The sequence below is a fragment of the Toxotes jaculatrix genome, chromosome 3 (assembly GCF_017976425.1).
Source record: "Toxotes jaculatrix isolate fToxJac2 chromosome 3, fToxJac2.pri, whole genome shotgun sequence".
NCBI classification, from domain to species: domain Eukaryota; kingdom Metazoa; phylum Chordata; class Actinopteri; family Toxotidae; genus Toxotes; species Toxotes jaculatrix.
This window is the reverse complement of record NC_054396.1, coordinates 12966077-13027021: the sequence shown is the minus strand read 5'-3', so window position 1 is coordinate 13027021 and position 60945 is coordinate 12966077. Positions and strand designations below refer to the sequence as shown.

At 39.1% G+C, this 60945-nt stretch overlaps 5 protein-coding genes across 8 annotated transcripts; 2 read left to right on the top strand and 3 right to left on the bottom strand.

Moving 5' to 3' along the window:
• Positions 1 to 874: 874 nt before the first annotated feature.
• Positions 875 to 9285, bottom strand: LOC121179643 (translocon-associated protein subunit alpha-like). The gene is made up of 10 exons (XM_041034578.1): positions 9205 to 9285; positions 5861 to 6128; positions 4673 to 4791; positions 4493 to 4586; positions 4141 to 4268; positions 3616 to 3750; positions 3096 to 3172; positions 2103 to 2181; positions 1723 to 1816; positions 875 to 1624 (listed from the first exon to the last, which is right to left on the bottom strand). The coding sequence occupies exons 2-10, from the start codon at positions 5928 to 5930 to the stop codon at positions 1560 to 1562; spliced, it is 861 nt and encodes a 286-aa protein (XP_040890512.1). The 5' UTR covers positions 5931 to 6128; positions 9205 to 9285; the 3' UTR covers positions 875 to 1559.
• Positions 9286 to 16343: 7058 nt separating this feature from the next.
• On the bottom strand, positions 16344 to 17789 carry LOC121179484 (ammonium transporter Rh type B-like). Its single transcript, XM_041034372.1, has one exon. It carries the CDS (start codon positions 17787 to 17789, stop codon positions 16344 to 16346), a length of 1446 nt encoding a protein of 481 aa, XP_040890306.1.
• Positions 17790 to 18964: 1175 nt separating this feature from the next.
• Positions 18965 to 31924, top strand: arfgap1 (ADP-ribosylation factor GTPase activating protein 1). Of its 4 annotated transcripts, XM_041033904.1 has the most exons (14): positions 18965 to 19154; positions 21140 to 21448; positions 22498 to 22568; positions 23065 to 23174; positions 23321 to 23492; positions 23965 to 24065; positions 24162 to 24248; positions 24362 to 24476; positions 24590 to 24646; positions 24787 to 24819; positions 25927 to 25983; positions 27162 to 27221; positions 27750 to 27805; positions 27940 to 31924. In XM_041033904.1, coding segments are annotated over exons 2-14 (1260 nt in total). In that variant the 5' UTR covers positions 18965 to 19154; positions 21140 to 21447; the 3' UTR covers positions 28280 to 31924. The 4 variants fall into 4 exon arrangements, with proteins under 4 accessions (XP_040889838.1, XP_040889840.1, XP_040889839.1 ...); XM_041033906.1 differs by lacking the exon at positions 21140 to 21448; XM_041033905.1 differs by lacking the exon at positions 21140 to 21448 and having other exon boundaries at positions 22487 to 22568.
• A 1025-nt stretch (positions 31925 to 32949) lies between these two features.
• elmo2 (engulfment and cell motility 2) lies at positions 32950 to 51364 on the top strand. Its single transcript, XM_041033880.1, has 23 exons — positions 32950 to 32994; positions 37067 to 37136; positions 37465 to 37561; positions 37895 to 37935; positions 39108 to 39180; positions 39274 to 39324; positions 40650 to 40819; positions 41081 to 41180; positions 41670 to 41821; positions 42256 to 42334; positions 44656 to 44691; positions 45088 to 45138; positions 46004 to 46126; positions 46370 to 46489; positions 46594 to 46698; positions 46786 to 46894; positions 47126 to 47262; positions 49233 to 49396; positions 49671 to 49783; positions 49878 to 49985; positions 50108 to 50190; positions 50308 to 50385; positions 51099 to 51364. The coding sequence occupies exons 3-23, from the start codon at positions 37484 to 37486 to the stop codon at positions 51297 to 51299; spliced, it is 2172 nt and encodes a 723-aa protein (XP_040889814.1). The 5' UTR covers positions 32950 to 32994; positions 37067 to 37136; positions 37465 to 37483; the 3' UTR covers positions 51300 to 51364.
• A 5543-nt stretch (positions 51365 to 56907) lies between these two features.
• Positions 56908 to 59295, bottom strand: lrrn2 (leucine rich repeat neuronal 2). The gene has a single exon (XM_041034269.1). The coding sequence runs from the start codon at positions 59293 to 59295 to the stop codon at positions 56908 to 56910; it is 2388 nt and encodes a 795-aa protein (XP_040890203.1).
• Positions 59296 to 60945: the final 1650 nt, after the last annotated feature.

Genomic DNA, 60945 nt, shown 5'->3' with positions numbered 1-60945 from the left:
AATTAAAAGAAATAAAAACAAATCTGCGTTTATGCAAATATTGTTCATTTCAAAAGTTTAACAGCTGGACACAAGATGTCTTCCACTTCTAAATGTCTGTTACCAACAAACTTGACTGAAGTTGATTATTGGACCATGATTGGTTTCAAAACAATGGCCTATAGTCTTCACAGTGAAGATCAAACATTCAAGTGATGGAGCTGTCTGAAAGACTACATTATAGGCTACATTATAGTTTACCATTTATTTGGAATCAATTAACTGAAGTGAATTGAACAACTGCTCTTTTAGTGCGTTTTTAGTTAATTCATTAGTTAATGCCAAATTCTACAGTTCTTTCGAGAATAATTCTTAAGAATTACGAACCCATAATAGTACAGCCTTTTATCAAAAGATTTGCAAAATGACTGTCTCAAGCCATTTTCATCCTAATTTCCTCAAGTGGCGGCATCCGCAATTATTTTACTTAAACTGTGTATAGAGGATTGCAGTACTATTATGCATGAAGCACAAACTGTGTTAGAATGCATATGAGGGCAGTATAATAACTAAGAAAGAGTTTCTGAGAAAACAACACAGGAACAAAAAAAACCTTTTCTTCACCCTTTTATTGTTCTTCAAAATGTGTTCCATTACAAATAATGTGTAATAATAAGGTGAAAAAAAAACACAGATAAATTAACCAGCTGAAACCTCCAGAGAACACTGTTTTAACTCTTTGTTGTACTTGCAGCTGCCATTGCCCCACTGTAAAACAAATACCACATCAAACTCAAGGTTTTACAAACCTCAGGACGTACTGTATGTGACTGGATTTTAAATGCAGAGGGGTTTCGGGGGAAACGATTTAATCAATTGCATCTATTTTTCATTAAAGATAAATCTTTGCAGGGCTTCACAATCACAGTACAGGTAAGGCACAATGGTGTTTACATGATGGAGAGAAGGAGGACAAAATGTGAATGTTTTGAAATCATAAAATCAATTTTACCCTAAAGATGACAAATCTCCAATTCAAAGGTCATTAATCCCCAATGCAATTATTATGGCTTCACGACATTCACATGGATGTATTAAGTTTTGTTTTGGGGAGGGTGGGGCAGCCTATACCACATCCCTTTGTTTTTTTCCACAATTTTTAATGACTAATTGGTTTATCCTTTCTCAGCTTTCACAGACACACACACACACACACACACACACACACACACACACACACACACACACACACACACACACACACACACACACACACACACACACTCCCACACACAAAAAGATAAAAAAGTCACTTTAAGAATGAACTGTAGTTCATTCCTGTTAGTGTCTAAAAGATGATGCTCTGAGCACAGCAGCAGAGTCCAGGATGCTCTCTGGTCATAATACCAGCAGGAACATCAGACTGAGAGAATGAAATCCATACAAACATCTTTAACACACTGGTCGGGCTGGAAATTGCTTTCCAGAAATGTTGATCCATTGTGAATGGGATTCGGGTTACTGTGGCAAGGAAATGAACTTTGAAAGCCTGATGGACACTGGATGGAAAACAGATGGTTTTACTGATCTGCTCCAGCTGCCCTCTTGGTTCGTTTCCATGGAGATGTTTTAGGGGAAGCCTTGTCTGTAAGACAGGATGTAACAATGAGCTATTTGTGTTGAAGAGTAACAGTAATATGAGTCTGTTATTACTTGTGACAGTCAGGAATAAAATGAACATACTCATGACATTGAGAGTCTCCTGAGGAATCCAGCTGATGTCCACATCATTTATCCCACCAGTGCCCTTCTCTATTTTCATTGGAATTCTCTTTTTCTGCAAAACACAGGTCCAAAGACATCAAAACAACACATATTATTTTTTTTTAATCTTATTGAACCATTATCCTGCTTCAATCTGAATCACCCCTGAAAAACCCCTGTTTAAGGACAATATTTACAAAGAGGGTGGGTGACATCCCCTGTTGATGAACACTATTCATTGAAAATATTTTATTATTTTTGTATTGATAAAACAGCAAATTTCTAAGTTCATGTGTAGACCAAACATACATATCTCAACATAAAAGATCAACAACAGTTGACTGAAGACAAACACATACCGTCCTCGACTCCAGGACCTGGTACATTCCAAAGAGCATCAGGACCACCAGTCCAACCAGGAACACGTACATGAACATCCTGCAGATAAAATGAAATTATTTCTGTAATAAGTAAAAAGTATTCACTAAAACAGTTCCACAGTTTTCTTAGTGTTTTTGGAATAACATTTTCCATGATTTATTCAGAGTTATGTTCTGAGTTCTGAGTGCCCATTTTAGACCTTACGCATTTCACTTACAAAACCATTACAGGGCATGGCCATAATTTGCATCCATTAATGTCCAAAATTTATTTTTGCTTATGAAATTTATTTGGGTATATAAAGCAGCCAAGCACAAGTTTTTATCACTTGGCTAGTTGAGGAGGATGGCATGAAAACAGTTCTGCCACTTCTCCTAAACACTCTGCGGTTTACTTACTAAATTATGCATGCAATTTTAATCTATTACTAGTACTATATAAGCAAATGGCTTTCTTACGAGTGCAAGTCTTAGTATAAACTCAACTAAAGACTAATCTAAAACAGTTGGCCCCATGGTTTGATATTTTAGGATGGAAAACACTTTCTCTTGCTTGGCTAATTTGCTGGTGACAGTTCCTGCATCTTGCACCAGCAGCACAATTCTGACAACTAATCCCTTTGTGCCAATTTCACACCTCCTTTTACAGGTCCTTACATGTGCTGCAGTATTCTGGGAGAGCTGGTATTATGAAGCCTTAAAGAGCTGGATGCAGCCATAAGAGACAAGGAAAATAAGTAAAAGGTAAGTAAAATTAATTTAATTTACTCCTCATTATTTAGAATTGAGATGCATTGAAATGGGTTTAAGGTACATCAACTGCCTACTCTCGTTTAGTCATTTTGGTGCCACAATTTGTGCTCTTCCTTCTATTTTGGCAGTGAAATAAAATGAAAGAGTAACAGCTTCATCTGCATTTTCATTTACAAGTGTGTACATGTTAAACATAAACCCAATATGAGGACGCCTTACGTTTCTCCATCCAGTCCCTCTTCTCTCTCAGTGATGGTAACAGTCTGGTTGTAAATAGCAGTCTGGAACATGGTGCCCTGATGAAAAAAAAGCAACTAACTAATGAGCAAATACTCCAAGTAAACAAATACATTCAATTTTCAGGAACCTTGGTGAAGCTTCTACTTAAAAATCAGAATGGCAAAATGACTCAGCATTTATCACGTCATTCGTTAACAGTGCGGAAACAACAGTCAAAGCTCAGCAGGGGGAAAATAATGACAGTAAAGAGTCACCAAGTAGTCCCAGTTCTATAAAACATGAATAAAGAGAAACTGCTCTGCTGACAATGGCATCTTTAAGTTTTAATTTTCATGAATCATCAAAATTTATGGTGGGCTGTGAAAAATCTTCCTGTGGAGCATCATGACAGTCGTTGCTTCACGCTACATCTTTTCTTTAAAAAGTCAGCCTGAACATATCCCCACCACCAAACCACCACCACATTTTCTTTATTAATGAAAAACTTTTTTCTTTTTACCTCAGTGTCAAGATAGTTGAGGAGGATAACAAGACCAAATGGACGACCAGCCATGGGTTGAGCAGGGATGAAAGAGTACTCAAAGGAAGCCTGAGCCTGGGGCTGCACTACGGTGTTCAGGGGCAAAGCTGTGAACTACAAACACACACATACATCGTTAAAAAAAACCTGAGCTATTAAACTATGAAATTTATTATTTTCAGTAGCATTTATTGTGTTCAGCAGAAGGACAGACAGCAGATATTGGTCCTGTCTTGTTTTCTTTTTAGTACAAACATACTCTTACACCTTGTGTACATGTACATACATTATTTGTCTTGAAGCAATGGCCTTAACGGCTTGCATATACCAGAAATGTGCCAGAAAAATATTTTATGAATAATGTTATGAATTGCATCCTAAACACTCAGAGTGTGAGTTATGCTATGTTATTATTGCATTTTTAAACTGCTTAGCTGTGCATCCAACTCCAGATCAAAAGGTGCAGAAATGTTTGCCGGTGGTTTTATTTCAGGTCAAACTTACATTCTGAATGTAGAACTGGAAGTCCTGTGGATAACGGAAGGAGGCCTCCAACGACTGAACTGTAAAATCCTGACTCCCCTTGTTGGTGAAACCCACCAGGAACCTCACAATTTCGTTGGCAGGAAACTCTACATTTATGATGGACATAAATAAATGTTAAATACAGTTAAAACAGCAGTTATAAGGTTGTAACAACAAAGCCATAGAGTTGCCCGATATGTCCCACCCTACAACAAAAGCAGGTCAGAGTGCTGTATTCACTTTGTGCTTCTGTTTTCTACACTTTAATTTCTCCTTTCAAAAAGTGTTGGTGTGAGTGTAACATTGACAAAGCTCAATGAACGAGACCAACCTTCTCCTGTCATGAAGATGATGGTTGTGTCAGCATCAGGGTGAGAGGTTATCAGTTTATCAGTGGCTTCATCGGACTCATCTTCGTCTCCCTCCTAAGGATGAACACGACATTGTAACATAACCACCTGCATGTAAAATCTATGTTTTGCCACACTGCTGTACGATCAAAGGTACATACCGAGGTTTGTATCTGGTCCTCCTCAACAAGGACTTCTTCGTCATCTTCCTCCTCATCTACAGCAGCATCGGCGTCTTCAGCAATGTCCTCAGCAGAGTCTGGCTCTGCAGAGACGTGGCCTGCAGGGGTCAGAAGACACAATAGCATATATGAGTGAGGGTGGATGTAGGTTGTAGAGCTGGTTGAAATAATGTTGATATTGTGATAGAAGTGTAAATATCATCATGATATAAATGATCTAACTTTTTGTTGAAATGTCTTTTTTCAGTATATTTCTGTAACCTTTTATTTTTTTTGCTTAAAAAAAATCTTTTGCAAACTTCAACAGCGAGCCCTAAAATATCACATCATTTCAATATAAGTCAATATAAAAAAAACAATATTCTTCATTCTCTTTAAAAATGTATACTTGCGACATCAGACATAAATATATATAATATAATATAATATAATATAATATAATATAATATAATATAATATAATATAATATAATATAATAGCTTAAGGCAAAAACACAGCAGAGAGTGCAATGGATGATTGTTAAAAAAATGGTGTTTAAATGTACTAATCTGCTTACAAGAATGGAAAATGTAATGTAAAATGAATGGATAACTCTAATTTTCACCCACTGGAGCTGTTGATACATTTCCTTTGTTGCCAGGTTATTTCCATGTCCATAATAGTGTCTGTCAGCGGGAAAACACAGGCGAAGAGAAACCTACAACCCCAAAGTTACCGTCTTATCTATGGTGACGTGTCCCAGCAAGAGGGAGCCAGTCGCTGCTGGTGCATCCCCCAAAAAACTTTATATCTTTTATTTATTTATTTTTAATTGATCTCTGCAGCTCCCAAGGTGAAATTTAACTTCTTATTTAATGACTTTAGTTATTCTTTTATACTTTGGCGGCAGCAGCTGGGAAGCGACGATCGTTTTAATTCATTTCAGAGGAACAAGCGTCCAGCTGCAGCTGTGTCATTACACTGGATAAAACCAGGGATAAAAGGTTCGCACATACATGTTAGTGAAGCGGTGGTGAAGACTGCAGCCTGCCAGAGTGTGTGTGTGTGGCTGTGCCACGTCAATACGTTACACTAATATATTTTAACTGTTACCGAAGACGAGACGAGATGAACCATCTGCTCCAAACGCATAAAAAACAAACAAACAAAAAACCAAATGTGACTTACCGATGGAAATGATTCCACAGGGGAAGGCCAGGAGAAACAGCAGCAGGAATTTTGATCCGAAGTTGAACATTTTCTCAGACTTGCAGGCTGAAGTTAGTAACACATCAGCGTTCAGGAGAGGAGAGGACAGCGGCGGAGCAGTGGGCGGGATATGGGAGGAGGTAGGTTGGACCCGCCTGTTAGGTCTGTCTGGAGCAGATGTGGGAGGAGGCCCGACTTATTTAAAACTCCAGTGGTTTGATTGCGTTTCACACATGGAGGAAGTGAGCTGCTGGTAGAGATAAAATAAGAACTCTCATTCACACACTTAAAAAGAAATCTCACACAACACATTGTTTGTCCATCTTGACGCCTAGTTCATAAACCTAGTTCTTCTTAAATGGTAATTACAGTTGCGATACTTTTGCACATTCTGCTTTTGTTGCACACTGGAGGGTTAATAATAATAATACATCAAATTTGTATAGCGCTTTTCCGGGTACTCAAAGACGCTGAACAGTGGAAACAACAGTAAACCACAACGATAACAGTAGTAATTACAGTAACAAAAAAATGACGAAATGAAGTGGTTCAAGGGAATGCCAGTTTAAACAGGTGGGTTTTGAGCTGGGGGCGGCAGCGCCGAAGGCTCGGTCCCCCAAGGTTTACCACTGGTCAGCACAATTAATTTTAAAGTAATTTAACACCAGTCACATAACAAACAGTGTGTGTACAGGAAACACATTACTTCCTCTTTATACTGAGAAATCTGTTCTTATTGTCTGTATGTTTCTCATTTTATTGTGGTGTCTTTTGCACAGTCTTGCATGCTGTGGTGAATGTCTGATAAAAAGAAAAATGCTGGAACCTTAAAGTATTTTATACATTTTATACTACTTAAACTTTTAAAAAATCTGTATTTATAGATTCATAAATTTTGCATGCCATTTTCAACAATTATGCATGTTTGTAGAATAAACTACCCAACACTATGTCAGAGTAGTCAACATTAGCATGTTAGTGCTTCAGTAATAATGAAATCTTATTGTTTACACCAGGGTCACGGTGCTGCATAATGAGTACTTCTACATTTAATACAGAACTTTACTTTTACTTCAGTAAAATTTTGAACATACAACATATACATGCAATGGATTATTTACACTATGCTAAAGGATCTGAGTAATTTTTTCCTCCACTTTGATATTCCTGTAGAAATATAACTAATATCTGCAGCTTAAGCTGATATTTTCCTACAGACAATGCCCAGTATCAGCCTGCTAACATTAAACATCACATCACTATGATGTTCCTGAAAATACAGGGATAGGCTATGGTAAACAATTTTATAAGGTCACCTTAATGTGCTTGCACTCCATAAATAAAAGGCGTTTCCCTTCTCTGTCTCTGATTTACCCTATAGTTTGCGTGCGGGTTCAGAGAGTCACTGAAACCATGAGGAAGGAAATGCAAACAGTGAAGGACATGGGTAGACTGCAAGACCTGAAGATGTCACTCTAGTTCAGGTGCACTTATAAAATATCAATCCAAAACCTAATCTACGATCTAAAATATCAAGAGGAAATTATATCTGTTTCAAAAAGTTATTTTTTCTTTGATCTGTCACAGTGTCATAAAATCATCTGGTGCACCGACATTACTGATCATGGCCTCTAATTGCAGATCACATCAGCGCTGACACATTCTCGCTTCTTACTTGTGCAGATTTATCACTTTATTTGAGTATCATTATATAGAGGTGGACATGGCTCGGCCTATTAGTTGCCTACACTCCTCACAGGAAACCACTCATCTGATCGCAGTTGGGGTGTGTAAAACACAGTCTAGCTTGCTCACCAGCAGAGTGGTGATGGAAGCCCAGAATCTAGAAATAAAATTGGAGTTATCCTCAAACGTTGAGAGGACTGAGGCAGAACAAAATACAACACATGGCTGCACAAACTGACGATTATAATCCTGAGTGACATTAGAAGCAGCTGCACATTCGTGTAATACTAAATACTGGATACTAACTTGCATTTAAAATCTCAACTGTGTCACAGACACAGGTCCATCTATAGAAACAGGTTTACGTCTATGTTCTTCCTTTCTTTGCTCATGAGGTCATGGTGTTAACACTGAAAATAGAATTCTCTCAGTTGTTAGTCTCTGTTTCAGTCATTGTCACTGGAATGTTTCCGTCCTGGAAGCTTGCAGCTGATTTAAAAAAAGAAATTTGTGCCCACTGGGATAATAACAAACATGTCATTGCATTTGACTAATCAGTTAATGCATCATTTTCGTTTCATTTCATATCTGAATGTCCTGTTTCTTTATGTGTTGAGAGTTGAAGGGAAGGAACCTTTGTTTTTCTTGGAAAGATAGAAATGTTCACATCTTAATATTGAACTATGACAGAAATAAATGTTGATTCAATCAAGGCAAAACTGGTTTCTGTTCTCATATTCCTTACTACTGTTAGTATGAGGTTAGTAAAGGTTCAAGGACTCATTGCTTGGCTGCGTTGGATGTTTTTGTCGATCTAAAAAAAAGTTTGTGGTTTTCTGCAAAAGCACACATCCTGTATTGTGTCAATAGTCTTTTGAAAAAAAAAAGTTTCTTCTCTTGAATATACTCACACAGTGCATGTGTTAACATGAAACTAATGCTCTGATGATCTAGGTTTTCACAGATACAGTGTAGAAAGAGACGTACAACAGGAGACAGAGGCATTTGTCCTTGGTTAAAGCTTCATTGCCATGGCATGCAATACGACACAACTATGTGGTAAGTTCTGCTGTAAAATGATAACTTTTGATAGAGTGAACATGATATGTTTAGGGTAATTACAACATTTGCTTTTAAATGTCAATGTCAAATATGCTCAGTATTCATGGTTACACCATCATTTGGCAGTTGCTAGATGTTTGATATTAAGTGCAAGAGCTGCAACAACAGAACTTGTTCTCTGCACCGTATTGACAGGCGGATCACTTGCATCCTTTTGACTGCAGAAAAGCGTTAAGTACTAGTAAGCCAACATACAGTGACATCAAGTACGGCTTATCACGGTTGGCAAAAGAAAGCACAGAACCGGTGGTTATTACAAGGACTGGTTAGATAAAATGGTATATGTGGACAATGTGAGGACTCTGCAGATCTCAGGCCGGAGAAGATCCATGCCAGGAGATCATCCAACACTGAGGTGTCAGATAAATAAAGTAAATGAATAAGCAAATTCTAAATAATATAGTAGAATATACAACAGCTTTAGAGGGAAAATAAATACACAAATTCTCAAATCAAGGCATTGTGTTAAAAAGAATGTAAATGGGAATTCTTTTGTCAGTTTGTGTTTTGATTACCTTGCCCATTTTACGTTCCTCATCTGCCACAGCAGAGCACTCAGGGCCTCTGTCGACAAATTAAAAACCGGTGGCAACCCGGGGAGCGATGGTGTGATTCTCCACTTAAGTGTAGATGGTTCATGATCAACTCTCCAGTCAGCCAACTTTAAGACCAAACAGCAGAGGAGGAAAGTTAGTGAGCAGGAAATGAACACAGCGGGGCACTGAAATTCATAGCATTGTCAGACATTTGGAATCATGTTTGCTTCCACCTGATAAATAATGATATATTCAGTGTTCATTCTGTTTTAGCTCTGCCAACTCCTGAGGGAAATATCTGGCTCTTTATTTGCTATCTGCTCCATCATGTTCACCAGCTAGTCGCTAAAAGCGTCTCTCTGCTCTTTGGTGCTGACCAGATAACATCAAATTTTTTCTTTTTTTGTTTTTTCAGCTTTCACCTTTTTACCTTCTGTGGCCAAAAATGATGGTATGAGAGCATTGAGAGTAAGCCAAAACCGTTAGGCTTAACGGCTAAACAATAAACTGAATTTATAAAGCTATTAAGCTCCAGAGGGGAGGCTGCAGATTTAGGTGGTACTTTTATAGAGTCATTAAGCAACTCCTTTCACAGTCACATTGTTTTCACATTTATATTTGATACGTGTATATTGGTTTTAGCCACTTTAAATAAATAATGTCTGTACTGAGACAAAGACAAAAACCAAATTGTGGAATGGATTTGTCAGACTAGCCCCTGTCTGCTCCCTGAACACATAAAAAAGGCAGATTTCACGTGTGAACTCTCATATTTATTCAATAGTTTTCATGGTTCAGTTAAATATAAATTAGTATTTTTGTAGAGGCCGGGGTGACTTGACTAAGAGGCCAGTTTGTTTTATATGCATTTCTCTCTCTCCCTCTCAGACACACACACACACACACACAAGAAATCCGTGGAACCCAGCACTATGATGCAAGTAATACCAAATACATCCCGTCAAGCTGAATTCAGTGGAATTTTCAATGAAATGTTGCACAATACTTTTAGTGTAGTGGTGATGCAAAACAAATTGTGTATTGAGTATTTTACTTTATATGCGCGATACAGGTTCATTTAAATATTAGTCTATAACAGTATGTTTGACTGACACAAGGTTTTGCGAATGTGTTCTGAGGTCGGAAGTGTATCCAGTGTGTTTTGCTGAGCATGAATTCTTGCAACAAAAACCTGCACAGATCACATCACTGATGCAGTAAAACCACATCTTTTGCTGCTTAAGATTGAGCAAATCCACTGAAGAAACTGCTGGTGCACATCTTTTTCTCAAGGGCACTGCTGCTGTGCTTCTTTCCACCATTTACTTTATTGCCTTGTTTTTCCCAAAAGGGATTGAAACAGTCCACTGACAAGACACTTACACCTCTAACTGCTGGGCATCATCTGTCTTTTTCATAAACCTTGTTTGGACCTTATGCAATGACCGTCTTAGCTACATAGGTCAAAACAGAATAACAGAAGTACAGAGCTTGGATTACAAAACACTCAAGAGTACTTCTATTTGACCCCTTGAGTTTTATGATGCATCCAGAAAACTACATCCCTTGATCAGGTAACATTGCAGCTCACATGACAAGCCTGACCAAAGGACTCAGTGAGAGATTTTGTAAACAGGAAGCCGCATTCAGTCAGCTGAACACTGTGGCCCAGGTTTTAAGGTCACAAACTAGAGCCCACTGCTCTGTCCCAGTTTTATCACCTAGTTGTTTTGTTCTTTTTTAAAAATCCTTAAAATTGAATGCTACAGCAATATCGTTTCTGTATTCTCATGTGCTAAATTAAAGAACTTTCAGTTCCTAAAAGAAACTTAGTAAACACCTTTACTTGATGCAGCAGTCAAGGTCTTTCTTTGTGTACTTGTCTCGATGGTTGAAGGTCTGCAGATGGGGTTAATTTTTAAATGAACATAGTTGTGTTGGTGTGTTTGTTCTGTGGGTGTGTTACCTCTTGCTCAGTGGGAGCACAGGAGTTGGCATAGGTAATGAATGGGTGATTCTGTTTTTTTGAACTTGATAAATTTCCTATTTGATTTTAGTTGTAGTTTTTGCCTCTCATAGATGAAGTTGAGGGTGGATTCAACGAGGCTTAAAGTCCACTGCAACTCGAGTGCTTTGCCTGTCTTGGAAGCCAATTATGGTCCAATATGCTCCTTGTGCAAGTGTCATGACTGACGAGTATCATTAATAATCTTAAATGATCCATAATAAAACATAATTCTTTCTCTCTTTCTCTAGAGCAGACAGGCTTTTTTTGTATGCCACCTGATAAACTGGTGGTGTTTGGAATTCTCACTGCAATGCTGGTCATCTCACTATCTTGGAACATTTTTTGCTGTGTTTCAAAATGTTGTTCAGGTAATTATGCTATTTTCTTTTTTAAAAAATCCAGTGAAAGCAAATTAATTTTCTGTATCTGATGGTGAATGTATTTTTCTCCAGGAAAAGGGACATGTCGAGCAAAGAGAAGACAAAGGTATATGGCCTATATTTTTACTGTTCAAAGGAAAATGCAAATTATGTTCCCTTTTTAAAGTGGTAAAACTCATTGCCAAACTGAAAAGTGAAAAAAGTATCTCCTCTCTGTATGTCACTTTTAAGAGAGAGCCCAAGGCACATGGAAGATAATCCTATTTATGGAAATCTTAACTTTCCACAAACAAGTAAGTAAATTGTGTGTGAATAGTATAAAAGCATGTCTATGCCTTAATACTTTTGTGTCTGTTTAGAATGTGATCTTGTTTTCTACAGGCACGGCTTTGTACACAGAAGATGACCGTCCACAATCACTACTTAGCTCCTCATCTTTGAGGGACCATCAAAGAGTCAGTTCTAACCAACAGGTAGAGTCTTTTCACCCTTTTACAAAAACCGAACCCTTTACTGTCGGCCCTCATCATTCTCTACATCTGCTATTGCTCTCTGCAATGCTATTCACATTCATTGATAAACTTTGCAGCAACTCTTTGTCATACTTTGTCATGAAGGACAGCAGACAGTGGCCGTTGCATGGAAAGAAATACAAGCAGCCACATTTAAAAAAAAAAAAAAAGGTTCAGTAGGCCTTTGTAAGTATAGGACAGGAGATGACCATACTAAATTTTTTCACTACAAGCATGTCATACAGTGTTTTGGTTTTTGTTTCTCCTTCCAGTCCAAAACTCAGGACTGCTATGCCAACCTGGCCCTGAAACCCCCCAGGCCTCAGTCTGGCCGCAGCTCTCCACAGATACAGTACTCAGATATAGTTGAGTTTGAGGTGCCACCAGAGTCGGAGAAGGAAGATGTAGGCAACACAGATGCCGTCTCCACCATGTCCGATCTGTATGCTTCTGTGCAAACTCAGAGGACCAAAACAGTCAATACTGTAGACACCGGAGAGGACTATGCCAATCATCTCTGAGAAAAGCACCGTTACTGATGATGACGTGCTGTCAATGATTTTTTTGCAACTTGACTTGCCACCACAGGATGGCACTGTTTGTCATTTAATCCAAAATAACAACACTTTTGTAAGTTGATGACGTGCATGCCATACTTCTCATTTAAACTTAACTCACTGCTACTAGTTTTACCTGAGAATGTTCAGCTTTGGCTCAGTTTTGATGCATTTTTTCAATGGGTTTGCCTGGTTTTGACATGTTTTTACTGAACTGATGTATATGGATTTTTAAAGAGTAAAACTCTGCATACACATCATTCTGCACAGTGAAGACAAACTTCCAAGTAACAATAAGTTAAACACATTTTTGAGTGGAGAGGGACTTTAAAATACATCTCACATGCCCATATAGATCAATGCCCAACCATTCAAAAGTCTGAGGTTCAATTAATGTGACTCACTTCTGATATGTTAATGTTTAATCTCTCAGTAATAATTAAAATAATAATATAAAGTAAACTGTTAGCCATTATCATTATCTTTTTTCAGTGTTTCAGTTGTCAGTGTAAAATGTAATTGATTGTGACATATTAAAAACAACAACAAAACCATGCTCTTGCTTATATGTCTATTTTACACCCTGACTGCACCTCACTCATTGCTTCAACCCATAAAAACAAAATACATTCAATTAGACTTCTTGGAAGAAAGGTCATTTTGGTTTGTACTTTGTATTTTCCATCACCCAACCTTATCTACAATGGCAGTGATAATTGTTCAGAAAGCAGTAATCAATACGGGAGGTAATAAGCTTTTCTAATAATTAATGGCTGTAGTTGCAGGACAGTTGTAAATTCTACAGAACAGAGCCATACATATGGAAAGGGAATGGCACTCCTTTACTTCCTTCTGTAATCAGTATATTGAATATTGTGAGTAGTTTCTAAATCACTGCAAATGCAAAGCACAGATAGTAAAAACACTTTAATATAAAAATTACTAATAAAGAAAAAACACTGCTACAGACATTTTATTTCTTTAGAATATGACTGATGATGAAACTTTCCTGGGTGACATTTGTGTGCCATATTAAGAGGTCACAAATATAAGAAGTGTGAAGACATTGTTACATGTATTTCAAATATGCAAGAAGCACGGCTGTACATAGGTTAGTTCATCTGTTGCTTCACCAATTTAGTTTAACTGAAATATCTCTAGTAAAATGGATTTCCATTGCCACAGGTCAGAGTTTTCACAGTTGTCCAGAAGTTTGTCCCAACGTCCACCTGATGAACTGGCACAAACCACATCAGTGGTTTGGTGACCCCTTCACTTTTCATCTCTTCTCTATTGTCACTGCCAGCATGGCTGTAGATTCTTGTATCTTGACCTCTAAACAGGTCAAAAAAAATCTAATCAGTTGTTGCATGTTAAGAAGGAAAATGTTAGAGCAATGCAAATAAAGAGAGGTAAGAACCTGTGCACCATCAGTCAGTCTGAACTGAAATCTTTGCCAGAGGACATGGTGGCCTATCCTCGTTTCACATAACATGACCACTGCAATCATGTACTTACTAGAGGTAAAATTTATTGATAAAACTGATGAAACTAAATCAGACCAGGGTACTATTATATGTGCTTATTTAGTACCCCAAATCATCTGTAAAGGTGACACACAATTTTCAGAGGGGGAATTTTCCATGAAGAGGAAGAGTGAATGTGAGTTATAAACTTTACAGAGAATTTACAATTTACATAACTGAACAGAACTTTTCATGATTAGATAAGGCTCATTGTTCTTTAACCTTTGAAACAAATACCATGCACAATAACACAGGCAATAACAATCCTGGCTGGACAAACCAACACCTGCTATCTGTTGTTTATTGTTCAATATCTAGACTATAAACATTTTATTGACTTAAACATGTTGGGTTAGGGTTGTTGATTTTAGTAAGGTAAAAATCTTGGTTTCAGCTTTACCATACATTAACTTAAAAAAAAAAAAGAGCTAAAGTGGCACAATTGTTAGATAGATAGGCATAGTTTGTAAATATAGTATGTATAGTAAGAGTAATAGTTTGTAAATCAATAAACTTTCCTTTTGAGGAATCAAGAGTTCGGTATGCCTTGATCGTCAGAAAATTTGGCAGGAGTTGTGACACTGAGCAGGTGTTTATTGGCCAGTGAAATAATAATATTTGCCATACCTGATGTTTCACATTCTTTGTCTGACATGACCAGGACATACTATATTAATAGAGCTGGGCATTAATACCCTTTTGAATGCCCAAGCAGCATTGAGAATTGAGAACTGTCAAATATTAACAGGTGCATGGTCAGATTCTTAGTCCGGTTGGCTTGTTAATTGATAAGATGTTGCCTGATTTGCTGTAAGTCATTTTTTGCTGTTATGTTTTTCTACTCACTGGCCACCATCAGTTAAAGTCTACAATGTTCAGATAAAAATAGCACTCTGTCAGCTTTGGTATTGTGCAACAAAATCACCCAATGTGGGATATGGGTGATTGACATGAAAAAACAGAACACCGTGTAAGTTATACATGCATAGTGAATCTGGTGAAACTGTAATCACAGGGAGATATGACATGTCAAGATGAGGTCTGACATTGAAAACATATGAACGGTAGAAAGTGGAATGGTTTTGCAACATGCATCAAATCATACACATAGGATTATAAACACAGACAGTACCTTAAAAATGCTCATATATTTAATTACAATAATTTAATTACATTACTGTTCAGGTCTCTTATCGCACAGTGTACTATCTAAGGCTACAGGGAACCAATAACCTATCTGAACTTAACAGTACACTCAATGCCCACAGACAGTGAAGCAGCAAGTGTTGCAGTAATCCTCAAGTGTACTGTTTTAAAAAAATCTTATGTTGTTAAAAATGCTTTTCTTCTGCTTCAGTTTTTATTTTTAGATTTGGTGGAGTCTTTAATAATAAAATATGCACTGGAACACACAGGAGATGATCCATATCAAATGTACATTTTATACTTTACCGCTCATAGCTTTTCATTCCAGTGTACTGACTCATACCACAAGGCTAATGATGAGCAATTAATGAGGATGTGTCATGCAGTTACCATAAATTATGAATGAAAATTAAAAATTAAATGAAGCCAGTGGTTTTATTAAATCAGTTTGTGAGGGCATGGTTCAAATATGTTCCTCAGCAAATGTGCTACAACAACAGATGTTATGAATAATACAAAGATTTATTTGTATTTTTAAAAATAATTTATTTCAAACAAAATTAACAACACAGAAGTTTATTTGTATTTTACGTGTCAAAATTCAGACTGAAACTATGTAAGCAGCTTTTTGTGAAGGATTCATGTTTAGGAAACGGCCAGTTCCAATCAGAATCAGAATCAGAATCAGATTTATTGGCCAAGTTTGTACATACAAACTGATTGACTCCGGTTTTTCTTCCTCTCCTGCGGTACAACAACAAAAACAACAACAACAACACACAACCGACGGAACACTAATGGTGCAATGGGACAGTCTGAATGTGTCCCAATATATTCTATCTCTCCATCAGGAATAATAATCGATCACACATTTGCAACACTTGCGAACAAGTGTTAACATCTATAGTTTTATTGACAATAATTAAAAAATGAAATAACTCTTAGTTACAAGAACAATGGCTGTCTGCTAAATGCCTCTGTGTGACACCTCAGACTTTGCTGTCCATAGATTTGATTTGACTTTTTTCATCATTACTTATGGGGGTCTGGAGAGCTCCTGCACTGTCAAAGTCTGACGGTGTGTCAAAGAAAAGCTCATCATCAAAACAGTCCTCATCGGATGGGGAGGCCATGAAGGGCAGCTTCATGACTAAACCAGTGAGCAGCCCACCAACTGTGGATGCTGCAATGGTAGAGAAAATGGCTGCAACCTGGTAGAGAGCTTGTTCCTGAGCGGTACGGCCCAAACCTGGCTTCAACTCAGGAATCAGCTTCTGCAGCTCCAGCAGCTTTGGATCTCCCTCGGGTGGAGCACGGTGGGAGAAGATCTGGTACATGCTGGGCCCGTAGGTTTCCTCACTGGCTAAGAGAATTGCACAGATTCCTGCGGTGGATGATATCAGGCCGGTGAGCCCATGGAGATTGTGGATACCACACTGGTCTTGGATCCTCATGTGTCGGGCTAAAAAGGGAGTCAGGTACTTGTATCCAAAGAAACAGGCAGTACAGCCCATGATGCCCAGGGTGTATGCAGCTGCAGGAGAAATCATCATGTCCACAGAAGCACCAACAGTCACACCACCTGCCAGAGTCACATTCTGAATGTCAGCCATTGTGAGCTTTCCCCTCTTGTTAAACATCGCAGAGAGAGCGAAGGCAGTGATAGTTGATGAGCTTAGACCTATAAAAGTGTGGAGTATTGCTCTGTGTTGATCGTCACCCTTAAAGGTCAGAGCAGAGTTGAATGAAGGCCAGAACACCCAAAGGAACAAGGTTCCCATTACAGACAGGATGTCAGAATGATAACTGGTTATCTCTTTAGCGTGTCCATTATTCAGGCTCGGGCGGTACAGAACAAATGTCACTCCAAGGCCAAAGTAACAGGCAAACAGGTGAATAAGAATAGTGCCTCCTGCATCATTTATTCTAATGTATTTCAATACAGCCCACTCTGTCACAGCAAAGACAGGGACCTCCAGCAAAGCCATAACCAGGAGCTGAACAGGACTGGTCTTTCCAAGCACAGCTCCAAAAGAGATAAGCACCACAGCACAGGCAAACTCTGCGTTCAGGAGGTTGATCACTCCCAGGTGAATTTTACCATCATAGTAGAACTGGAAGAAACCTTGCATCAGGATTGCCCACTGGATTGCAAATGTAGCTGTAAGAAAGTTGAAGACCATGCCACTGAAGCCGTAGAATCGGAAGAAGGCCAGCAGACAACCAAAGCCTATGAAGATCATCACCTGGACGTCTGCAAAGTAGGGATAGTCGCGATACAGGGAGTTCTCCATTGGGTTAGTCTCATTGTTCTGCAGCTTAGCATTGGCATTGTCATCATAAGTGACAAAGGCAGCATAAAGAACCAGAATGACAATCTCCAACACCAGCACAAGTACTGGTAGACGCACCTTCAAACTAGTAGACATGTTCATGATGATGAACAACTCACAGTCCAGAGAGTGGCTCCCCCAGCAGCACCAACACCCCTTTTATGTCTCTATTTTATCAGATAAGAACAGCTAATGACATTGGTTAGAGTGCCTAACCCCAGGACAAAGTTATTTAACACTGCAGCACCATGAGTGAAGGCTGTAGTTGAATCACTCAGATTCCTCAAAATTACTTTCTCTCCTTATCTTATGTTCTTTTTTTCATCTCACTTTTGTCTAAAGTTAAAGTTAAATATCTGAAAGCAGATTTTAAGAGGATGCGATAGGGTAAATAAAAGATTTATAAAGATATTATGAAACAAATACTTGAGAGAATTTGACACAATACAAGTAAAATGAGGGCTGCATACTGGCAGTAAATGCTGTGCCACAAAGCAGTGGTTTAATTTAAATTAAATTTAATTTCAATTTCGTATATATATGGTAAATGATATTGGTATATCTTGGTATAACTGCTGGTCATCAAGATGCCCTATTTTTATTGTTGTCAAGATTGATGGGAGCAAGGGACAGGCGGTATGATAAACTATGTAACTGCACTGAAGAGGCAAGGCATTGCAAATATATATTTGACTGCCACCTTTACAGTGCTTTATATGAGGCAAAGACGATGTGATAAGTAGCTTATGTTAGGCATGAAAAGGAGGCTACTATGAACAAGCCTTTTTCATGAAACACATGAAGACATGACACAGTGGGAAATACACAGGTTTAAATAAGAAAACAATTAATGGCTGAATCCCATTTAGGTGATCTAGTTTAAGGGTCCTTGCATTGTACATGGTGCCTCACTGTCGCTCTGTAAAGTCTTATTGGGACCTGAACATAACAGGGCCATTGTTAATGTTATAAAAATATCTGCTGTGGAAAAAAATGCCTACTGGGAGCACAGAGTTATGCAAATGCATGCTAAATCTGCCAGTCATAATTTTCAAGAGGCGACACTACACTGGGGGATAGCAGCTAAACGTATTTTAGATTTTGTGGATCAGTAGAACTGCAGCCTGCCATCACGTTCATGTTTTCACACTCCAAGACAGTAGAGGCAGCATAGAGCACAGACAGAAAACAGAGAGGGAAAAAAAATAAAACATGACGAGGAAGAGGGACTCAACTACGGTGCTCCCATGGTGCACCGCACTGCCAACGTATGCAAACAGGAACATGGCTACCGGTGTTTAACATCAGCGGTCCATTTTATTTTTTAAAATACACTTTTGTGACAGTGTAACATTTGCTGTGCCTCCACGACAGAAGAAAAAAAAGCCTTCGTAGAGTTTATCAGCGGAGCCGACAGAGCCTCTGAAAACAAAAAGCAGCGTCCTCCTGCTCATCGGTCACACACAGGTAACGGATGAGCTAGCTCCGTCGGCGGCTAACATTAGCATTGTCAGTCAACTACCATTTCGAGTCAATTTTTCAGATTTTGTTGCGATGTCCGTGCCAAAATCGGCTTTTAATCATCGCTTGAAGCGAGACATCACAAAGTCATCATAATGTTTTAGACGTATGTTGTTTTATATTCATTTATCTCGATGTGTGATAGTCTGTAGTGTTTGTTACGAGTCGAGGGGCTTAGACACGACTGCAGGTCTGTGACATTTCAGTGACAGAATTTTATTTAAGAGACAGACGCTATCATGGCCTTATAGCTGTTTAACTAATATTCATATAATTACAGCTATTTGCATGTAAACCTTACTTGAGGAGAATGTTGACTACATGAAACATGATAGATCAAAAACCTAGCTCTTGGGGACAAATGAAATCTGACTTTATCATAACAGATTATCCTCCTAAAATCAATCAGTTTGCCCCCAGAAATCTTCCACAATCGCTAACGCTTCGTTCAAACGAGAAACCGTCTTTGCTCAAGAGGCTTTTCTTTGCCAGTAGATTCCCTCATATTCATTCACCTGTCTGTTAGAATCACTCTGTTCAAATGAAAATCCACATAACAGAGGTAACACAGTGTATTGAAATAATTATGTCATGTGTGGATCTTTAAACCACTGCTGATGAAAAAAAATTCATAACAATCTAGTTCAACAGATTAAGATTTTAAGATTTTTTTTTTTTTTTTTACAATTTTCTCAGATTTCATAGACTCAATTAATCAATGTAAACACAGAGTTTACAGGTTAAGGGCAAAAATGTTCATTTTTTTCTAATCGTCAGTTAATCACATGAAACAATGATGTGTTTGTCTCTCAATACTTTCTGACTTTCCTAACATGTTCTGTCATTCAGCCCTAACCCCATTCATTCTGATAACATAAATGTTATGTTATTTAAACAGGACTTAATTGTCTTTTTTTTAGGGTTTGCTTTCAGCCATTAATTAATACACTATCAATGGTAGCAGGATGGTGTATCTAGGATTGGCTCACACTAAACTACACTGCCTGTGTTCATTGTACTGAAGGAACAGTGCAACAGTGTGTAGATAATATATATAGATTGTCATCAGATGTATCAGAAAGAATAAACACTCATGATTTTGAATTTTTGCTGAAGCAGTTAGGTGGATAACTGCTTAGTTGAACCACTGACAATTTTAATAATCCGTTTATCTATCAATTAATGGTTTAAATAATTTGCAGGTTTATTCTAATTTCTTACATTTTATAGAAGAAACAGATAATTAATCAAAAATAAAAAATCCCTAATCACAAAATATAATGATAAATGGGATTCTTATATCCTTCAGATCATCTACATCAGTAAACAATGATTATTTCTGACCTAGAAAAGTTGGATATATTGTTACATAGAAAGTTTTTAAAATCCTTTGCAATTTGTCAGCTGTGGACTGATGAATATTTAGCTGACTTCCTCTGCTATTCAGTAAGGCTTTATTGTAGCTTTGTGTCACTTACACTGGTTGCAGTTTGCTGCTTTCATCCACTTTCCAGGTGAGACACAGTTAATCTCAGGCAAGTCTGCTGTCCGTGGAGCAGGTCCAGGTTTGTTTTAGATGACACCATCAAAGGAATTTCTCTCTCTGCTGTTCAGCTTGGGACTGGTTCAAATGACCAAATTAAAAACTGACCTCTGTTTTTATATATATATATATATATATATGTGTGTGTGTGTGTGTGTGTGTGTGTGTGTGTATATATATATATGTATATGTATGTATAAAGTAATGTGTCACTTCTATTTTTGGGTGGATTTTCTCTTGAAAAGACTGTCCAGTATTAATTTGTGAGTTCAGTATTTTTGCAATTTTATTGAGTGGCAGCATTTTCTTTTATGATATAGCTTGGTAACATAAAGTTGGGATCAAGAGGATTCTGGTGTATGATTTGTTGTTTGCCTCCCTGGGAAAGTCTATGCTAGGGTGCTGGAGAGGAGGATTCGGCCGATAGTCGAACCTCGGATCCAGGAGGAACAATGCGGTTTTCGTCCTGGTCGTGGAACACTGGACCAGCTCTACACTCTCTATAGGGTGCTTGAGGGTTCATGGGAGTTCTCCCAAGCAGTCCACACGTGTTTTGTGGATCTGGAGAAAGCGTTCGACCGTGTACCTCGTGGCGTCCTGTGGAGGGTGCTCTGGGAGTATGGAGTCCGGGGCCCTCTGCTAAGGGCTGTCAGGTCTCTGTACGACCGGAGCAGGAGCTTGGTTCGCATTGCCGGCAGTAAGTCAGACCTGTTTCCAGTGCATGTTGGACTGCCCTTTGTCACCGGTTCTGTTCATAATTTTTATGGACAGGATTTCTAGGCACAGCCAGGGGCCGGAGGGAGTCCGGTTTGGGGACCACAGGATTTCATCCCTGCTTTTTGCGGATGAAGTTGTCCTGTTGGCTCTGTCAAACCAAGACCTTCAGCATGTACTGGGGCGGTTTGCAGCCGAGTGTGAAGCAGCTGGGATGAGAATCAGCACCTCCAAGTCCGAGGCCATGGTTCTCAACCAGAAAAGGGTGGCTTGCCCTCTCCGGGTTGGAGGAGAGTGCCTTCCTCAAGTGGAGGAGTTTAAGTATCTTGGGGTCTTGTTCACGAGTGGGGGAAGGACGGAGCGTGAGATTGACAGGCGGATCGGTGCAGCTTCCGCAGTAATGCGGTCGATGTACCGGCCCGTCGTGGTGAAGAAGGAGCTGAGCCGAAAGGCGAAGCTCTCAATTTACCGGTCGATCTACGTTCCTACTCTCACCTATGGACATGAGCTTTGGGTCATGACCGAAAGGACAAGATCTCGGATACAAGCGGCCGAGATGAGTTTCCTCCGCAGGGTGGCTGGGCGCTCCCTTAGAGATAGGGTGAGGAGCTCGGTCATCCGGGAGGAGCTTGGAGTGCGGCCGCAGCTCCTCCACATCGAGAGGGGCCAGTTAAGGTGGCTCGGACATCTATTCAGGATGCCCCCTGGACGCCTCCCAAGGGAGGTGTTCCGGGCATGTCTCGCCGGGAGGAGGCCCCGGGGAAGACCTAGGACACGCTGGAGGGACTATGTCTCTCGGCTGGCCTGGGAACGCCTCGGGGATCCCCCGGAAGAGCTGGAGGAAGTGGCCAGGGAGAGGGAAGTCTGGGCGTCTCTGCTTAGACTGCTGCCCCTGCGACCCGGGATAAGCGGCAAATAATGATGATGATGATGATGATTTGTTGTTTTGAACAGTTTTATATGAATATTTTGATAATCTACTTTAATAAATTGGTGGCATAGTTATGAACATCTGCTGCAATTCTCTTTTAGTGTGGGTCAACATGGCAAGTCCAAGGACCAGAAGAGTTCTGAAGGAAGTGAGAACCCAGGATGAGAATAATGTAAGTCAGAGCAACTTATTCCTAGTACAAACAGTGTCACCTCAGCCTTTTTGATTCACATACTGTAGCAGATAGCAGGTGTTTGGGGAGCTTTCGATGTAGCACTTTGCCAAAACCTTTCACAAAATTTCCCTGCTTTCATCCTTGTTCAAATAAATGGTAGGAGTCATTTTAGGTGGAATTTCACTTCTAGTGGACATTTGGTTGGCCTGCATCTTTGGCAGCAGCAGTGGGCAGATGCAGTGTAATGTCTCCTAATCTATAAATAAGTGTACAAAGAAAATATCCTCATGTTTAAACCTCAACTCAAGTAAATGTTTGCATCAAAAATGGGCACTTTGAGATCTATGCTCCCAACAATCTCATTCACTATGAAATGTTTATGTACAATGAGCTCCAAGGTTTTTATGAATGTTTTTCTAACTTGTGGAATAAATGCAGGGTTGGGCTTTTTTTATTTTTTACATAATAATACGTAAAATCATTTTCTTTTCAGCTGTGTTTTGAATGCGGGGCTTTCAACCCTCAGTGGGTTAGTGTGACCTATGGCATCTGGATTTGTCTTGAGTGCTCTGGTAAGCACAGAGGCCTGGGAGTACATCTCAGGTAAGAACCTGGAAACATGCGGTCAGTGACATTATGCATATATTCCCTTTATTGTAATAACTAGTACTCAGAGAAGTCAGGATGCCTGTCATTCTTTACCACTGAACTATGCCAGCCTGAATGTTTAATTTGTCTCTTCTGCCCAGTTTCGTGCGCTCTGTTACCATGGACAAGTGGAAAGATATTGAGCTTGAGAAGATGAAAGCAGGAGGAAATGGAAAATTCCGCTTGTTTCTTGAACTTCAGGATGATTATGATCCCACCTGGACTTTACAGGAGAAATACAACAGCAGAGCTGCTGCACTTTTCAGGGACAAGGTGAGTTGACCCAAAGATCAATGATTGATGTTCAGTTTTCTTACAGAATGAAAACCACAGCTGTATTAATTACCTACACATTTCACATTTAGGATTAAATCCTCATTCTAACTGGTTTTCATAAAACTGTACAGGTGGATTTATGTTCAATTTTGTGGACAAATAATTTTTTTTCTTATTAAGTAACAATTGATGGGATTTTTGTGACGATTCTGGTACAAGATTTTAATTTGTGGTTGTGAATTGAACCAAAGAGGGAACTTGATTTTAAAGTCATACTTGTAAATGTGTATACTCAGTAAATCAATGTAACCCCTCCTTTAATGTGTGGGAATTGTATGTTTAAATACAAAAAAGCTGGTCAAGGAATGGTCCATTGTTGGCTGAGGTTTCTGTTAGACCTCTGGTTTGCTCATATTGTGACTCTTGTTCATCAGAATGTTTCACTCTCTTGTGATCCTGTATGTGACAGGTTGCAACTTTAGCAGAGGGTAAGGAGTGGTCCATCGAGACTTCCTCTGCCAGAAACTGGACATCTCCTCAACCCAAGACAAGCCTTTCATCCTCTCATCGGTAAGAGGGAAGGAAGTTTTAGACATACTGAAGCTGTGTGTTACATCAGATATGGAACAGCCATCAAAGCAGTGAGTTCATGTTTCTGTTATTTAGGTCCGGTGGACCTGGACAGAACTCGGCAAAGTCTAGCGACAAAGCTTTTGAAGACTGGTTGAGCGACGATGTTAACTCTTATCAGAGGTAAGAGTCTCAGGCTCTTGAAATTTATGTCACTCTGTCACTCTTTTGTTGTTTTCTGTAAACAATGTTTTTAAAAAAAAAAAAATATATATATTTTTTAAATTCTTTATCAGTGGAGGGGGTTACAGTGGGAATCAAGAGAATCGGTATGTTGGCTTTGGCAACACAGTGACCCCGGAGAAGAAAGAGGATGACTTCCTGAACAATGCCATGTCTTCTATTTATTCAGTAGGTCACAATATATATCTTTTGGTGAAGTTGTACTTTTGTTGTATTTTTCTTTGTCTGTGACATTTTTTCTCTTCTGGTGTTTTTTTTTTTTTTTTTTTTTTTTTTGGCAGGGTTGGAGCAGTTTCACTGTCGGAGCTAGCAAATTTGCTTCTATTGCTAAAGATAATGTAAGTGTATTTATGCAATAAATACTGTAACATATTTGTGCAGCTAGAATTGAAGTTAGAATTTCTGCGTAAAAATAACAACCCTTATGAAAAAGTAATGGTCATTAATCGTTATTTTTCTTTTTTCCCCCCTGGAACAGACAACTAAACTGGCAAACCAGGCAACTTTAAAGGTAAGACGAATACAGTCATGGCTAAAACATTATAGGCACTAATAATAAAGGTTTTTGTCTGTCAGAATTACCTCTGTCTTATATTGATAACTCTATAATGGGATATTTATTATATTAAGCATTCTCCTCTTGCTTGAGAGTGCTAGTATTCACAAACTCTATGCTATTTTTTTTTATAAATCTCTTAACATATAATGTGAACTTTCAAGTAATAACTTGAAATAACTGTGACTACTTTAATATCTCTTTGCCCTCTCTGGATGTAGTTAAGGGGCTATAAAGCTCCCCCAGAACCGGTAAAGCAGATAATAGGTGCATGGCGCTTTTCCCATTTTTATTTTTTAAAATGCATATTGCCCATGTTCTTTATTTTTTTGTCAGCTCATCAGTTTTACATCAGTAAACCAGACATTTTGAATGTCCTCATGTGCTTCAGCTTGGATATACTAACACAATGCATTGTGTCTGTCCTGGTACCTGTACTTTGAGTTTATGGATAACCTGTGAAAAACAGTTGGTAACTGTATAATGGGACAGAATATATTATGGGATGGGGATTGCCTTTAATTCCTATCCCTAATATAGAAATGTTGTTCACTCACATCCATTGAAAATAGGTTATCCATTCATGCATGATAGTTTTTGTGTTGACTGCAAACAGTACTGTAGAGGTGTAATGGTAATGTAAAAAAAATAAAAAAAATAAGTACACTTCCCTGTAGATTTGAGTTGAACTCACTTACTGTAAGTAACAACATTTAGCAGGTTTGAGTTGGCTTCTGTTTTATTCTTTTTCTGTAAATAAGGCAAGAAGAAAACAATCCTGGGGGGGGGGGGGGGGGGGGCATAAATCTTTTATGCAACATGTTTCTCTGCAGAACCTAGGAGGCAGAGTATGTATGCAGTGTTGCCTCAGCAGAGAAGTTTACACTGATGATGCAAGTGTTTTGAACCATTACACCCTCTAGTGCTTGTTCAGTGTCATGGTAAATGGGAATGATGGGTCACTTTATGCATTTGCAGAACAAGCAGCTCAGTGTCTTGCACTACTGTGAATGTTAAACTGTGTTTTATTTAAGTGAATTCTCCCCTCTGACTTCCAACTAGGCCACAGAGTTAGGACAGACATTAAATGAGAATGTTATCAAACCTACCCAAGAAAAGGTAACATTGATGTTTGAAGTTGTTGATTTGGTGGTGAGATGCAGTGCTTTAGAAAAAAAAAAACAGCTTCAGATGTGAATGTGCTGTTTTCTACACTGCTTGTCTTTTCCAGTTTATCTGCTTTTTGCCAGCTTACACTAAACGACAAAAGCTGTGGTTTCAAAGGTGCAAAAAAAACTATCAACCGTTTGTCTTTCCCAGTCAGTAACTCAACCACGAAATTTCCCGAAGCAGTGCAGCTGTGAACTGTTTATCTGGGAACGGGTGTGAGTCAGTGTGAACTCTCAGCACAGCCACTGCAGAAGGCTTAAAAGAACATTTAAATGTATGTATGTAGCTCAGCTTCAGTGGTCTGTGACAAAAGCTAATATGCCACAGTGCTGGACCTGAGGCATCTAACACTCAGTGAGATATTCTTATTGAGTTTTGTAAACACAAAATGACACAACCTGGAGCTCCTCAGTTGACAATTAATTGCTCACTGGCTTTGCAGATGCAGTGTGTTTGAGCTTTTGCATCAAAATGAGCTTTGCTTTTGACAAATTGCATGACCTAAATAATGTCGCCATCCCTAAAATCATGGTGAGTGTTCTCCACATAAGCGCTTCCCACAAAGCTGCTTTAACTCTTACTGTCAGGTGAGCAGCTCCTGGACGTGTCTTTTAATGAGATCAATTGAGGCCTGTGTAGCTGTAAGAAAACATGCTAATGTTCATTAATCACAATGCGAGATGATAAAATAAAGGTTTACTTTTACTGCATAGTTGTTTACTCTCTAAGTTTGTTTGATGGAAAGGCCAGTGACTGAGAGAGACTGATATTAAACAAAATGCTTTTGTCCTCTAATGTACAGTTGGCATTGGTGATTTAAGTTATCTATAGATTGTGCTTTTGTATCAGTCTTCTAACTCTCTTGCGAAATGGTAGTAGCCTCATTGCTTTTTGAATTTTTCTCTCTTGAGATGAATAACCTTTTGTTGGATTCAAACAAAAAGTTGTTCTTTTCTCATGTTGATTATCAGTGACCTTAACCAAACACATGTAATCACCTTTCTCACAATCAAAAACAAACTGTTGCTCACTACATGTACTGCTTGACAAACATATTTGGATGGAGATTGTTGTTTTTTTTTATCAGTTTTTAATAATTTCCATCAATTGGTTTTGCATTAATCCAGGTGAAAGATGGCAAATTGCTAGATGAAATGACAGTCAGCATCTCTGGGCTGGCAAACAAGGTAGGATGGGCAGACCTCTGCCACGCTGCACAAGTGCAAAACCAGTCTCCCGAGTGAGGAACAGTAGCTCAGGGTTTCTTAGTCGAGATACAGAAAAACTACAGAGGCAGCCCCCCTTAACATTGTAACCCTCCAAGGAGACTGGTTTTGCTGTAATGATGAATGTAAAATGAACAATACTAACTTAATGTAATCTCCCATTTTTCTTGCTGCCATTATTATTCTGGTGGTGAGTACTGTTAGAAAATAAGCATTTGTGAGGAATTTTATTTTTACTTTCTCTTTGTTACTAAAATAGAAATTGCAGCACGGCCTGTTCATTTGTTGTGTACTTAATATTGTTTATTATATTTGAGATCCTTCAGTTATTATTTTTACTACCCTTAGTTTTTGCTTTTGGCTTTAGTTTTCAGATAAAGTAAAATACAATGTATTAGTCATTTATTTCTTAAACAGTCATGATGTCTGAACTGTTGAAATAACCACTGCATAGAAATTTTGTTTACCTAAGTTGACTCTCTTCCGTAGTTTCAGGGAGCTGGTGCAAAATTGACTAACCTCTTCTCGGGGAAACCAGAAGATGGGTACGATATCATTTCATACAATTAAAAAAAAACAAAAAACAAAACAAAAAAAAAACTCCCACATATAATCTTTTGTTGTATATGCTTTAATTTTAGGGAACATAAGCTATTCTTTACGTTTTGACTATGTTCAGGTCTGCTGGAGAAAGCTATCAGAACATGGATGCCACTGAGGGATATCAGGGCAGTTCTAGCCAGCCTGTCTCAAAGGACTTCTGGGAGACCTTTGGCAGCAACAACTCCCTAAAGGCCAAGAAATCTCCCAGCAGTGACAGCTGGACCATCGCAGATAATTCCGCAAAGAAGAGCTCTGACAGTTGGGACAATTGGGGCTCCGAGGCAGCGTCCAACAACAAACACAGCACAGAGGAGAGCTGGGAGGCCTGGGACAACAACTGGGAGAACGCGGATGGTAAGACGAAGAAGAGTCCCACAAAACCTGCTGAGGACACCTGGGATAATGCAGACTGGTAGTAACCTCAAACCCATACATCTCACCTGTTTCCCTTTTTCTGGCCGTTTCCCTCCCTCTCTCTCTTCTTGTTCATCTCTCTGGCACTTTCTGGGAAAGAGCTGCGTTCGCTTAGTTCCTGTCAGTCCATTCAAAAATATATTTATTATAAACCCAAGAAACAGTGAATGAAGGTTAGGTTGAGCTCATTATTAAATAAATATTCTTTAAAAAAATACAATTATATTGACTTGCAGTCGTGTATATTAATGTAAATAACCTCAATCACAAGGGAATTACGATGAATCAGTGTGTAGATATGATCATAAATTTACAGCCTGGACTCCCCAAATATAATACTCTTAATGGCGAACAAGTTAGTGTTCATACTGTATTATGGGTTTAATGATGCTGGTTTTCAATTCACCACATAAAAATGAAGCATGAGATAGAAAATCTGACTTTGTAAATAGAAATCCTTGTACAGTATGACTGACTAAACACTAATCACATTAATTTCTGTGTTCAGTCAAATAGACATCCTCAGCCCCTAGATCTTTTGCACATTTTGTGTTTGTACATTTAATTTTGGAAAATAAATGCTATATCAGATTAAAGGAACAAATAATACACTAACAAATTGGCTACCTTCAATCAGAATCTGTGTGGATATGTCAGTTTTAAATGAAGTAACCTAACATTTAACGTGTTAAGGCTTAATGACTTTCATATTATATTTGTTTTTTTTTCTTTTTATTAAAATGTGCAAACAGTCAAGGGGTTTAATCAATTTATCATGTTACTAAGACCAGAAAATTCTACAACAGGATACTTAGAGGTAGCTTTAGTGTAAATGGGTGTATCACACTGGTGTCATACAGACAAGCTGATTTAAAACATTTTAGGTTATATTTTACATCACTTACATTTTTATCAAAATGGTTGAATTTAATTTCAGACAGATGACAGAAACTCATTTTGATTGGTTGATCCAATATTGTGATTTTACTTTCACTTTTTTCCACCTTCACTGTCACTGTAATTTCCATTCAGATGCTTTCACAGCAAAGGTCTTTGGTGACAGATAATTTATTCTTCGAAGCTCATCCCAAAAATCGTATTATACTTTATGCTGCAACATTTTGCAAATCATCACATAGTTCTTTTTTACTTCAGAGCTGAAATTAGGAGGGGGATTTTTAACATATTATGCTTTCTATTTGTCCAGCTGATGCTCAGAAACTGTATGAAATGGCTCATATTGTGAAAGAAACTTGTTGGACATCAGCAGCTGTTTCATACGTCATTTTTCAATTTTATTTTAAAGACACATGTTTGGGTGTTTTAAATAATTGGTGTCTAAAGATTATATATAGTTTATTGTAGGTGATTTCACATAAATGGTGATCATTGCAGGGTTATATGCTGTATGTACTACTACATGCAAGTTGTGTTTTAATAACTGGACACAGATGGGAACTGTAGACAGTAGATTGTTGTCTGCATGGTTTTGTAACTGCTGAACCTGTGAGCCTGTAACCTGTGACCCCAGCTGAACTGACAGGTCATTGTAAATTTCATCTCATGTGACGCAACTCTGTGTGAACTTTTCTCCACATTCGTGTCAAGTATCATTGCACCTTGGTCGTTAAGCATTGTGAGGATTTGGTGTCACAGATATCTTTACACTTGTATTAACATCTGAACTGTGGAGTCATATTAATGAGGCTCATTATACGCTGGATGCTCAGATGGTAATAGTTCTCAAAACGCTTGTTATGAATTAATTAAATCAACCTAGTGCATCCCTCAGTCCCAAGTCAGATAATAGGGCAACTGCTCTTACAGTGTTCATCGTAAATGCAAATGCTCATGAAAAGCTCATTGTTTTAACAAGTAGGAATGTAATCAGTGTGAAATTGAATATGACGCCTGTTCGTCTGGTCATCTTAAAATTTAAATGAGCTGTTGAGGTTTAGAACAAGGCCAATTTTGCAGCAACTAACTTCCCCGTGTGGCCTTTAATTCATTATAACATAGTGTTGCAGCTTTATCCCACTATTAACAAATGTAAAACTGAAATTGTTTGGACATGTAATAACCTGCAGATGCTCAGTCTCCATGAGTGATGCAAAGTTTCAACAGAGTTCTGGCTTTTGTCTAAATTTGTCTAAATTGGTTTGAATTTAGACAATAGAGCCTGAAGTTAATGACTAATATCAGAAGACATCTTAACATGCTTAGTTTGCATTTAATTTTTTGAGGCTCGGTGTGTGTGATCATTGGCCAGTGGTCCGCAGTAAACAGCTGCTCACAGAGCCATGTGTCAGTGCAATATAGCTGCTGGATTTTTGTTTGTTATTAGGGTGTTATAACATCTTGCTGTACTTCTATATGCGGTTCTCATTGGTAAAAAATACATTTTACTGTCACAGATTTTGACTAGTGAAGGATAACTCCTGGGAACTTTCCATACCCATTTCCTACCTCTAAGAAGTCTTCAGTTTACTGATAAGTATCCAGTAGTTGTCATGTTTGTTTTGTTTTGTTTTGTTTTGTTTTTTTTTTTCTTTTAGCATGATTTTGATGTAGACCTTATTATAGCAGGCTTGGTCTGCTGTTACTCATTTTGTCTTTGGTAAAGCAGGTGTGTAACAGCAAAGCAGCTAAGATCGGTCTACAGTGTTGTGTTTTTTTTTGTTGTTTTTTTTGTTGTTTTTTTCAGCGACGATGTAAAAAAAGCAGATCACTCCTGAAACGTTTGTGTTGCTTAACCTCTGCAGTCACGTCCTCATGTGTGGTCATGTGTTAAATGCCTTAAAAAGCTGTGTTTGCTTTCTGTTGATACTAACGTCATGTTTGCTTGTGTGTCTTTGATACAGTGAGGTGTACATGTCAGTAAATCACCATCTAAGATAATGTCAAATTATACAATGTTATCCTCAAATTTATCTTCTTATTACTGAAACTTTGTCAGTTTTGTATTTTTCTTTTTTTTATTTTATAATGATATGACATGAAACATATACATTGCCAGAAAATAAATAAAAGACTTTGTGCTGTGATATCTCACAGTCAAAAGAAAGGGAAACAATTGAACAGTTGCTTCTCTGAAATCTATAAAAGAGCTTGTAGTTCTGAAATACTTTAGTTTTACTTTTGGTAAAGGACCTTATGGGGGATACTGGTACACTTGATTCATGGTAAAATTGCAGAATGTGTTATTGAATGAAATACATCCAGTAGGTATTGATAGAAGGTGATGATTTTTTTTAAAAACAAACCTTTGTGTATATTTTGTATTTCTTGCCACATAATCTGAATCTAATTCTAAACTTTAGTTTCCCAGAGCTACAGTTTAGCTCAGTGTCTGTGCCTGTCCAACATTTGAGATTGGGTATGTCCATGTTTGTTGATGAAACTGTTATGTCAGAAATACTATTTTTGATGTCATGCATGAGATGTAACGTGGAGCTAAATACATTCAGCTGTTTCTGATTTTCAAAAGTTGTTTCCTCAGTGAACTGAAACGCAGTTGTTTGCTTGCCCCTTCACGTTTCACCAGCAGCCATCATTCGAGGTTAGCCAGTGTTACATACTCAGTTGAAGCTGTGGATATTTTTCCTGTACACATGGTTTCTGTGTTAAATAAAAATGTATTGTATTGTGAATGCTATTGGTTTTTAATTTTTAATTTTTTTACTTATTGTCTGCGTAATGCTGGATCTAGTGTTATTTCTTGCCTGTCTTGGAGAGAAAATTGCTTCTTTTGATCAGCTGATAATGTGAATCCTTTTCTTACAATAGATGCAGTTTTTCTGAGGCTGTGAATGAACATCACAAGTATACGGCTTTCATGCAGGAAAATGGATCCATGTCCGTCACTGCTGAACCTTGTGAGTATTGTGCAACAAGCTTACATGGATGCTGAATAGTCCCATTTCTGTTTATTACATTGCATACATTAGAAGTTCATGAGATAACATGATAAATATTTGATGTTACTAACAATGGGATTGATAACTATAATTTCTTTAAATAATTGCATTGCCAGTGGGAAGATCAACTGATCAATATGAAGCTTTGGCCTGTGTTTACCTCTTCACAGTAGTGTAAATGCAAGAATAATGTTTTCGGTATTGGCCACAACAAACATAATTATTACATATTATTATCAGTGCATGGGACAAAAGATTACCAAGCCTTCCGTAGGCTTCAAAGTACAGAACAGCATTTGTGGATGTGGTTGGAGTCTTTTTTTTCCAGTTTGCCTAATCTACAGCTGTGAATTTTTGTGTCATAACATAAAACTACCAGAGAGAAAACGTGTGGATCATTAAATACTGAGCAAAATTAACCATGCCAGGATCTGACAAACATATGGGCCACGTAGTTAAGTTATAATCTCAGATTCATTTTGTCTTTTGTTTGGCCTTGAAACCACTTAGGAAGAAAAGTGAAATGTAATTACATTAGGGGAAAATAGAAAGCGGAAAATTGAAACTGATATATAATTCATGGGTACCCATATCCTCTCGGTACTGTAGGAGGCTGCACTGGAGGAAGATGTCAGTTTGAGTGTGCACAAATGATAGAGATGAGGGGTTTGCCTCATTTGCAGACGGTGACATTTACATTGCGTCCCGCCTACAAGGCGTGGAAATGTGTCTCCTTTCCAAAAGTATTTTCACTGGGGAGAGAGGGATACTGAGAGCATCATCGATGGCCCAGTCACAGGGTGAGTAAGATCCACATTAGCAGCTCAGTTGTCTTGCGTAAAAATCATACAGGCGTTCAGAGCACAGCCAGTAAGCATCAGGACATCATGTGAACGGCCGCCCGAGAGACAGGCTGCATCATGACTGCAATGGAGGAGCAGACAGGGGCTGGCTGGATGACTGAAAAACAGTAGCCGCCTTTTGAAGAATATCGCTGGTGCTGGCTGTAATAGCGAGTGAGTTTGATGTTCAGTGTTACTTTCACTCAGGGGATAGCGAGAGGTAGCGCCGTGTGTGTGTTAGCCGCTGTTTAACGAGCCATTTATCAGGAGTTGTGATTGATTTCGTTAAAGATCACAAGGGTACAAATGCAGCCGTCGCTGCGTCAGTCTGTGAGGTCCTTCTGGTTACCACAGCTACAGTCCAGCCTGATCGATCACCTATAATCAGACCTTACACCTTTTAATAAGTTGGGTTTGGATCAAGAAGCTTGTACTGACGGTGTTAATGGTACGTCTGGGAGATGATAGCTAACGTTAACGGTTCATGCCAGCAAACGGTCCGTCTCCTATCATGTAAAAGGATGGCTGCTGTCGCGTTTCATGTTATAAAGATACTGTGCATTTATTTGTCTTAATGAAATTATATTTTTATATGAAGAGCATAAAGGAAAACTGCCAACGTTTTTTTTTTCTCTCCACTTATGGAGCGGTCAGCTCCTGATGAGCGTCGGTATCACCAGAGGGGGCGCCACTGCGCATATTCAACAAGCTAACAAGCTATCATAAAAGTTAGGCACCACACAGCCCACATGTGTGAGTCTTTTATTGGAGCCAGCCGAGACAGAAGACCCCAAAACATCATAAGAATAGGAAAATGGCGTCAGAAAGATCCGGGTCGCGGCGGAAAGTAGCTGGCAGAGGGGGGCAGAAGCAGTTGGGGAGGAGGGAGGGGGGGTTCTTTGTGAAAAGAAGCTCCGTCCACACTGTGGGATTTCTTTTCAGGCAGGAGATCCTTAGCAGCTGTTGCTAAGCTACCGCCACAAGGCTGCAGAAACAGTATTAAGGACAGAAAACAAGTTCCCATCACTTCACCTTTGCAGCTGTCATCAGCATTCATCTCTGCTGTACGGCAGTCACCCCAAAAATAAAATAACCTATATAATGCACCACAATGCAGTAGGACTCTTTGAACAGCAGATGTTATGACAGGTGTAATTAATAGCAGCAACTTCAGGTTTGCCAGTTCACGGGCGCTTTGCATGCTGGTTCACTTATATGACTTTACTGAGACACCTAAAAAAAAAAGCTGAGCCACAATTAATTACCAGCTACACCAGTGCTCTTCTTGTTACCAGAAAGCCTGCTGTGAAAAAGGTCTATAACCCTGTAATAATACTTAATTAGTGGAGTTGTTCAGTTTTTGTTAAACTTTATATTATGCTGAACATTTGCCATACAGAGGCAGAACATGTTGCAAAAGTTTATTATTTTTAAAACTCAGTATCAATGCAAAATATTGATTTATTCTTGTGTTTTTATAGTTAATGTAAAGCCTAGCCATATACTTGCCATGTTTTACAAGATACATGATGTCATTGTATATTTAATGACCTATATCCTGGAACAATCAACAGCAAAAAGGTTTAGTAAGTAGATCTTTGGTCAGATTCTGTGATTTATGGCTTCCAAACACTGACCAATGGCTAGTTTAAATGCAGAAGTAAATGCAGTGTTGTAGTGATGGGTCTTAAAGTGACTTCAAATCCAGAATAATCTGGCTTTCTAATGGAAATATTTGAATTTATTTCACTATACATGTATTGGATAGGACACCTTACACACTACATGTAGCCCTTTTATGTAGCCCTCTGTTAAGAAGGCAATACTATGTCCACTAAATATTTATTGATACATATGATATGTGTTTAAATAGCAACTGTTTAGTTAATGTTCATCACATTTGACTGCATGGATATGATGAAGAGTCAAACTGTCATTTCCAGCTTTATTCTCTTTGTTATAAATTTAATGTAAGACAAAAAAAATGCCTTTTGCAGTTTTTACGGCTCAGATGATTGTGTTTTATTATTCATTATATTTCACAAAAAATCTCTGTACTTCTGTATGCTACAGGATTGTATTGGCATAATGTCCAGCCCTATGGTCAAATAAGTGTGTTGCATAGATAGCAAGATAAGTCTGCATTCTGTGAGTCTTTGGCCAGTTGTCAGCGCTGAAAATTGCAAATTAGTACCAGAACTTGTGGAAAACTTTTCAGCAGTGCAGACTCAGAGATCACACATTATGTGATGTGGCGGACAGTCTGCTTGGAGATGTGGAGGCGGTGAAGTCCCTCCATCAGATGGCTGGTTGGAATGTAAATTTAAATGGCCGTTTTCACTCTGACTCTCATTTGTATAATCCACCTTAATTTGTTGTAGTTGATGTTAAACACACAGACACACACACTCACACACATTTATATATATATATCTATCTCAGTTCCTATCCCGGTCTTTTAATCTCTGTTGTGACAAATTCTGTGGCGCATACAGTTCAGTGATTCCGTAGTTCAAAGTTGTGGAGATGAAAGGACTGACGCTTGCTTATTATTCATACTCCAGCTTCAATTTTTATTGCAACTTTGAAATGTTTTCATCGTGTGGAGCTGGCGTCTACAGCGCACACTGACAACTGATGCCATTTTCTCAAAAGAATAAATTTATAGAACCAGACAAACTCCTCAGAAAGACTGTGCTGCAGTGCTGGAAATGCACTATAACTGGTAAATCTCTAGGGAAGGCAGTCTTTGGTTCAGGCTGGTTCGAGAAGGTTATTTCATCTATAACAGTTTGGGAATGATTAAGATTTCTTTTCAAATGAGCAGCTTTAAGCCATACAAGGTATTTTGTGTCCTGAAAGCAGCCTGACTGCAAAGAGCCATTTGGAGAACAGTAGTGTCTTTTTCTTCTTTACCACATTCTTCCAATCACAGTCTGTCAGACAGCTTTCTTTTTTTATGTTTCCTTCATGTCAGCAGAGAGAGAAATCTCTTTCTGTTGCCACAGACTGGTCCCTGCCGTGTTGTTCTTGCTCTTGTTTTTCAGAGCAGTCATTGCAAATAATGAAATAAGTTTAACAAGTGTCAGTTCTCTAGTGGAATTTAGTATTAAAGGGGATGCCAAACAAAATAAGCCGAAAATGTTTTCAGGTAAATAATAGCGTGCCTTTGCAAATGTGAAAATTGAACCGTTGTAAAAATTTAAATACTTTGAATATGTGATCTACATAAGAGCTCGCAATAAAATGTCAGTTGTGTTAAGTTTGAGCAGATGGCCAGACAGTTGCATCTCACTTGTTCTAATTTGTAACCATCTCTGCACACTTTGTGGATACATACAGTTTATCTCTGTATTTACTTATTCATAGCCAAAATGTAAAATATGAGGAGTGACAGGGGACGCTGTAATAAATCTGTGGGACCTGATAACAACATGTCAACAGAGATACATTAAATTTGGTTGTCAAAGAATTGCAACACACACACACACACACACACACACACACACACACACATATATATATAAATATATATGTATGTATGTGTATATGTATATATGTATGTGATGAGGTGAAATTGGCAGATAATATCAGCCAGGCTGCTGTATCAAATGGGCTGACTGCTTTCAGTTGTATATGATGCCTCCATGATTTGAAAAGACTTTCTTACACTTACAAGTGAAATGTCAGTAAAGTTTGTGAAGATGGGTGTAGCACAAATGGAGAGTAAGGATATTCAGTTTATGTATTACCAATAAAATGCAAAACAGTAATGTCCAGGGTATCAAAACACAGCAGACCCAGAGCCCAGTAGGCAGAAGGCTTGACCTAGTGAAGATATGCATGTGTTGGTGTGTGTGTTTTGTGTGTGTGGGTGGTTTTGTAAAACAGTCATGCTTATTGATCCCTTCACTGACAGATTCAGTTCAGAGGAGAGAAATGCAGGGATGGAGCAAACTGAGGTTTTGGGTTTTGAGGAAAGCAAGATTCTGCCATGACATGACCAGTGTGTGGGTTTCTGTGTTCACAGGGGAGCTGACACAGTGGTTTATACAGCAGAGCTGTGAGACTGATTGACCCCCTCAACACTTCTCCATTTGGTAAAGTATAACTCCTAGTTCGTGTAACTCTGAAGTTAATCAGTGATCAGACAACCCAAAACTCAATATTTTGACATAGTGTAGGAGTGCAGGATAAGGAAAGCACTCAGCTGTAACGACAAATACTTGTAATACATTTTGAATAGGTGAGCTATCAAACTTGTCTCATTTTTCATCGCTTATCATTTTAATGGCATTTATTTCCAGAGTTGCATTTGAATGTAATTCAAGTGTTTAAGGGAAGTAAAAAGTGTTATAACTCCAGATACTGTCTGGCTGATGAAGATGCATTAGAGATGAAAACAAATGCCTTTTTTCCTTCCTTTAGGTGCTACAATAACACAGCCATGCCACCCCCAGCTGACATCGTGAAGGTGGCTATTGAGTGGCCGGGTGCTAATGCTCAGCTTATAGAGATGGATCAGGTCTGTATTTGCCTGAAACATGACTTCTCCATTTTGCTTCTAGTGACTCATCTTCCTGGCTGTTAGTGGATAAACCTATAGATAGTAGTTTGGTCATTAAAGGGTGGAATTATGCATTGCTTTAATCTGTTTTGAATGTGAAAGACACAAGTAATGCTGAGATGTGTTTTAGTCATGCAGGATACAGGGAGGTACCTGCAGTGGTAGTCATGACAAATCACTCCTCATGAGTCATAGGTTTAGGAAATGTAATTTTACTATTTAATTTTTAACTTGGTTTCATTTCAGCCATTTAATGTTGTAATTTTGCATCTGTGCAATGCTTTTTTACAGAAAAGACCTTTGTCCTCAATAATACGGGAAGTATGTGATGGGTAAGCATTACTCCTCCATGTTCTCATATTTTCCTAATGATTTTGTTCTTTATTATTGTCTCCGACCTTCCGGTCAAATACTAAATGACTGAATATTGGTCTTCTTCTGTATATTACCTAAAAGATATAAGAGCATTTATTTAGATTGTGTGTGTTGGAATTAGGTAAAATAATTCAATCAGTTTGGTCATTGTGGTAGTTTGGGTGGATAGACTTAACACAATCACAGATTAGCATATCATTACCATGCGGTCAACTCTTATTCAACTCTTAGGTCAGACTAGTGCGGACTAGAAAGACCGATGCATACGAACTGATGAAGCCCCTTGGATAAGAGGCGAAACGTCTTCCCAGACAAATACAAGTCCAGTTACCTTCGATTCAATTTGAGAGAGAGAGAGAACTCTTATTCACATATTGTAAAGGTTAAAGTTGCATTAATTAGTTCTGCATAGGTAAACAAAAAAGACTTCTATAGAAATGAATGGCAGTGTGTATGTTGTAGTGTTTTACTTCTTCGTTCAAAAGTGTAACCTTTCAATAAATCATGTGCACTTCTATGATGCAATACTAAAAAAAAATAAATAAATAAAAACAATGGCAGCTGTGAAGCTTGTCATACCCAGTCCATTGAAAGTTGGTGCAGTTGTGCAGATACCAGTTTGATCACAGAACTCGTGTGGTTCACACACTGAGATAAGATCTGACTGTGGATACCTTACTAAACCACTCTTACCCACTACTTTTTCTTTTATCAATCATCATTTCTTCTTATGTTTTAGCCTGTGATTTAGAGCTTTGTTGTCGTCTCTGTGTGCATTTTGTCTTGTGCTTAACGGGTGAATATTTCAAAATTGTATCTCACCCGTCCAGCTTTTGCCTGTGCCGAGTCTACCCACTGCCTCACTTTTCCATTTTTCCATTTGAAACTGAAAATTTTTTGCACTTTACTGTTAACACCCACTGAATAATTCTCCTCCACAATCTCTAAGTTTGCCACTCGTGTAAATACAACTGCTGGAGGGAGCAAGCTGACTTTCAGCAACCTTTTGTTCATGCATACTGGAGTATGCTGCATTTTAACATTCCTGCATTATGTTCCTGTGATTTTGTGGTAGGTATTTAACTTTTTTGTGGTGAATTTAACTTTTTCTTTTTGTCCTTATCCTCAGCTGGTCTTTGTCAGGCTCAGAGCAGTTTGCTCTGCGTTATGCTGATGGGCCACAGCTTTATATCACTGAGCAGGTGAGCTTCACTGTTTTCTTCCTAACCTAGTGTTGATGACTTTGTAAATCACTGTTGAACTTGTACCAACGTTCCTCCTGTATTATCTTTTAGAGCCGCGGTGAAATCAAAAACGGGACCATCCTTCGATTAGCCATTTCACCTGTGAGTGACCCTTGTTCTTATTCCTGTTCAGCCGTGTCTTTCATTAGGAAGTTTTGAATTTTAACTTCCTTTAAACATGATAACAGTCTGCTGTTAGTACACTGAGTAAACTGTGTGTAAGTTGGTTCTTGGTTCAATTCTCTAATTCTTATTTTGTAGGGACTATAAAAGGTTTGCACACATGAATATCATAATCACTACACTCTACATTTGTGCCAGTCCATGTCTACATTTGTGCCAGTTTTGTACCTCTAAAAATATCAATTCAGCCAAGACCTTGCAAGTTTCCTTCTAGGACACACTGATCTGGACTCGTTAACCAAAGTGTCAGTACATCATGGTGGGAGAGCTCTACTTTTAAAAAGATGAGGCGAGTTGGTGTGATTTTTCATGGCTGTTAGCAGCAGCCTCTCGAGCTCTTAATAATAATGTGTGATAATATATTCTTTCTAATCCCACCCTGCTTCCAAGTGCATTGTGGGTGTGCCTCCCACCTCCAACACCAAAAGCGTCACCAAAGCGCTGTAGGCTTGGCTGTGCGTTAAAGAGTAATTCCTGTTCATTACGACCTGGGTTTTCTCAAGTACATCACTGAGAACTGGGAATGTGGCGACATTGCAGAAAAAGAAGTCGGATGGGGCAAGAAACATGAGCACTCGGGCGAACAACAAAGTTTTAAACATTCCCAAGTTAGCCACACTTACTATCTTATAAGAAAAGATACAAATGCAGCTGTCCTCTGTAAACATATATCACACCTCACAGGCTGACTTGCTGGTTTCACTTTGACCTATTGTAAATAATGTAGTGGTGCATGTTTTCATGCTCTGTTCCTTAACCCCCCAAAATAGAGTCCTTCACGTCTTATTTCGAAGTTCTCTTTTTAGCCCTTTACAGTCTAAACACAAAAAAATACATGGGACAAAAAGCAGGAACAGCTCATGCCATATGTTGATGAACTATGTTGAGTTGAAAATGTAATGACAACTCAGGCTCATGTCATTACGTAAAACATGTCACGCTTACTGCTTTTCATAGATCAAATTCCTTGAGTTCTTGAGTGACAATATATTTTAAATATTGTATATAGGTTGCAGTTTTTCAGTTGATGATAGACAGTTAGTACTTATTCATTGTAGTTGTTTATCACTGAAAGTATAAAGTGACTGCATATCAGCGTTGAAATACATGAAACCAACAGAATGTACAAACACAACAACAACAAATCTTTCTAAAGTACTTTTGACCTGAGGTATATCCTCAAAATCATAATTCAGTGGTAAACTTATCAAGAAAGTGACATGTTTTTTTGTCCTGGCTGACAGGCTCGGGCTGCTCGTCAGCTCCTGGAGAGGATCCAGTCCCACGGTATCGACGCTCGCCTTGAGGCTCTGAAAGAGCTCGCCAAGCTGTCAGCAGACCCAACCTTCGCCACAGAGTTCATCAACATGGAAGGCATTGGGACACTGGCACGTCTTGTAGAGAGTGGCACCCAGTGAGCACAGTTTTTGTTTTTTGACAGTGATGATATTTTGTACAGTGATGTCCGTGTAATGTATTTTCAGTGTAAAAGTTTTATGTTCAAAGCCTTTCTAAACTTCCACTTATACTGGAAACAGTGAAGTCCATGCTGTTGAGCCCAGGGATAAATCTGCTGTGATTTTACTTCTTTATACTTGTATTATTATTTCTTTGAAGCTGTAACAGGTCAGAAAATGTGTAAAGGCCTGTACTGACTGCTCTTTACTTCCTTCAGCTTCGGTGAAATGTTGGCCTTCACTCTCACTGCCTTCCTGGAACTAATGGATCATGGCATTGTGTCCTGGGACCTTATTTCGCTCTCCTTCATCAAACAGGTACCTCCTCCAATAAAAGAACAATTCATCTTGCATATTAGTTTCATCGAGACCCCACTGGACAAATCTTCACTGTTTAAAAATTCAAGGTCTACCTTTTTATTCCTTTTTATTCACCCTCTCCTTTATTTAATTGCTTGACCTTCGTTTTTGTCCTACATTCCGGAAATGAGTGGGTGCTGTTGCCTAGCAACTTCTCACATTATTTGGAGATCCTCCAGTGTGTATGTGGCTAGTTTTCTTCTGCAAACTTCAGTTTGGCTTTGACAGTCACTCAGGGGAAACTTACTGAACTCTTCATTTAGTTTTCTTTTACAGATAAATTTACTTTTTCTTTGAGAAGAGAGACTCTACATGATTTGCATCTTTTAACTTTTTAAACTTTTACAGATTATATAACACAAACACTTAATGAGCTCTGAAACTCACAACTGACATATTAAAGATTCAGAGTTATGTCCATGTTTCCTCTTCGCTGCCACCACTCAGATCGCAGGGTATGTGAACCAGCCAATGGTGGATGTGTCCATCCTGCAGCGTTCTCTGGCCATCCTGGAGAGCATGGTCCTTAACAGCCACAGCCTCTACCATCGAGTGGCCCAGGAAATCACCGTGGGACAGCTCATCGGGCACCTGCAAGTGTGAGCACACACACACGCACAGGGGCTTTCTGCACTCTGATATGGGGGGCAGAGGAGTGAATGTAGCAGTGTGGGGGTAACTTAAGAAATGTATAGAGAAATTTGCCATGGTATTAAGCTTTTGGCATTATTTAAATGGTGTGTTCAGAATGTTTCGATGACCCTAGTCAAATTTTTTGGTCTTTTTATGGGAATAAAGTTATTGCCAATGTCCTTTCCAATATAAAATTAAGATTAACAATTAATCAAAATTGTTGTATGTAACAGTGACTTCTAAAAATCCTTCACTCACCTCAGGTATTGGTGGTGATAGCGACAAAAGTACGATAAATTGTAGTGTAGCATAGTTGTTAGCCTGTAGTTTGAAGTCTGTATGGAGATTTGTGGGGCACGATGCTTCTAACTGGTTGTTATGATGCTGGATAATTCTTCAGGTCAAATCAGGAGATCCAGACCTACGCCATCGCCCTCATCAATGCTCTGTTCCTGAAGGCACCAGAGGACAGACGGCAGGTCAGTGAACAGCACCCACAACACAGTGTGCTGTTTCAGAGAAAAGGACTGAATACACATAATAAACAAAAGTGGAATACTAATAATGTTTCATTCTCATATTACGCTCCAGAAAAAGCCACCCATGCATAATAGACTGACATTTTTTCATAATAGAGTCTATTTTTCGATTATCAGAGAGCTGCCTCACCCTGGCTGCTCGTGTTTGCAGCAGTAGGTTAGTTAAGGCTAATCTCATAAATAGACGTCTGTCTGCCAGCTGTCATGTTGTGGATTCTGTCTGACAGTCATCGCTGTAATGACACACTCTCTCAAAATAGTACTCACCTTCCTTTGAAGTTTGCACATTTGTTATGCTGCAGTTATTTCGGAGCAGCTTAGTGAGGTAGACCTGCCATCCAGCTGTAACTGAAGGATGACTGTGTCAAATAGACAAAGAGTTTTGGGATCCAAGGGATCCAAGCACAATACAGTAATTAAGGATTTATTTTTGGGCAGATTTCAGTGAAAAGTGCTTATTCCTATAAAAGTCATTGGACATGATGCCATTAGTTGTATGTCACATACTTTACAAATCAGAGAGTATATTATAACTCACATGGGGATAAATTGGCTTTGTGAGCAGTGTAGGCAGGAATGAACACATACGGGATAATAAATAATTCAGATCCATCCAAATATATAAATTTAGTAACCAGATTTTGATTGTTGCAGTTGTTCAAATTTTCTATTCACAATAACATCTCAATTTTCTTCTGGCTTGATTTAAGAGTTTCAGGCAAAAACCAACAGATGTGTTATGAAACATCCCTGCAGCTCAGGCAAATGTACAAAAACTAAAGGACTGAGTGCTTATTTGGGTGTCTGTCCACTATGTTACTGATCACTAATGTCTCTGTTTCCTGTGCTCTGCTCACTTCACAATGACAACTTTTATCCCAGCTCACATAGTGCACTAGCATACTGCAGTGTTTCATCCTGTTTCATGCAGTGTTTTGTGCCTGTGTGTGTGATTTGTTTCTAAAAGATGTTGTAGTTATTGAATGCGTTTCCACAATTGAAGACTTGTAAACACTTTTAACACAGTAAAACCATGTTGCTTTTGTTTATTCAGTGGAGTAAATAATATCATAATTGAACTGGAGAAAAATGCAGAGGATAAAAAAATATAGTAGAAACTCAGTAATTGCATAATGCAGGTAAAACAATGCTAATCAATGCTAGCCGTCTGATAAATGTCTTAAAGTTTGATTTCAATAATATCACACATTTACATCTAAGTAAACAGATTAAGTGTAACCTCACATAATAGATCTTTTTTTTTCTAACAAAGTGTTAATATTAATAAGGCCTATAAGTGTGTGCAAAGTTAGGAGAAATCAGTAGCCCTGTTTACATATATTAGACCCAACACCTTTATCAAACCTTTCTATAATTAGTCACTTTAATACTAACAAATGTGTCAGTCAGATTCATGGTGAAAGCTGTGTTTGACTCACTAACTGTTATTAATCACTTGACATTACATTTAAGACAAATTGAGATGAAAAGAAATTAGATAGTAAAAACATTTCCATTCTAAAATTCAGTATCATTCTGTTACACGGACATTTGTCCTTGAACATGCATTCATCTTTAGCTGCTGTTATTGACCACTGGGGGGCGAACTGAGTCAGTTCTAGTGAGAAAAATACAGCAGAGGGGCACACAGCTCATACTGCATGTGGCTGGCTCTGTTGAATTAATTACTAACGGAACTAAGCGTAAGTTTACAGCTCATTAAATGCATCAGAGAGGAGTTACTCTTTAAAATTTAGATTTAAGGATGTTTTTCTTCTCACTTGTGTCGTTTTTGTTGTTTTCAAAGAAGTGACTTTTGTCTGGAATTAATCCTTAAAATGAGCAATGCAGCAATTCTGGCAGCAGTGTAGCAGTAGAACAATAGTCCAATACATCCTAAACAAATAAGGAATACATGATAAACATCTCTGCTGAAGGGTGTGTGCGTTTAAAGATCACCTTATCCTCTGTGGGTTGATAAAGGTTTACAGCCCTTAGGTTTGTGAAGTCCTTTCAAAACCAGCTGGATAAACCATTAAATGCATGGTCGTCAGATGTGTAAGGCATGAGATGTTTTTTAAACAGCTACCTGTAAATGTCGTGACTACTTGATGTTCTTATTTGACATGATGCTGTTTCATGTCCTTATTCTGTTGCATGCTGTGCCGTTGATGTATCCCTGTATCTCATGGTCCGTGTGTGCGCTCTTTGTTTCCATTATTGTTACACCCACGTCCCTCCTCCCTCCCTTCAACCCGTAGGAGGAGTATACTAACCCGCTGGAGCAGCACCTCACTGTGAGTACACATCCCTCAGCATCTCATGCCATCCTCTCCACCCCACAGGCCTACTCCTCCTTGACTCTCTCGCTCTTTCTGTGTCATGAAAAGCCGCTGCATAATCCATGCAAATTAAGATAGAACCATAGCTTGCTGCAGCAGCAGACAGACTGTGTTGACATATCGAAGTCAGACCACGTTGTCACGTTTTACAGAAGGTATGAAGAGCAAAGGGTTCAAACCAGTGATGGAAATGTAGCTTCAGGGTGTTGCTGCATTTCAGTAATTGTTTACAATTCTTATTTTCTGCGGGTACATTTGAGTAAAGTTACATCTTTGCACTTTTCTGCTGTTTAGTAAAACATCTTCCCTCATCTGACCTGTGTGTCGGATTGTTGTATCTCTTACACTCAGGAAATGGCAAGCACTCTGGCCCAGAAACACCTGCGATCCATCATCCTCAATGTGAGTATGAAGTCTGAAATTCAGAAAACTAAGTGTTTCTGGCTAATTCAGCTGCATGTCAGAGTTAATGCTCTGCTCTGCTCTGCTGGCTATTAAGCTTTCAGACAGCTGTAAAATAAAAATACAGGTGTGAACACAGAATTTGAGCAGTTCCCAGAGATTGTGTTTAGTCACTATTAAAACATTGGAAAACTTTATAAAATACAGAATATTTCTCTTCAGCCTTCTCTGAGCCTTCCTCTGTTGAGTTTGGTGGTCATTGGGGGCTGTTTTGGGGGAAGTTTTATCTCTGAGACAAGCAGTTCAGGAAGTGAAAAAGATGTACTCACTTGGAGAGCTGTGACACAGACCCAGCAAATGTGATATGGCATAAAGTCCATGAAGTGGAACAAAATCTGTTCTGAAAATGATTCCTTCTGGCACCGACTCATCTGGAAGTGGCTGAGTGAACTGGCTGCAAATGTCAGTGAGGAAGATGTTGCTCTGCTGCCTCCTGGAGCAAGGAAACGCTTCACCAGCAAATGGTGAACTGATGGACTGTTTGAGATCTGGTTACCTGCTGGATGCTCGCAGTGTCTGCGTTATCACCTGTTATTAGACCAGATTATTTTCATCATTTTTACACTGAGCGTAATCAGTCCATAAAATAATAGGCACTTCTGTCTTCAGTCTTCAGGTGATTTTCCAAACCTTGCAGATGCTCTTCAGCTTGTTATCAAATTATGAATTTGTCAGGTTTTCCTTTTATGTTTCAGAGGAGGATTTTGGTTTTGTGCTGTTGCGATTTAATGCGCTGTTGTTGGTGCACAAATTGCAGCCTATGTAGAGATTCTGTTCTTCTTAACTCAAGGCCGTTCTTTTCCAGCATGTTATAAGAGGAAATCGACCAATCAAAGCAGAAATGGCACATCAGCTGTATGTGCTGCAGGTGTTGACCTTTAACCTTTTGGAAGAACGAATGATGACCAAAATGGATCCTAATGATCAGGTAAAGATTTAAATACTGATTTTTTTCTGCTTATTAGTGCTGTGTAATCTTCTTAAGCCTGACAAAGTAAATACTGATTTTTTTCCCACTAAGGACTTGTAACTAATGTCACAGTCAAAAATCTTCTGCCATCTTCTGACCACTGATTCACTGAATTTTTTTTTTTTTTGGTTTTCCTTACTGTTTTTCTGCTATAACGTTTTGCTTTGTATGCTGATAACATGTCGTCTTGCTGTGGCTCAGGCCCAGAGAGATATCATTTTTGAGCTGCGTAGGATCGCCTTTGATGGAGAAAATGACCCCACTGGTACAGAGAAGAGAAAGGCCATGTACACCAAGGACTACAAGATGCTGGGTTTCACTGTGAGTCTCCAGTCCAGATATCAGTTTCTTCTGCTTAGGGGTAATACTTGTAAAACTAGCTATATAAATAGCTTTAAATCATGTTATTTCTATTTAAAATTCAGAACCATGTGAACCCAGCCATGGATTTCACCCAGACTCCTCCTGGGATGCTGGCTCTGGATAACATGCTGTATCTGGCCAAAGTTCACCAGGACACGTACATCAGGGTTAGTTGTGGCCTCAGGCATGACTTTGCTCAGCTCAGAAAGGCGTAGAAGTCAGCCTCACCTAACACGTCTCCTCACTCGTGACAGATTGTCCTGGAGAACAGCAGCCGAGAGGACAAGCATGAATGTCCCTTTGGCCGGTGTGCCATCGAACTCACTCGAATGTTGTGCGAAATACTCCAGGTTGGAGAGTTGCGTAAGTAGATCTGTATTTAACAGGAAGTGTAGTTGTTGTACTTTAATTAATCAGTTATCTTGATATGTCTCTAAAATGGGATAAACAGTGTGTCAGCTAGAAGTTAAAGAAGTCTACAGGAAGTGTATTTTGTTAGTCATTGTTCCTGCTCAGATAGTGTGAGAGAGAAGAAGAATGCTTCTTTCACAGCAGTTATTTCATTTCACAATTGAAATCTTTTCTTTTGTGTAGCTAATGAAGGCTGCAATGACTACCACCCCATGTTCTTTACCCATGACCGGGCATGGGAGGAGTTCTTCTGTGTCTGTATCCAGCTGCTTAATAAAACCTGGAAAGAGATGAGGGCCACAACTGAGGACTTCAACAAGGTCTTAGATTAAAGCACTCTCACATTTCAGACCTCTTCACTTTTTGCACACTTTATTGTGTTGATTTAATTTTAACTGAATATAATTAAGATTTTACCCACCAATCTACACTCAATAACCCATGAAATAAAATGAAGTGAAAACCTATTTTAAGAAATTTTTGCAGAAAACAAAAACTGAAATCTCTCATTTATAGAAGAATTCAGACACTTTGACACATTGTGGTCAGGTGCATCCTGTTTCCTTTGGTTTTCCTTGAGATGTGTTTAGAACTTGATTGGAGTCCACCTGTGGCAAACTGAATTGACTGGACATAGTTTAGAAAGCCACACGAGTAGATAAGGTCCCACAGTTCATTCAGATTGTTTGGTCAAAATCCAAGCAAGGAGGTCCAAGTATTTCTCTGTAGACCTCTGCGATAAAACTGTGGTGAGACATAGATCAGGCCATCTCAGCAGTACTCCATCAATCAGCCTTTATGGTAGAGTGGCTGGACGAAAACCACTTTGAGTACAAGACAAATGACAGCATGCCTGGAGTTTGCCAAATGCAAATTAAAGTACTCTGAGAGAATGAGGAAAAAGATTCTGTAGTCTTATGAGACAAAATTAAACTCTCTGGGCAGAACTCCAAACTCTGTGTCTAGTGAACACCAGCCACTGCTCATCACCTGGCTAATAGCATTGCCTTAGTGAAGCATGGTGGTGGCAGCATCATGCTATGTGGGAGAACTTCTAGAAAGTACTGAAGCATGGGTCTGAATACTTGATTTTCTTTGAATAAATTTGCAAAAAAAAAAATCAGACATATGACTTTGTCATCATAGGTTATAAAAGTGGCTTTCTGAAGTCGCTTTATATTGTACCACAATGGTTATGACAACTATTTTCTAAAAGAGAGCTGAACTTGTTATATAATAAAATAATTTCTTCTGAATTTGCTGCATCTGACACTTTCCAGAACTTCTAGAATTTAAAAACAGGGGACTACTGAAACAGGGACAATATACAGCATTAAAAAAAAAAAAAACTTTCTTCAAAGGAAGCTGCCAAACAAATGTTCAGAATGTTAACTACACTACTAAGAATCTTAGTCTGAGTTATTGCTATAAGAGCCAAACAGCCAAATATGCCAACTATGCTTCTTGCACTTGCTAAAAATATTTAATGACAATGTGAATACACATAACCAATTCAAAAAAGAGGACTGGAAAACTTAACTGTGAACTCTGAGAGTCACAACATCAACAACTCTACTTTTTGTCACATTTTTATTTAAGGTGCATCTTTTTAATTCCAAGAAAAGCAGAGACTGGATGTCAATCTTACACTTCTATTTAATTAATTTTGTGTGAAAAGCAAATACTCTAAGAAGTAAAAGAAGATGAAACATTTAACTTGAATATTAGTTGAAATGAAAAACAGTTTTAGTAGGTTGTTTACAGTGGGTGACCCTAATTACCAAATACCCACCATCTGTCCAGATGAGGTTTGCTCAGTATGCACGTAATTAATGTCAGGCTTCATGTTTACACACACATTTCTAACTACTGCAGCTCCTGTGTTCTTATGCTGTGGGTGACTGAGCAGCTTTATGAAGCAGACAGCTGAAAGGTTTTTAGTTTATTAAATAATGCATGACAATTACATTCTTAGTGCAATCTGTGTCAATTGAAGATACTTTGTCCAATCACTACTTATCTAGACAGTCATTGAAATGAACAAGAATCAATTGTTGCAGAGTACACTGGGACCATCTGGTGTGTATTTAAAATATTGATGCCTTTAGATGGGGAAAGATGTCTGCCGGCAGATTCTAAATGGGGAAATAAATTACGCTCCTGTGAATTACAACTCAAAAAATATTCACGGTTCACTAAAAACCACTGCAGGTAGATCTGAAAACGTTGCAGGTGACCACTTTTCCTCACTCATTCCATGTATGCTTGCGTGTGTGTTCACGGTGACCAGGTGATGCAGGTGGTCCGTGAGCAGATCACCAGGGCTCTGGCAATGAAGCCGTCGTCTTTAGACCAGCTGAAGAATAAACTGCGAGGCCTCAACTATTCAGAGATCCTGCGTCTGCGGCAGTCAGAGAGAATGAGCCAAGACGACTTCCAGTCTCCACCTATCATGTATGCCTGTGTCTACCTCTTTTTCTGCTGTTATAGTCTTAACCTGCTTGTTTCAGTGACTTCAATACTTTTACAGTCTGTAGCTCAGTGTCGCTTTGACAAAATTTGTAGAGTAGCAACAAGATTTCAGCCTTTTACCCTTCTCTTAGCAACAGGCTACACTGCTGCTCAAATCTCTAATCCACAGCCAGCTCGATCCCCGTAATAGTAAATAGTATAGTATTTGTGTGTCTGCGTGTGCGTCCCTGTTGCTCACGCTGTGTTTGTGCTGCAGTGAGCTGCGGGAGAGAATTCAGCCCGAGATCCTAGAGCTCATCAAGCAACAGCGACTCAACCGGCTGTGTGAGGGAAGCTGCTTTCGTAAGCTGGGGAACCGCCGAAGGCAAGGTATATACACTGTCAATACAATCACTTTGCTTTTCACTGCCCAAGAAGTACTGCTGCTGTTGATTATCAAGTAAGTGTCATGTCACTTTTGTAGAGAAGTTTTGGTTCTGCAGACTCTCACTGAATCACAAAGTGCTGCACTATGGGGACCTTGATGAGTCTCCTCAGGGTGAAGTGCCTTTTGAACTCCTCAGTGACAAGAGTAAGACACTTTGAAACCTTTATTTTGCCACGTTTTTTCCAATAATAAACTCTAATAAACACATACCATGACACTGTTCCTAATGCACCATACATAAATGGTTTGTTTTGGATTTCTCCTAGTCCCCGTATCAGATATCAAGTCTGTGGTAACAGGGAAGGACTGCCCTCACATGAAAGAAAAAAGTGCTCTGAAACAAAACAAGGTAGTATAGTTTTTTACCTGTTTTTTTTTTATTGTCAGTCTAGTCACTTAGTTGTTCTCTCATTTCTTGCTGTGAGTGAAGTAACAGTGTGTTGCTTGACCTCTCTGACTCTCTCAGGAGGTGCTGGAGTTGGCCTTTTCTGTCCTCTATGATCCCGATGAGACGCTCAATTTTGTTGCACCCAACAAGTATGAGGTAAGTTCAGCAACAGTGAGGCTTATTTTTATACAAAATACTGAATGTGTACTTGGAAAGGTGCCACTTGTTGTGACGACGGTACAGAGAATTATCTCCTGACTCTGCAGTTCTGCTCAGCTCTGTGGACCATTTTTGACATCTTTCAGCTGTTTTGGTTTTCCAGCTCCCAACTTTACTGTTTTGGTTCACTCTTACACGCCGCAGTTTTCAGCAAAACAGGTCTAAGAAGCCACTGTACACTACGTCTTCAACACCAAACAGACAAATTTATCAATTAGCTGAATATAGTGTTGTATTTAGTGGCTATAAAGCCAAATATTTGCCTATTTGAGCTGATCATGACCAAAAATAAATCTAAAGAGAGCGGATATTGCACTTAAATTCATCACATGGCCACAAACACCAGTTCAAATGAATGATAATGTTCTTTCCTATCTGTTGTATGTAAATAGGTAACTGTTTGCTAACGTGTTTGCTACACATTTGTATAACAGCTGGCCAAACTATTCATACTTCTTTAATTAAAAAAGCAAAAAAAAAAAATCATAATTTGCATAATTTTAACGCACATACGTGTTCGATAGCACACGACACCATACAGTGACTAACAATTTTGACACTATTCTTAGCCTTTGTGGATGTTCGTGTGTGTGTGTGTGTGTGTGTGTGTGTCTCTGTGTGTGTGTGTGTGTGTGATGTTATTGGAGCAGTACTGCATCTGGACTGATGGGCTGTGTGCGCTGCTGGGCAGAGAGATGGGCAGTGACCTGACGCGCAGTGACCTAGATACTCTCATCAGCATGGAGATGAAGCTCCGCCTCCTCGACCTTGAGAACATCACTATCCCCGAGGCCCCGCCTCCTGTGCCGAAGGAGCCTAGCTCGTATAACTTCACATACAACTACAGCTGAGATGTGTGTGTGTGTGCGTGCGTGTGTGCGCGTTTGCACTGCATGTGTGTGTTTATCAAGGACAAAAAAGGACCACAAAAGGCTACTTTGAATTTGTTTGTTTTTTTTTTTTTCACTTTTCAGAACCCTGGAGACTTCTCTCCATCTCCGTGTTTGTGATGCTGTATAGTTCGTCAAATAGGAGAAATGTGTTTATAGCTTTGCAGGGAGGTCAGAGGTGAGGGTGTTTTACAGAATAGTACTCCTGGAGCTGGTAGAGATTCAGCAATTGAATCTCATTTATCGGAGCAGTCTCCAGGCAACATCTTGATTTGCATTCACTATTCTTTACTACTTAAAGGTATAAACCTGTCTGTAAAGTTGAAAAATACTGTGCCTGATGGTGACTATAGATGAAAAGCTGTGCAAATTAGACATAATTGGAGTATGTTTTAGTCAAATTGATGCTTAATTGATCAATCAAGCCATGTGTGTGGTCTCCATGGAAACAAAGAATGAAGTAACTCCTGATCCAGTTTAAATACAGTGTTCACTTCCATTCTGTCTGCCCCACACATGAAGGACGTACATTGAAATGTCACACAGAAAGAGTCCAGAGTTTACACATTCTGAATTGAGATTCAGTCTGTGTCTTACTCAAGGTCATTTCAGTAGGAGAGATGGCTGATATCACAGGACATCAAACATGATGTTTCTGGTTACATGACGGTCTCCCTAATCAGTTTCAATATCCTGTTCCCCATTGTGCTCTCATTAATACTAAGATATCTGATGGTGTTGCGTATTCAGCAGCTTAGAAAAAAAAACTAGTACTGTGAATTCAATGAGGAAGAGGACTAAAAATGTAAGACAAGAAAAAGGATGATCCCTGTTTCACAGTCTGTTACTGTCCCAGTATGACAGACTATCTTGTCTGTCATACTGGGACAGAACAGTGTAGGGCTGCAACTAAGGATTACTTTCATAATTTATGAATCTACAGATTAATGTATCTTTCTCTATTGTTTGAATCATTTGAATCAGAGAGTAATGTAAAAGAATAGAGTATTAACAATCAAATAATAAATTGAATCTATAAAATGGTGTAAAATCCCAATCACATTTCCCAGAGGTCAAGATAATATATTTAAATTGTTTATTTTGTTCTAAAACCCAAAGATGTTCACTGCGCTGTTATGAAAAACAAGAAAACCAGCAAATAGTCATGTTTGAGAAGCTGAAACCAGTGAATTTTAGCACTTTCACTGAAATAATAACATAAACAGTTAAGTGTTTGTCAACATTTTGCCACTTAATTGTCTGTCAATCAACTGGTCAGTTAATAGACTACTTCATATACACTATATATCATGTATCAGATATAGCTTCTGTTTATTCAACATTCATGCTGCTTCACATTGTTTGACTCCCTTCTCTCCTCAGACTAAAACACCTTTTCATAGCCTTTTAGACAATGTGAGTAAATATATCCCAATCAACTGAAACTGTTCAAGTGTGTGATATGTGCAAAGTCTTGCCAACCGTTTGTGTCTGTGAGTGTACATCTGTGTGTCTGTGTTTCTGTGTGTGTGTGTGTGTGTGTGTGTGTGTGTGTGTGTGTGTGTGTGTGTGTGTGTGTGTGAAGATTTTGAGATTTGTGTATGTTTATGTTTAGAGATGTAGGGAATAAACTTAATGTTCCATGAAGGAACTCAGAGTCAAAGCTCTGATGCCCAACACATCAAAAAAACATGAAAGATATTCACTTTTATTTTGTCCAATCATAGTCACTGCATTGCCTTATCAGTCATATGCTCACTGTATATTTTGAGCATCGTTAGCATTTATAAGCAATTCACGAATGGTTTACAGTACAATATAACACAATATAATGTAGTTATAGCAGATATAAGGACAATGTGAAGCATTTATTAATGCTTTAATTAATATGTGATATCAAACATTCATTTACTGTTTGCTTTATATCTGCTACAACTACATTATAGTGTGTTGGAAAACAGTTAATTCATTGTTTATATACTGGTTATAAATGCTAAAGTGGTTTTGGGTTAAAGAGTTACCACATTTGGAAAGATTATAGTGACAAATCACGGTGGCGTTTTTCTCCGATACACTTGTTTTGTTTGGGACAAACTTATTTTTACATTCCAAGAGTGTTTGATGCCCCCGGTGTTTGAATTAATCAGCAGTCTTGAGGTTTGATTTCAGACTTTTTATCGCACTGTGCACCGGCAGAACAGAACTGTTGGCCTCTTTTAGTTAACTTGCCAGAAGCACGGCCCTCAAATGAATGGAAGCAGGTCAACAACAGCTGAGTGACATGGCCGTGGGAATTGGGAAAATTTTGTGCTGCTCATGTATAATATGAGCTGACAGTATTGTGTGCTTTGTATACAGTGCTATAAAATACAGTACTATCGCTTGATGTCTTTTTGTTTTTATTCCCCCAATAGTACCAACAGTATTATTGGTTCTAAACTTTTTGTGTATTTTATTTTTTACACTCACTGTCCTGTCAATATGTAATCTGGTACTAAACACTGCTGTCATTTGTTAATGCAGAAGAGAATTATATTTTTGTAAATGATTGTACAATCTGATCAGCCGAGAAGAGAATGAGTAACAACACAGTTTCACTTTGCATCACTTTGTACAGTGTGTTCAATGTGCTCGTTACTGTGGAAGGACGTTTCACACTGGAAAAAAAGTGTTTTTTTCACATTTCTTGAAGAATCAATCACATTTTCAAACCACAAGCACCTCATATCATTTAGGAATGACACCCACTCCAGCACCTAATGATGATGTCAGTGTTAATATAAAAATTACCGTTACTGTTTATGCTGTTTGTGAAGGAAAGGGAAATATTTGAGATTTTTTTAAATTAATGTTAATGTTAATGTTTTTTTTTCTGTTTGATTTTTAACTGACGTTTATATTCCAGTAAGTCACTGAACTCTCAGTCTGCTCTCAGAAAATCAGCTAAAACATGTCAGTAACCACAAACTACAGCAGTGAGTAAAGGGTTGTTGCATTGGATGTACTAACAGTATGACTTGAAGTTTTCGCATCTTGTACTCTTTTACACAAACTTGCTAAACTATTTATTTACACTTGCTAGTGATAGTAAAGAATGACATGTTGTTAGTTGAGAAATAACAACATAAAATATGGTATACATATAGATCATTGTATGTATATACAGTATTGTGTTGCCTTATTGAAGGAGATGTATTATGTTTTGTGTGAATAAATATAAAGTCTAACTACAGTGGAAAGTTAATTTTCATTGGTATATATTTTTCCGTATGTGCCTTTTGCACATAATTTATTATTTAAAATAAATTGATTATGAGTTTTAGGTTGTAAATCAGCATTTGTGTTTAACAGTAATAATAATTTAACATAAACCAGAGGTGTAAGAGGTATTTAGATTTTTTCTTAAGTAGAGGCAAGAACACAATGTACAAGTACTTCATTAAAAGTAAAAATGTTATTGATAGTATTAACAGCCAAGTATCAAACATAAGAGCAGTCACTGTGGAGGCTGAATCACCCCTGTTATTGTTACACTTCACAGATTTATCATTGGATTATTAGACTTAGAACAGTTGAGAAGTTTTATGTCAAGCAAAATCCCATAAATGAAGCTCATCTTATGTTTAGTATGTAAAAGCTCAATTTGTAAAGGAATTAGTCACATCAGATATCAAATAGATTACAACATTTCCCTATGAAATGTTGTAATCTACATTTTCCCTATGAAATGTTGTGGAGTCAAAGTATAAAGTAGTATAAAATGGAAATACTCAGGTAAAGTACAGATACCTGAAAATGTATTTGAGCACAGTACTAGAGAAACTGTACTTGGATGTTTTTGGAGACTAAATCCTTTGATTTTGTTCTGTGCAAAAATCCAATTACAAGCTCAGCTACAATTATGAGGTTTCATCAGTAGTTGGTCAATACAAGTGGCTATTTTTCTTTTTCAAAATTACAGTCTTTTTTGTATGAGATTGCATGTTTGTTTTTTTTTACAGCTCAGTATTTTCTGTGTTTGTGGAGACAGACAAAAACAAAATTTCCTTGTGAAAAGATTGTAATTTTGGAAGATAAACATTCGATGACTTACTCTGACTAGTAAAACCTCACATTAGCTGTGGCTGGTCTTTGGAAGTCATTTCTACACAAAACAATGATTGCAGATTTAGTTTCCCATCTTTTCTTGATACTTCACAGTATGGAGAGGACTGAGGATGAGGAGAAATGATCACAGTGCACAGTGACCAGTAACTCAGGCTACAAATGGGAATGTGAGTATTGTCATGTTATCTGCCGCTTATCTGGGTCCAGGCCCAGGTCGCGGGGGCAGCTCCCACCCAATTCACAACGCACCGATGTCCTATGGCACCTCCACAGGTGGTGAGCCCATGGGAGGTGGTGCCACCCGGAGTGGGATTCAAACCCACAACCCTGAGAGGTTGAGTCTCCTGCTCTACCAAATGAGCTAACTGGGCAGCTGTGAGTATTAAGACAAAAAAAAAAAAAAAAGAAAAAGAAAAGTGCATCTATCCTTTAACCTGTCTAAAGCCTCTGCTCAGTTGCAGGTCTTATCCAGCAGGGGACACACTGTGTCTTGTATTTACTGAGTAGGTGTCAGATATCCTGAGCTATTATTGTACTTACTACTACTGTGAAGTAACACCATCTGCATACAGATAAGGAAAGAGTTGTAGCTGCAGATGGATCAGTAAAAGAAGATTTTTATGTGGACAGTTTGGTTTAAGTCACACTATGTTTATGCTACTGTTTATTTATTTCATCTGCTCTCAAATAAATATCATATAATCAGTATTGTCTGAACTCAGTTTGTAGTGAGAAAACGGAAAAGAACAGTGAGACCATGTGAATTAAAAAGATTTTATTGTATAATAGCTCAAAATAGAATTTAACACAATCACTTTTATGCTGAAAGAGGATGTTGGGCATTAGGCGGGAAATCTGGATGAGTATACTGTATATGTACTGCAAGATGGACACCCTAGTCCAAGGTACTGAAAGCTAAGCAAAAGGCTTGTTTACATCAATCACTTTAACTTACAGAGCCCAAACAAACAGGAATTTCATTCAGTATCAGTCTCATGGCAGAGTTTCATCTGCTTGGAAAAAGTATGGTTCAGTCTGTGGAACATGTAGACAGGAAACATGACAAATACCCTGGAGGTCTGCTCTCCTCTGTAAATATGTAAATCGCTGTCCTTTGATTAAATCAGGTTTTCTTCAGTTTCAGTCCAGTGGTCACAGCAGCTCAGACTCGACTTGTTACTCCTGTGTTCACTCTCTGTGCAGCAGGAGTATGATTGTCCAGTTTTACATCCCTGGTTAGGGTTTAGGCATTCTTTACAATACATGTTAACACAGAAACAATGTCAATATATACTTTATACTGTATATAAAATAAATACAAATCTCTTCCTAGCCCACTTCTCTGATCTATGACTTCTCTCTTCTAGCTGTGATTTACAAAGTGTATATTTGACATTTTGTATGTCTGCATGTGTGTGTCAGTGTTTTTGTCGGAATTTCATTGTTCTCAGATGTAATCGTCTCAGCAGGCCTCATGTAAGAGCAGTTTCTCGTTCTGCTTTGGCTGATATTCGTTGCTCCCGTCTGCCTTCTGATTGATGATCAGAACCTTGGGATTTTTGATTTCCTGGAGGAGGGTAGTGTGGAGCTTTTCTGCCCCCTCACTGGGCTGAGTGTCCCAGCCTTGGCCTGCCAGCAGCAGCAGTATGAGTGCGAGAAGCAAAAGTGTAACTGCTGTGGAGGTCAGCTCTGGGCTTAGCTGCAGGCTGGGCTCAGGCTCTGGGACATCCTTTGTCCTGAACGAAACACACTGAGGCTTTCTGCTCTCTCTTGACCTCCTGTTGACATGCTTGGCATCCTCACTCATCCCTAAATGTAGACACACGCGATAAAATGTCCCTGCCTGCAGGTGGGTCAGGTTGAAACTCTGCGTGCCAGCCAGGATGCGTGTGGTGTATGTCGGAGTGTGGGCATTTGAGTAAATGGCTTGCCAGGACAGGCGAGTTGAGGGGAGGTTGCGCCCACTCTGCCAGGACAGGATAGCATAGTATTGTCTGACCTCCCTCACCTCCAACCTGGCATCTTGTCTGAATAATGGAAAGCCCTTCAGATTAGCAGACGTGCCCCTTTCTCTTTTCTTTTCTCTGCTGTGCACACCCACAGTAACACTGCGTGTATCTGCTCCTAGCGTGTTCTCAGCTACACAGGTATACAATCCCGCTTCACTGGGAGTGACTTTGTTGATTTCCAGAGTTCCCTCAGGCAGGAGCTGGTAGTGTTCGGAGGGGTTACAGGGAATATCATCTTGGGCATGGCTGTGAGAGACGCTGGAGGCAGATGTGTGGTTGAATCCTTCAGAGGATGTCAGGCTGTGGCAGGGAGCAGAAGCTGGTAAACTTTTGGTTACATGGCTGGGTGCAGGACCAAGTCTCAGCCCAGAGGGGGTCACCCAGTACAATTCAGGCTGTGGATCTGCAAGACCTCTACAATGCAAAACCAGTTTGCCCCCTTCTCTTACTCCTACATAGGAGGGGAGGGAGCTGGCAGGTATCATGGGGAGGCAGGAGGCCGACATCTCCCTGGAGGACACCTCTCTCACCCTGCGAGCTCTCAGCTCTGGTGGTTCAGAGCACAAGGTGGCCTGGGGCTGGATGAAGCGCACTACCCGAGCTGCTTGTGTATCTGTTTGCGTGTCTTTCTCGGTGTGAGAGTGAGAGGCCTCCTCAGCGGCCCACTGAAACAGGCAGTCACATCGTAGTGGGTTGGAGTGTAAGCTGACCTCCTGAAGACTGGGCAGGGAGAGCATGATGTGGTGGTGCAGAGCGCTGAGAGAGTTGGAGTTGAGCATCAGACTCTCCAGTCTGCTCAGCTGGAGGAAAGCCTGAGGATGAATGTAGGACAGACGTGGATTGTTGGTGATCTCCAGCTTGGTGAGCTCTGGAAGATTCTCCAGGGCGGCTCTCTCAATGGAAACAAGCTCCTCAATGTTGTTCAGGCCGAGCTCCTTCAGGTGGATCATGTCTCGGAAATCTCCTGTCTCGATAAGTTTGATGCGGTTCTTATTGAGGTCTAGAAACTTAAGTCCTGGAACTCTTCTCAGGGCTTGTGTGGGGACCTTTGTCAGCAGGTTATCATAGAAGGAGAGGCTCTCCAGGCCATCCAACCCTTCCAGTGCTTTTTCAGCCAGGCCTCTTAGACCCATGCCACCAAGGACAAGACTCCGGAGGGATTTCAGGGCCAGGAAGCCTCGCTCAGGAAGGGCCTCCACCGGGTTTCCCCCAAGCATGAGAACTTCCAAACGGGGCAAAGCCCTGAACCACCGAGGATCAATAGTGGTGAGTCTGTTGTTGTTGATATGAAGGCGCAGCAGGGAGTCCAGACCAGTGAAGGCTCCAGGTGCTATTGAATGTAAGTTGTTGTGGCTGAGAAAGAGTTCCTGCAAAGCTGGCAGTGAGGAGAAAGAGGCATTGGGGAGGTGACCAAGATGGTTTTCCTCCATGTGAAGAGACAGAAGAGAGGGCAGGGAGGAGCTCTGAGTAATTGTCCTGACATGGCTGAAACGATTCTGGGAAAGGTCAAGGTCGGTGAGGTTGGGGAGACCATGCAACACCGCAGTGTTGATCTCAGACAGCAGGTTACTCTGCAAGCGCAGGGTGTGCGTGTTCGGGGGTATGGGTACCGGGAGCTTGGTCAACAGCAGGTCATTGCAGTCCACAGTGGGAGCTTCATGGTAGACCGAATCAGGGGAGAACCACGGCTTGATCTGGCAAACACACCGCACCGGGCAGGAGACATGCCATGGTAGTGCGTGAGGTAGCGAGCCCACAGCACTGGGCACACACACGGCCACAAACACACACAGGAGACACTGTGACTGTAGAAGGACTAAAGTCGGCCTCATAATCCTCATAGGTCACAGGAGCTGATTCAGGCAAGGTGAGGAAGAATTTGTTATGAGGAACTGAGATGAATCATTTGGACCAGAGATGTGTGTGAAGTCGTGTTATTAACAGTTTCAAGGTGTGTGTGCAAACTGTAAAAGGTAGGCCAGATGGTGCACTGTCATCATTCACAAAGTGGTAACCAATTAAAGAGAGATTACATTGGTGACAGCATTCTACACAGGCTTCAGACAGGGCTGAAAAACTGAAAAGTGTTTCTTCCCTTTGTAGCCAAGCTTGGCTCTACTATGCCAAGAGTGTTTTTATGTTTGACTTTGATTGCAGTGGCAGAACAGGGACTGCACAATGGCTGTAGCTCAATAATGGCCTTTGCTGTCACACCATCGATCCGACATCCTGGCCACAGGTGGAGGACTCAGCTCGCAGCGTGGCAGCTCACTGTTTTGTCAGAAAGAGAAGAGGAGAAAGAAACGGAGATTCAGAGAGAAACAGAGAAAAAAACCCAAACGACTAAAGTCTAAAAGACTAAAATCAGCCTTTTAATGCAGTCTGTTAAAACCAAATGCCATTTAAACACAAACACATTTTTAAAACATACCTCATCGATTCCCAAAATCAAGGTTCTGTGAATTTACAAGACATTTGAGTTTTTACGTTTGATGCTTTTGCAAGGTCACATTGAGTTTTCAAGGATGCATTATCTGAATCCATAAAATCAGAAATGCTCTATAACTGAGAATGGATGAGAAAAAAAGATAAAGGTGCAAAAAACATGCAGAGCAGAGTCTCTATTTTCCAAAGGAGACCTTGCCTTGACTGTAGCAACACATTTAGACATGGAAAGAGGAATGAGAAATGAAGACAGCTAGAAAAAAGCGAGAGAAATATCAAGAGAATGTATGGAGGAAATGGGTGGAAGAAATGGAGAGAAAAACAGTGCGTGCTCTCCTGTGATCTCCAGTGTTACTTTCAGCCTACAGGAGAATAGGAGAATATATGCAGGAATGATGAAATCGTGTAGCATGTAAATATTTCATATCAGCTCTTCACAGTCAGCGCCTGTTAGAACATAGCATCCCACAAATGTTATTTATTATGTAACTGTTAAAAAGACTCCAAGGATCTTTTATATTATCAGCCTCAGCTGTACTTAAGGCTATAATGAGACAGACTGCATGAATGTCGCTGCTGGAACACACACACACACACACACACACACACACACACACACACACACACACACACACACACACACACACACACACACCAGGGTTACATCAGTATTTACATTACATTTGGCAGACTCTAATTTCCAGAGTGACTTCCTGCTCCGTATTCATGGTACAACGCGGTTAAATTTACTGGTAGACGGTAGACATTTGGCAGCAATAGTGCAAAAACACCCTAAAGGGAGAAATCCTATGAGTCGTATTCAGAGGTGGCAACCTGCTCTCGACAACAGATTTTATTTAAATAGTACATTGGATTCAGGTTATTCTTTCTAGAGTGAGTGAAAATACACTCCAACACATGTTGTGGGCTACTAATTGTATATTAGGTTACAAGCAATAAAAATACAGCAGTGCTTTTTAGTTTAATCAAACTTGCATTAATTGATTTTTTTGGCACTCGGGGGCAGTGCAGCAAGGTTTAAACAC

What these genes read in the sequence shown, in the direction of transcription:
- LOC121179643 (XM_041034578.1), bottom strand. Translation starts at nt 5,930, where the DNA reads ATGTTCAACTTCGGATCAAAATTCCTGCTGCTGTTTCTCCTGGCCTTC. An exon ending in CATCTTCATGACAGGAGAAG is followed by an intron (nt 4,269 to 4,492) that starts GTTGGTCTCGTT and finishes TCATAAATGTAG; the next exon opens with AGTTTCCTGCCAACGAAATT. An exon ending in GAGGGACTGGATGGAGAAAC is followed by an intron (nt 2,182 to 3,095) that starts GTAAGGCGTCCT and finishes TTTTATCTGCAG; the next exon opens with GATGTTCATGTACGTGTTCC.
- LOC121179484 (XM_041034372.1), bottom strand. Translation starts at nt 17,789, where the DNA reads ATGAACATGTCTACTAGTTTGAAGGTGCGTCTACCAGTACTTGTGCTG.
- arfgap1 (XM_041033903.1), top strand. Translation starts at nt 22,470, where the DNA reads ATGAACATCTGCTGCAATTCTCTTTTAGTGTGGGTCAACATGGCAAGT. An exon ending in GGCCTGGGAGTACATCTCAG is followed by an intron (nt 23,175 to 23,320) that starts GTAAGAACCTGG and finishes TCTTCTGCCCAG; the next exon opens with TTTCGTGCGCTCTGTTACCA. An exon ending in TCGGGGAAACCAGAAGATGG is followed by an intron (nt 27,806 to 27,939) that starts GTACGATATCAT and finishes GACTATGTTCAG; the next exon opens with GTCTGCTGGAGAAAGCTATC.
- elmo2 (XM_041033880.1), top strand. Translation starts at nt 37,484, where the DNA reads ATGCCACCCCCAGCTGACATCGTGAAGGTGGCTATTGAGTGGCCGGGT. An exon ending in CGCTCTCCTTCATCAAACAG is followed by an intron (nt 41,181 to 41,669) that starts GTACCTCCTCCA and finishes GCCACCACTCAG; the next exon opens with ATCGCAGGGTATGTGAACCA. An exon ending in GGGGAACCGCCGAAGGCAAG is followed by an intron (nt 49,784 to 49,877) that starts GTATATACACTG and finishes TCACTTTTGTAG; the next exon opens with AGAAGTTTTGGTTCTGCAGA.
- lrrn2 (XM_041034269.1), bottom strand. Translation starts at nt 59,295, where the DNA reads ATGAGGATTATGAGGCCGACTTTAGTCCTTCTACAGTCACAGTGTCTC.